At 41.4% G+C, this 72,025-nt stretch overlaps 1 long non-coding RNA gene across 2 annotated transcripts; it reads right to left on the bottom strand.

The window, feature by feature from the left end:
* Positions 1–35,093: 35,093 nt before the first annotated feature.
* On the bottom strand, positions 35,094–56,118 carry LOC145555113 (uncharacterized). Of its 2 annotated transcripts, XR_014091200.1 has the most exons (3): positions 55,011–56,116; positions 50,890–51,033; positions 35,094–50,040 (listed from the first exon to the last, which is right to left on the bottom strand). It is a non-coding gene; the product is annotated as an uncharacterized LOC145555113 (long non-coding RNA). The 2 variants fall into 2 exon arrangements; XR_014091199.1 differs by having other exon boundaries at positions 35,094–51,033; positions 55,011–56,118.
* Between the last annotated feature and the right edge of the window lie 15,907 nt (positions 56,119–72,025).

Genomic DNA, 72,025 nt, shown 5'->3' with positions numbered 1-72,025 from the left:
CAAAGCCACGTTTTACTGTTTTTCTGTTCTCCGTGAAGACAAACATGAAGATATTTTTCTTCCTGCTTTCTTCTTTAACCAAATAGTGACCTCTACTTCCATTCTTCCACTGACTTGTTCCTGAGGCTTAAAAATATGATGGAAAAACAAAGAAAAAAAAAGAAATGGACTCATTACCTCACAGCATAGTAGTGACTTTCAGCACTGTGCATGTGTCAGCAGCCCTGCTCCATATCAGCAGCTGTTCTGTGCTTGTAACGGTCATGTCAGCAATCACATTACCATTAACTCTCTGCTGGCTGCAAATACTACCATGGATTTCAGAACAGATGCAACATTTTCATTCCCATTCAGCTCACTGGTGGCTGTAATGTTATAGCCGCCTGTTTTGCAAGGTGTATTAGAGAAATGTGCTAAGTAATTTTCTTAATTACACGTCCCCTTCTGCAAATACGTTGGAAACTGCTTGATTTATTTGGCTGCTGGTAATAAACGCTGTCCAGGAATCCCGATTGTTCTATTTGCTCATGTACAAATGACTCCTGAATGGCTAACAGGAATACTTAGAGGCACTTCACAAGGTATTTACATGCTCAGTTTAATGTTATGCTTTCAATCTTGTTTTATATATATATATATATATATATATATATATATATATATATATATATATATATATATATATAAACATTAAAGATTTTACACAGATCCTATTTTTCCGATGTGGAAAAATATTTCTTCTATTTTTGGTTCTTATTTCTTAGATTGAATAAATTTTTAGATAACCTGACTGAATACAGAAAGCAGTTTTGTAGCAATTTGGAAAAATATTTTTTTTTCCACAAAGGAAGTATAAAAATTGATTACTTTGGCAAAAAGGAACCGACATCAATCGTCTGTGATAATTGTCCCGCTAGCAGAATGCAAAATAAAAGCACTTCCTGTTCGACTTGCACAGAAACTTGACCTCAATTTATTAGGTCAATTTGTTTGTTCTCTAGAAAGTTAAAAAGGTTTTAGATGATTAAATTAAATTAAGGGGTAATGATTTGTGTTTAAAAAAACAAACAAACAAAAAAAACATTAATACACTGTTTTAGGCAGACTAGAAATTTAGCAGCGGACAGAGAGCTGTGTGTTGTTGGCGGCTCTACTTCTGCATCTTGTTTTATTTTACTCGGGGGAAAGAGGAAAAGAGACGGTGAATTCTCACTGATACACCTGCTGTCCACAAAAGGTAACAATCGCCATGGCAACCACGGAGCCTGCATCTCCTGAAATGGGACTTCTACAATAAAGCGTAAGTATGCTCTTCAAAATAAGAGTCATCCTTTAAAATGACGTAAATAAATAATAAAATAATTCCAATATTTAAAGTGGTTTTATAGACTTTTCAAAATTAAGTTTATACATACTTTCCGCCGATTCTTTTTAAAAGTAGGTTCTACATTTCTAATTAAACACTTTAAGTCCATTTCAGGGGTAAATGTTGATCTGTCAAAAATAAAGCATAAAGACATTCAAAAGAAAAAACCTCAATATTTTAAAGGACAGATTAGTGTACAAGCAGCTTTCAGATTGCGGTGGAGCGAACCCAGTGAAGGAAATGGAATATGTTAAGCTTTCAAAGTAAAGTTTATTCATGCTCTTCAAAATAAGAATCATCCTGTTCTTAAAAATAATTGTAAATATAAAGAAGGATCTAAATTACTAATTAGCGTGAACACCAAGGAGGAAAATGAATTAATGCGTCTTCCAAAATAAAATGAGGGGAAAAAAAACTCTTCAGAATACCAGATGGATTATAACTTTTAAAAATAGGCTTCAAAATAAAAGCCTCAGTATTTTATAGAGTTTCAATAGTCCTTTAATATGGTTAATGGGAAAAGAAAACAGTGATGAAAATGATTTAATAATTTTATTCTGTTCAAAGTTATGCTCTTCAAAATAGAAGCATAACATTTTTATACTTTAGACTATTTAAAATGACATTTTCAGATTTAAAACAAAAAAGGCACATGGTTTTTTAAAATAAAAATATCAGATTATTGCAAATAGTCTACATAGATGTCAACCTGATATGAATACAGTGATTCTGTTTATCTTTCAAAATAAAGCTCTGACACACTTCAAAGTAATAAAAGTGATATATTTCATGTTTCAGAAAACATGTTTTATGATTCTGAGAAACACACATCAAATGGCATCACCATTAAACTCACATTATTTTCCTTTCTTGTCGTTTTGGCTGGATCCACATGAATAACATGTTTGTTGAGTCAGATGACAAAGTGTGCGATGTCACATTTATCCTCACAATATTAATCCTTATTTTAATGCATAAAAAAATGGCTTAGTTTAGGAGATCTGAATCGCATGACTGTGTGTAAACAAAGAGCCAAATCAGACCACTTTGTTATTTTAGCCGCTCATGTGATCAGTGCTGCACACCAAAGGTCCGCTGACCGTCTCCCCCGCCCCCGGTCATCGGCAGACTGACAGAGACAGTCTGTTAGCAGAGAAACAAAGGTCAGATTTCCAGCTCAAAGGACGAATCTTAACCACAGGGGAAGAAAAATAGGACTGGAAACAAGCATGCTTTGTTTTCATTTTAACAATCCAGCACTTGTTGTACTCTGAACTGTGATGTCATCATCATGCTTCATCCTCTCTGCGACCCCAGGGGCGACAACTCAGAAATAGCTCTCAGCAGAAGGTGTGCAGCAATTAAGGGGCAGATTTTGATTTTTTTTGTTGTTGTTGTCACACCCACGAGAGTGTAGCTCGCTAAGACACAGACGTATGTGCAAGAAAAACTGAGGTTACTGTTCGCCGGGCTGGTTTTCCCAGAGGGAAGCTACTGGAGCCCCACAAATCTGCGCCATAAGTGTTGTGCTTCCAGAGCATCTGCATGCTTTAAGGCAGAGCCTGAGAGACAAACAGCAAGAAAGCACATAAACGACCCACAGTTAAGTCTGGAAATCAGCGCAACCTTGAAAGCTGCAATGACTCATTCTCACCAGAAACCGTGAACACCTAATGCAACGGATCTTTGATGGTGTAAGTGATGTAATGCTCATGATAAATGCGTCAGGCTTTGGCCTTAGGCTGCTCTGAATGCTCCAGTCCCTGAAGGCTCCATAGGCCAAACGGTCCAAAGCAACCCCATCAATACTCGACCGAGCAAAGCTCCAGATCACCTCAACCGCAGTAATTAATCTTAGTCTCTGAAGCAGGTGACAAGCCTTTATCCAAACAACAAACAATGACGCTCGTAGGTGGGGGGCAGATGGTTATTTGGCTGCGCCTCTCTCCGTCTTTACCTGAGATTAAAAATTCAAACACGCGGGGATCAAAGTGGAATTACCTCGCTAAGCTTGTTGTAACAAAAGAAGAGGTGGGAGATGAAAAGTGGAAAAATTATCTATCTTCTCCCCCTTTGGCAATGCTCGTTAATGTGATTTACACAGAAAAACATGTTGTTTTGGTGACCTTGTTACCATGCGAGTCAGTTTTAATTTACATCACATTTATGGTGGAAGCTGAGGAAAGATGCTGGCAACATCGCACGCTCGGTATGAAACTGCAACATCTCCCTGCAGAAGGATTAGCGAAAGTATTTTGGGAAACATGATTACTTCCTTCAAAGAAGATAGATGAGAAGATGGAGATTCTCCTGCGCCTTTGTTGCAGTGAAGCTACAGCTTAGAAATGGCTATCGTACTATTGCATGTGAAGCAAGCCTTTGGAAACCTTAATCTGTGACCCAGAAACCAGTGGCGATTGAATTTTCCCAGAACCAGGCTCAAGAGCAAAGGTGTCTGCCATTTTGAATTTCACCCGCTTTTAATTTTAGTTGAACAGGGGATCTTGATTACTTTATCTCATTTAATTTAAGCAATATTTTACTTTTATTACTGTAAAGGACTTTGAGATTATAGGCCTGATTATGGTGCTGAAGTGGGACTTTGAGAGAGCAACGCAGAAAAGAATGAGGTCAAACAGCAACAAGCTGAATCAATGCTGTAGCAGAGAGTGGACCAAAGTCTCTCTGCACTAATGTGAGAGACTGATAAGCTTCCAGTTAAAACCACTGTTTCCACTCATTCCTGCTAAAGGTGATTGCACAAGTTGCTGAATCATGGGGTGTGCTTAAATTTCCACACAAAGCTTTTCCGTTTTGGCTCCATTTTTGCATAATAAATAAAAAACAGAGCCAAATCTGGGTTTTTGTGCTGTTGAGTTCAGATTTAGATGATTTCTGAACCTTTTACTATCCCAATACATAAAAATGTGCCTGCTTTTGATGTTATTGAATAATTTGTGTCATTAGGCTATTATTTATGGTGTAATTATGTTCTCATTAAGCAGCTTTTTGCCTCATGTTTGAATTGATACACGCATAATTATTGTACTTTAACCATCAGTTGAAATGCATTAAGCGGAGCACTTCTTTTCTTTCTGAAAAAGCGTGACTATGATTTAAAATGACGTGCACTGATGACTTTTCCTGCTCCTGACACATTCAAGTACCAAATTCGAGCCGTGTCTTATCAAACGAAGAATGATGTGACTTTGAAAAGCCGCGTATCAAGGTAGGCTCTGGGATTTGAAGCTTTATGTGAACTGAATTATGTCCTGGGATGAGTAGCCGCCTGACCGGAGGACACCCATAACCCTCTCTGAATAAAAGTGCAGTGGAGCAGAGGTGAAGAATTGCATAACCCAGCGCTGTTTTCTAGATTCTTACCATTTGACCCCATTACAATGTGATTTGCCGCAACGCATGCAGTGTCTGGAGAACAATAGTTGCAGTGCAGAGTTTCATAAGCTCTGCTTTTCATGAGACTTCTCTGCTCTTACCTCATTCTCGTCTTTGTTTACGTAAGCCTGATGCGCAACACTGAATCAGCAAACGGCGAAAAGAATTAGCCGGAGGCAGAGGTCAGATTGTGCAAAAACAACGACTGAAAGAGTCATCTCCTGACTGTGTCCTGATAACTCCTTCCTGAACAAGCTCCAGTAAGCTTTATCATGACCGAAACTTTTAATTGGCTCCGACGGCAGCAGCTTTGATCTATCGTCACAAGGGATACAGCTGATTTACTACGTTTGACCACAGCCGCTGCTGATGAACTTTTAACAGACAGGAAACTGTGGCTGTAATGAAAACACTCTTTCATCACTATCAGATGACTGTTTCCCTGTAACTATAAATGGGTTTGTTCCTTATAAAATCTCAAAACTATGCAGCACTGATTCGATTTGCGCCAGATGAAGTAACTCAGACCAAGAGAAGACAAAACCACACTGTACCTCTGTGCTTTAAAGCTCCAGCAGTAAAACACGACATTAAAGACAAGTTTACAGAGTTTATGTAAACAAATCTGGAAAGTGTGGCATGCCATTGTGTTCCTCCACTTTCATATATCTGAATAAACTCCAAAACAAGTAATTGCATTCAGAAGTAATCTGAGCGCATGTTATTCAATGTTGGCATAAGTGCAACTGTTTTGTAACTCTTAGTCATGTTAACCTTTGCCACTGGCCATGCAAACAGATGAAAGTGATAAGATGACTGGAAAATGTAACATTTATCCTTCAATAGAAAACACTTTTGCTGGAAAGCAAAACACCATGCTGTGGGGACCCTTTTCTTCCACAAGCTCAAGGAATATGGTTTGAAAAATGTTATTTGTTCATTTTATTTTGCTTTGAAGAAACAAGTAAAGGCCTAATCACGAAGCAGTGGTGCAAAGGTTTACACACAACCAGAAAAAGCAACTGTTTCCATCTGTATTGTGCAATTCTACCAAAAATACTGACATATTTATTAATGGGAAGTCTGTGCAAACTTTAACTAATACTTCTTTCAAGCTTCCTTTGACTTTTTAAAAATTTCCTGTATACAGAAAGCCGCCTTTTTCAACCCTCCTTTCTAACCCAAAGATATAATATAGAAGACATAACCAGTGCTAAGCACTGCAGCTCTCTCGGGTTAATGTTGCTCTAATGGCAGCCTCTCTCAAAAGTTTCTGCCATGTCTCTGCATTAGTTTTGAAAAATATTACAATGTGCAGAAAACAGATTTTTTGGTACCCTTATCCTGACTGATATGTTTGTATAATGACATCTTTTTCACCATCCTTAAGCTCTCTCAAACTTTTTTGCCAAAGTTTGCAAATAAGCAAATTGTTATTGAAATCCTAACAAGACAGCTGAACTTTATTTTAGGGCAAATGTTATTTACTATAATTCATATAGGTGTGTAGCTTAGTGGAGTAAATGCAGAAAACTGATTAAAAAGCGAGTAAAAAAGAAAAGTTTAAGGGTTTGCACTGTTATTATTTTCAGTATTATTTTCCTCTAATAAAATAGTAATAAAGTAAAATACAAATTAAAATGATCTGCCATCATTTTCTTTCTTTTAAAGAATTTTAACAGGTTTGTAGTCTTTTGAGTGTCACAAAAACCTACAAACCTACAAGGAAACACCTGAAATGTCATGTCTTTAACCTGCATTTAAAATTTGAAAAAATGCTTTGAACCAGCAACAAAGTCTGTAAAATGTTTGTCTGAGAAAAACACATTTTTATGATCCCAAATCACAGCAGGGCCGTCTGGGACACAGTGAAAGATATCGTCCTTGGAAGGTGTCATAACAACCAGGGGATGGAGCTACAGGGGGGCTGCAGACACACCATCTTTCTACCATGAACATGACAAAATACTGTTATGTCAGCGCTCAGAGAAAATAGCGGTATAGCGGGAAATAGAGAGGTGAAACACTGTGTGTAAATGTGTGTGTGTGTGTGTGTATGTGTGGGAAGGGGGATTCTGAGATTCTGGCTGCACCTGAGGCATGAAGGAGAACATCATTATTCAGAGCACCACTTTGATGTTGAAGCTGGGTGGATCTCAGGGAGCAGGCAATAAGCAGATTTAATTAAAACAGCAACAATTCAGCTCAAGTTGCCCCACAGAAAACAGGAGCCCTGAAGAGCCAGTGAATGCCCCATTTAGAGCTGACTGTCCGGAGATAACATCAGATATAATATGCAGGAGCACACTCCGGCCTCTGTCGCAATTTGTGTATTTTTGAAGTGTGTGAGTGTGCGCCATGAGGTCTCTGTGTCCTACTTTCCGGGCTCTGTGGTGTCACTGTGGGCCGGACAGGAGTGACAGATAGAGATGGGCTGTGGGTGCTCAGAGACCGGACAAAGACAGGAAAGCCTTGGGGGATCTTATGACAGGTAGACAGAGGAGAGACAAAACTTCATTACAGCTGCAGCAGGAAAAAAAAGGGCTCTAAATCTAAAATTAGCACCACAAATCGGCACATCAAACAACATCTGTGTTTTTATGTTTTTGCTCTACATGCGTCCGCTGTTATAGAGGAATAATACAAAGAAGCACCTTGATTTTTAATTTTTTTATTTCTGCCTTGTCCGTCAAGCACGTTTGTGCCTATTCTCGTATCTACTAAAAGGCAGGAGCGAGGCTCAGAGAGAGAGAGGAGTGATTCTCTAAGACAGTAGCAGTTCAAAGAGATTGTCTGCATAGAGAGAAGCTTCTAATTTTAACTCTGAGACAGAGAGGCACATGAAACAGCTCTCTGCCTGGCTACAGCTCAATTATTCATCAACACAAGTCTCTCAGCTAAAAAGCCTTCCACGTTATTCATTTTTCCCTACCTCTTCTCACATGTTATTTCATTCAGACACAAAGCCAGCCACCTTCGCACAAACCAAACCTATAGTCTATTCAACCTTGAGTTGAGCCGTTCGGTGCTTTTCAGAAATCCATTAGTGGTCTGGTGAAGATGTGTCGGAAATAAACGTAATGTGTTGTGAATCAGGATCAGGACTTTTAGAAAATAGTCTGAAAGCAGAAGTTCATGATTGTGAATTTTTATTTTGAAACTACTTCATGAAAACGCCTCATCACTCCTCCTTCCAAAGGAAAAAATAAAACGTTAAGTGCACTGCCTTGAAAAAGTATTGAAGTTCGTATCATTTTGTCACATTGCAACAACAATCAAAGGCTAATTTACTTTTATAGTCGTAAATAAAATTCAGTACTACCAACTACCTTCAGAAGTAAATAATTTAGCTGTTCTGTGAAAAAATCTCCGGGGTTTGTTAGAGAACATCTATTTTATTGAGTCCTCCCATTCCACTAGGGGGCTCTACAATTTATTTACATTGGTCCAACTGACTTGATATAAGACCTGCGGCGGACCGGAAGTAATTCATGCCATCTTCAGCTGAAGCACGCAAACAAAATTAACCTTAAAACTATTTCTTACTTAAGTTTTACAAGTTGGTGAGTTGATGTTGAATGTTGTAAGCCATTGAAAGAAATGTTTCTTTGCTCTCCACGCTGTTTTTTTTTAGTAAGTTAGCATTTTCATTAGCTTAAAGCTAATTAGCCGACATTGTGCTAATGTCAGCTAATTTGCTGGTCTATTTGTCAAAAAACACTCAATTTGTGATTTGATGAAGCTGCAGGAGTCATCTCAAACAGACCCATGTGACCCGAGCTGACTCCACTGTACTAGTTTCACAGTGATGTATAGTGCAGCAACACTCGGGAGGTTACAGCTGATCAGCATTTTCTGGACTTTCTGACAGGAAGTCAGCAGATATACCACAAAATATTTCATTATCACAATTTTTCAAGCTCAGAAAGCAGCTACGCTTCACACGTAATTTTCCCTTGCTTTCTTGTTAACTTGACTCGAGCCATGAAGAAACGATAAAGCTAATTCTAATTATCTAACACAACTCGCATGGCTGTGACAGATTCTCGGTCATTAATCTTGATCCTTTGAGTTATGTCTTGATGCAACTCTGGGAAATTTTACAACTTTATGGCTTTGAAAGTCACTGGAATATCTCAAATATGGACTCAACAGCAGGGATTCAAGAGGATGATTGTTCCTGTAATGACACCACTTTAAAACTCACCCAGACAGCCTCACAAACTGATGCTGAGCTTGCGTTTTCTTGTTGATTAGAGGCTAGGGCGTGAACACGGATAAACACCTGTACCTACCTGCCTGTCTGCTGGACAGTGACAGTGAAGTGAATTTGGAGGAAGTTTCACTGAGACTTTGCTTGAATGCCTTTCATGCTCAGCCTGCCAGGAGCCTTTCATTTGTTTTAGCAACAGACAACAAATCAAAGAAAGGGGGTGCATAAATCTGCAGGATCAATAGAGAAAATACAATAACACATCCTCAGTGTTATTGCTCTGCATTAGCCACTTCCCTGAGCATTTGTCATTATGAAAAGTAAGATTTATTATCGATTCTCCTGCCAGAAAAGACGCTGCAGCTGAACTTTGTGTTGCGCTTGCTTCGGCGTCGACATCCTGGTCAGATTTAGTCAGGGCTTTGTCTATCTGTGACAGACAGCGGGGGCTGTATATCACCTATAAAGGGAGATAGCGCTGGCTAAAGTCAGCCAGGTGTGGTGCTGTTTGTAGATAAGACTAAAGAGGATAACTATAGCATCTGCCACGCTGTCTGCAGAGATGGAAGTGATTCCCAAAGTCCATCCTGACTGGATATATGTCGGATTTAGACATGAAATAAAACAGACAAACGTCAGGCTATTTTCTGAAAATCTGCTTTAAACAGTGTTTGTCACAGCTTATCAACTTAACAGCTGTTGGCTGTAACCCTGTCAAGATTTTGATATCTTAATTTGCTAAGAACCGTAACATTCAAATGTGTAAGAAACTGATAAAATACTAGATGTAACTAAATAGTCTGGCTTTATTTCATATACATGGAAACAACCATGACCATGCTGAATTATTTAAATACTTTAAAAAAAATATAATCTTAAATGAATGAAAACAAAATGTGAAACAACCTAATTACTTAAGTGTCCGTATCCTTAAACTTGTACATTGTTTGAGCAGTGCCCCATTAAATTTCAGCATTTTATCAGAACCTATCAACATGATATGACTTGATAGTATTTGCAAAAGTTCTTCAGATCTGTCAGATTTTGATGACATTTCTTGTCCAGATGCGACTCTACAGGTTTTCTGTCAGATTTAGTTGTAGATTCCAAATATTTTCTTCTCTTCAAGTCATTATTCTGCAGATTTGGATGGATGTTTAGACTCACAATGATGCAAAAGAAATTAAATTCACCCTCATTTTCATTTTTGAGCCGTATTTCGGCGAAATACTTGAGCCGAAATACGACTCAAGTATTTCGGCAAAACTGACTGGGATGGAGAACGATTCATAATTTCATCTACCTTAACACAAAGTCTTTTTCATTTTGAAAAACAATAAATTTAGGGTATGCTGTTCTTTTGGTGATGTGCTGTGATTTTTCTTTGAATCAGACCGAGGCAGTTTCTTCCACAAGTTTTTGAGAGATTTTTTCGAGATATGAATGTTTTCTTTGTAAGGTTTCTGTTTTTCAATCCTTCTCTTTAGGCTCAACTTTGGCAAAATATAAGTTTGTTGTTACATGTAGAACATAACCAGTACTTGTTGGAAATTTCTGGAAATTTGTTGAAAATGTAACATGTTTTCCTCATGTCCTCAGTCAGGAAGTTAAAGACTGGTTGCAAATGAGTCTTCAAATGGACAATGATCCTAATCTTACGGTCAAATTAGTTGCAAAGTGTCTTAAGTACAACAAAGTCAATGTTCCCATCTGACTGAGAAGTTATAGTGAGAACTGAAAAGGTGTGTGAGTTTGAGGCGGCCTACAAACTCACTCAGTCACATCAGTTCAATCAGGAGGATTGGGCCAAATTTCCAGCAAACTATTATGAGAAGCTTGTGCAGGGATACCCAAAACATTTGACCCAAGCCATAGAATTTAAAAAGCAATTCTAGTAATTAACTTGCAGTTACCTTTTATGCAAGCACTACTTATATAAAAAATGTCATGAAGGTGCCTTGGAAATGGCTTCTTAACCCTTTTCTGAACAAGATATTGTACGCACTTCTCTTATGTTGGTAATTTTCTTTGCAGTGTGACATGATATGTTATGCTTTGAGAACTTTCAGCCGTCTACTTGTTCTTGTTTGACGGGTGTTCGCATTTTGATAAAGACTCTAAATAAATTTTAAAGGAACGCGAAGCTTATAGCTGTAACATTTCCACTGTCAAACAGGATGTGGTGATGGGGGTGCAGTAAGATAGTGTCTGTGAACAGAGGCCTTTTTTTTTCCACAGTGGGAGTAGACTGCAGGACAGAGACAGGGACAGACCACAGGACTGGTTCTCTGGCTGCACGGAAACAAACATGGTTCCCCCGCTTTTCTCAGCTCTTAGCTGTTATCCGCAGCCGTTGGTCTCAAAGTGATCTGCCAACACCCTTCAGATTCACACAGCCATGTCCACCCACTAATTTCTGTTCTCTGACAAAAATATGTAATCTCTCAGACCGCTGACATCATTCGAGCTTGCAGACGTCGATGTGTTTTCATGCCTCTCCCTGTTTGCACAGTTTTAGTTGCTTATCTTGAGTTCTTAAACCTGCATGAATTCGTTTTTCCCTGTAATTCAATGTGAGAGTTTGACAGACACAAAGAAAAGATATCCGAGCAGTGCATCATCCCTTCAGAAGAAGAACGCAGATTCCGGCAAGTGTTTGGCTGCAGGCGATGAGGGCAAGAAAACTTTTTTTAAGCCCAAAGACACAGCATTAATTATTCACCCTGCTTTGCGCTTGTCTGACATGCTGATCATGACTGGAGGTGTTTACAGAGTGTCTGTAGGGCTGCAGAGTAGGCATGACAGGGTTTTTAAAGTCTAATATGTTTGCTGCCAAGGCATGCAGGCCAGCGCGATGCGTAAGCTGCCCCCAGGGCTTCCCAACAAATGGGAATAACTCATCTGAAGAAAATGCTCTCTATATATTCAACCACTCCCATGTGAGGAAAGACAAGGAGATTATCAGTTTTTCTGAAATGGCATCAATGAACATGTCCTCGTAAAATAGGCAGTCTGTACTCAATATTAGGCAACATTTGAAATGGGTAACAGACAGTGTCTTAAACTGAAACCTGTAAAGAGGGTGTTAGCTTTTTTCCTTTGATTACAGGTGGCTCTCTGCCAAAATAAGCAACCTGAAACTCCCGAGGGCAAGACTTTGAAAGGTCGGTGACTCTGTTGCAATTCCAGTGATGTGGATTTTAGGCCAACTCAAAACAGTCTTCTTTGTTTTGGCGGTGCGTAACCTAGAATACCATTGTTTGGTCTTAGCATTAGCAGAGCTTACAACAGCTGTTTGTCAGTGAGTAATGGAGTAAATGATGATTTCATCTACTTATGTTGAAAGCACCCATGTCCTTCCTGTTCCAGCAGGCCTTTCTGTGGTGTTGAAGTCGAGTCTCGGTGTCGGTGGTCTTGGCGACCAGATGCAGGAAGGGGTGCGCCGTGAAAACTGGTTTGTTGCCGCTTTCCGTACTATTTGATTCTAATTATTCCACAGTGAAAAACATTATTTACAAGTAGGAAACATTTAGCAATGTCGACAATTAGTACATTAGTAGATGCCCCCCAAAAATATACCCAGTGGTCAAACTGCAGTCGTCAGAAAAATAGCCAATAGCCTCAAAACATTTTGTTACTTGCATGATTGTTTTGTAACCACAAGATATAGATATGTTGGAGTCATTGAGCTGATCATGAATTCTTTTCTATACCAAAAGCATCACCCCAAAATATTTGAATAGATGACATTACATTAAATAATGTGAAAATGTAATGAATGCCAAAGTTGAAAAATGTGTCTCAGGAAATACCCCTATTGATGCCAACATGTGGTTGAGAGGTAGCTGAGGTTAATCATCTTGGCTAACCAAGACTGACTTTTAAAGCGTTTGTTTGGTCCAAATTTTGAACTTTAAGCCAAATTCAAGCCATTTTGGTGGGCTAAATAAAGACAAAGACTGGACAGCCTTATAAACCCAAAACATATATGACCAGATGACCAGCAAATGTACAACAGAATATTTCTAATACGAAGAAATGAAACTGTTGCAATGACCAAGTCAAAGCCCAATTCAACTTCACTGAATTGCTGTGATGGGACTTTGAGAGAGATAGCTCAAAACAAATGTCTGAAAGCCTCAACAAACAGAAGCAGTAATGTTACTTCAATCGGTCTAAAAGTCTTCAACAACAATATGAAAGACTGATAGAGTCGAACAGAAAATGACTACTAAGAGTTAGGGCTGGACAAAAAGTCAATAACAAAATATATCATGATAGACGTGATCAATATCAGTAGATATTATGTCTGGTATAATACTCAATAATTTCACTGAACTCTAATCCAGAACTGAATAGCATTCTGGGAGATGTATGCAGAGGACAGGCTTTAGTTGCTCATCTTCTCTGACCAGCATGATTGGTGGCATTAACTAACTCACTCACTCTTTGGTTACTTAGCAACAACCTTATGAGTAACTTATGCATCCACAGTTTCAGGTTTTGCATCATAACTGCTTAGAAATAAACAGCAGTATGCAGTAAAAACTGGATAAAACAGGAAGGGTGACGCCACCATTTTGGTAGTATTTCAAGTAACGTATTTTCCGCACTATAAGGCGCAACGGATTATAAGGCGCACCTTCAATTAATGGCCTATTTTAAAACGTTTTTTTATATATAAGGCACACCGCATTATAAGGCGCATAGAATAGACGCTTCAGTTTGGGTTGCCAATTTGTTCCGTACTCTATTACACATCCACATTTGTAAAGAAGTGGTCCCTGAGTACTTTAAATAGTAGGTTGCCCCAGTCATTGTTTCACTCACGGTGTTGGTGTTGCGATATTGTGCCCAACTGCTTTCTGGGTAACGCAGACCAACCGACATGCTGCTGCTGCAGTCTCTGTCTCTCTTCCCCCACCCCTCCGCCCCCGTCTTTAAATGTATTATCAAACTTTATTAACAAACCAGCGTTCTGACAACTATCCCAGCATGCACCACGCACTTCTTCTTCTACGGGGAAAATGAAGTCGGCGGCTGCTTACCATAGTTGCTAGACGTGTTGTGGCTCAATATTGGTTCATATATAAGGCACACCGGATTATAAGGCGCACTGTCGGCTTTTGAGGAAATTGAAGATTTTTAGGTGCGCCTTATAGTGCGGAAAATACGGTATTTAAAACAAGAACTAATCAATACTTATTGACCGATATAAACCGCTTAAATCAACATGCGTGTTTCAGCCATGTTGTCCAGGTCACCTCAGAGTTACTGCTAATAAAGACGGTTCCACACGCTACTAAATCATGGGGTGTACTAAGCTTTTCCCATGAATGCACCTCATATTAACAGAGTGTTCCCCTTGCAGCCCAGGCTGATATGGCAGTATTATTGGTTCAGCATTTGTCATGTTGCGGTTGCCTAACTTCCCCCCTCCTGCTCCACTGTCTTCTAACGGTCTCTGAAGCTGTCAAGAAAGCACCACATGGCGTTCTGCACACAGCACATGGTTTCAGTTACAACCAGACAGCACTATCGTTTTCAGATAACCCGGCTTCTTCCGGGCCAAATCATCAGCATAATGAGAGGGGGGGAAAGCATGCAAAAATGTTGATTTTTATAGCCATGTTGCAGGGAGTCGCATGTTTGCAGATTCTGTGTGATTCTATGTGCCGTTTATGCACATGTGACAGTGGTTGCGTGAGTCAGAGGAAGTGGTTAAAACGTGAGCGTTTGTGCCACAGGCTTTAATTACAACACTTTAAGTATTTCTAGAGTTCAGTTTGTTTGTAAGATACCAGCTAAATGAAAACAAAACTAATGGAAATGTGCGGTCATTTCATGCTAGAGCATTTGTCTAAGACACAGCACAGTGGATTTCGTAAGACGTGCAATTTCTTACAAACGTATTGTCATTTTTTGACAATGCAACAAAATTCAATGTATTTTATTTGGATTTTAAGTGAAACAAATACACAGTAGCAGATAATTGTTATTAAGCGATAGGATACATTGTGTTTCGAAGAAAAAAATTGATTAGCGTCATGCAAATAATCCTCAAAACTATCATAATACCCCTTTACATCTTGCTGCACTTTGTCAGTTGGACTTGGCTCTGGGTTTGGAATGGGTCACTCAAAATGCTTTGACCCGAACCATTCAGAATAATATCCTGTTATCCCTGTTCACATTGAAGAGCAGCCTCCGAACAACACGATGCGGTTATCACTGTGCTTCATTCAGTCTGATCAACATTTCTTGTTTTTACATTCTGCAAATAAGTCGAAATGCCCAATTGTGGGTTAATGTGACCAAAGCATCCCTAAATGACTTTCTTCAGATTTATTTAATACATGATTGATAGTAATTCATCCACCCATGGATATCCGTTTTCTAACAAACATTGTATTTATTTTGGGCTACAATTACAGGATTACATTACAGATTTTTTGTGGAAAATGTGAAAAACCACATTCTGTCATACAAGATCCAAATAAAAAACATTGAAGTTTGTGGTTGTAACAAAAGGTGGGAGTATTCAAGGGATGTAAATACTTTGTAAGAAACTACATGAGGTGAGTTTCATGAGCTCATCTAAGGACAAGGAACAAATGAAAGAATTTTCTTGACTCCTGCTAACTACAAACACCAGAGATGAGAGTTCGGGGCGCGCACACACACACAGGGCCTTATTGCAATCAGGACTTGAAAGGCAGGCGCTCAGAGGCGACTGCTGAATACATGATGCGATGCGTGCGTAAATCAAAGCTAGAAAAAAATACATAATGCATAGTTTGGATAAGATGGACATCATTTGTCTGTGTTCATTTTAAGTCCAAGCACTCAGGGCAATTTAAGCGCTGTGTTTCTCTTCAAAGGAGATCCATTACTTATTGGCAGAAAAGCTCAGAGCCAATAAAACACACTGATGTCCACCTTTATATCCTATTTCCTGTCTAGGCCTCTTTCATGGTTTATATTCACCTATTACATTTCAGATCATATTTCCACACAAGGAATGTCTTCTGTAGAGCTTTGGGGGAACCTTTAAAAAAATCATTAACAGGATTTGGGGCTGTAGCAGGAACGTTGTGTTGCTTTTAGAGGATAAAAAAACAATAATAATAGTAACTTGATGTGTCACCTTGGAGATGGCAGCTGACAGCTGTTCCCTGCACAAGCCACGTTTAATTGGCGGGGAAATTAGCCTGACCTTGACTGCGGCGGCGCGGCGGATGAGCTGCCGCTCTCTGCCACTTCAAATGACATTGTTGTAATTTTCGACAGCAGCAAGCAAACACTCCGAGCATTAATTATATGCTGGAATGTGCTGCGGTGCAGCAGACGAGCACACACGGTGAATACTTATGTAAGCTGTCGCTCCAGTCTCTATGGCAACGGTGCCTCTTCCGATCTGCCTGGCTCTGAAGTGGGCTGTTTCCATGGAAACGGGGCAGCTGCCTCAGATGACGGCTCTCCTGAAATGACACCCGTTGATGGCTCCTCGGAGAGGGAAGATGGATGGATGGATGGATGGATGGATAAATAAATGGATGGATTTATTTGTATGACAGCAATTGGATGGATTTGCAAACCGATGGATGGATGGATGGATGGATGGATGGATGGATGGATGGATGGATGGATGGATGGATGGATTAGCAGACCAACTGATGGATGAATTTGTAAACCAATAAATGGATGAATGGATGTATGGACAAACAAAATGACTAATGGATGAGTTAAATTGACAAGTAGACTGATGGATAGGTGGATGGGTGGTTGGATAGAAAAGGAGGAAGCTAAGTCAAGGGCACCGTTGCCCTGCAGCTGCAGCGGTTTTCCCAGCACCATGTTGGGAACATTTTGGACCTGATGGGGCGTAGCTCCCCAGCTCTGAGCCACATCAGTGCTGCGATGATTCATCCGCCTCATGTTGATTCATGTGTCCTAAAAACAACACACTGTGACTGTGCTTTCCACAGAGAACTCCTCATGCACCACCATCTGCTGCAGCCCTTTCATTAAAGAAAAATAAAAAAGACAAGTCAGAGCGATATTGATTCCTGCTTTTGTTTACATAATCATTTAGTGAAGGAATAGTTGTCTTTGTAACTCTGCAGCCTGTTTGCCCTCCTTTTATTTTAGCACACCTATAATCTCTCAGATCCTGTTGCTAAAGCAGCAAACAGTTTTGCGGTTAGAAGTGGCTGTTATTCATCATTGTTGTGCAACATCCTCGTATAACCAGATACTCTTCTTGGCGGTCCTAACTGACGTTGGCTCAAACTGCGCCTCCTATTAGCAGTAAAACGGTGCCTTTTTCGGGTTTCGTGGGCGCAGTCTGGAAGTTAGAGAGCGGTTTTAACCCCACCGAGTGTCTCCTGTCTGTGGGCTAATGCAGCCTGCACACAGATTTGCTGGTCGGAGAAAATAGCTCTGGCAGTGGCAAGCAGATCAAAGTGATCAGACGAGTAATCCCCTGTGAGTCAGATGAGAACCAGCTGGAGGGGCGAGGCGAGACGTCCCTGCGTATGCGTACGGGGAAGGCCGGAGCATTTATGGACATAATATTTTTCACTCCTTTTTGGCATAATCACAGTTTAGAAGTGTACGATCTTATGATTGTGTTTGTGAGTGTTCAGACAGACAAAAATCCTCCTCCAGTGGTTCAATTTGATCTTCCTGTAAGGTAACTTTGAAGTTAAAGGGTATGTTTTGCTTTGACTGAATCAGAAAATTACCCATTGAGTACTGTAATTTCCCCTCAGCAAGGAGTGCCAGCTGTTGCATATTTAGCAGCCACACACTTGCCTCAGACACATTACTAATTGCTGGATGGCCTTATGTTTCTGAAACTGTAGCTGTATCTCTCTCACAAGCAGAGTTATCAAACCGCCGTGACACAGACGTTACTGGTTTGTGGTAATGTGTCATGATGTGGAGTCCCGGGGCTCCGAGCGAAAATAAAAAAGAAACAAAAAGTACAAAACCAACAGAGACAAAACATGTGCTTCAGGTATGAATTTCTGTTCACAGCAGCTTTCCATATTTTGTCTACCATAAAGATAAAATTTTTTTATTTGGGCTTTATATTATAGACCAACAAAGTGGTGCATAATTATGAAACAAAAGGAAATAGTTGACATAGTTTACTTTATGTTTCACAAATCAACATGCTGCCACCACCATGTTGTCCAGAGTGATGAGCTTCTTGTGACACATAAAGTTGTGTATGTCAACCAAATTACATTTTAGAATCATCTAACCAGAGCATCTTCTTACACATTTGTTGTCATGACAACGTGACTCCATGATGGCTGTTTTACTATGGTCTGTTTTCAGTTAACTTTAGAATTAATGTTATGTTTGACATTTCATCTTGCTATGTTGTTTTATTGTCTTTTAAATTGTTTTATGTTATTAAAGGCCCATCTGGGACTGTGGATTGCAAACAAGCTTAGGTTATAAATGTTGTTTCGTTGAGTACTTGTTTACACTTAACACGTATCCCCATGCAACAGGGAAAAAAAGGAAAACATTTCCAGGATGAACTGACTCATTTGCCATAGTAAAATATGGAAAGACAATCCATTTATCCTTCTGGGGTAATTAAATATACATCTATTGTTAAAGTTAAGTGGTGGCTATCTCTACAGGTCCAGAATCTGAGGTTTTACTTTGGTAAATCAAATCATATTTATCAAACAACACTGAAACACAACCAAAAAACCATCACCACAGAAGGTACCTGTGCATAAATGTGGTTTTTAAAAGATAATAATGACATTCGCAGGCGTCCCGATCTAAAACATTTAGAGCAAATCATCTTCTATAAATGCTAAATTTGTAGAGCACATATCTGAGACTAAATTAGACACAGAGGGATTCTATTTACCAAGTAGGTAACACTTAAAAGAAATGCAGTGTACGGGTATCGTGGTTAAAGAGGGCTAGTGCAAGATCCATAAAATTTGTTCCATTTCCTTTGCGTTGGCAGTAAAAAGTTCAAAGGGTGTAAATGCGTTCGCCTGGCATTACTGCATGCATTCTGGGACTTTACATGTTACAGAAATAGTCTTGATATTTTAAAGATAACAGTGACACAGATATTGTAATTTCTCAAGCCTTTGTTCTTTGGTTTATTGGTAATGCAGAAATGTCATCAGACTTTCAACTCACTGGAAATTTCACCCAGAGTGTGTGTGTGTGCGCGTGTGTGTGCGTGTGCGTGCGTGTGTGTTTGCGTGTGTGAATGTTTGACCTCAGCTCTGAGCATTTTGAGGGAAATGTTTTGGTATGACTCACATTTCCCTCAGTGTATTGCACTCCGTGGGTGTATTTGCCTGCACTCAGCAAATGCTTGTCAGACACCGAGGGCGTTTTAAAGCACAGGTGCAAGTGAAAGTATTATCCATCCATGCAGCAGCGGTAGAACCGGTCTGAGTAGGATGAGGTGGTTTTTTTCTTCTCCGGGGCTTTCTGCCAAAGAGGAAGTTTTTGTTTTTTTCTGCCCTCAGAGGCGTAGCTGTAAAAATACAGTACAGTTGCACAGATGGCCGTGATGAGTCACGTCATGAGGCTTCCTCCTTTTCTGCTGGATAATCCTCATCAATTAGCTCTATTGTCAGCTGGCTTTTCACACTCGTAAAAATTATGCCTGAATGCTCTGCAGCGGTGAATCTAGGCCTGGTTCTTTTGAGTAGCAACTCAGTCATCGGGGAAAGAAAAGTAGAGGTTTTTTTTTTTCTGGCATCGCTTTTTACTCCTCAGCGACTTTGGATGATTTATTTACGAAGCTCGGAGGCATTTGAAGCCGTACCCTCCCACCGTGTGCTGTCATGAATAAAGACGCAGTTGCATCATAGTGGTTTTCAGTTCCCTCTAAAGACACACCCAGAAAAGGAGCGTGGAAAAAAAACAAAAAAAACAAAACTGTGCAAGTGGGAAAGGCGGTGAGCAGGCTCTTACCTGTCCTCGTCCCGCTTTGAGTATTTCAATGAGGTTTTGTTATCTCGGCTGCTGCTTTCATGGTATCAGTGACAGGAACTGGATACAGCCTCATGAGATTTTTCTGAGGCGCATTTGCTGGAAACACTATCCCACGCTTGAACAAATACAGACACACAAACAATTAACATGAAAAAAGAAATGTCTGAGTTCAATGAAGAATAACCGAGCAGTGACAGTTTATCGGTTCTTGTATTAAACTCGACCTTTGAGCCTTTTGTGTGCAGAGTGATGTCAAGCACAGCGGCGGAACAGCAGTAGTAGAAAGCTCTGTGAATCTAGTTCAGCTTTAGGGGAAAGTCGACTATATTGGAACCAAATATAAATTGGCTTGGATGAAAAATTATTGGTTTCAAGTGAAAAATTGATAAAGACAGGATTTATGGCTCTTTGAAGACATCTTATGTGTGGATCAAAGGACTGGCTTTCATATATTTTTCTGCTGTGTGTTGGGTATGCATGTGACGACAAATGAGCAATACACATGTATTGTTGCACAGATTCCCAACAGTGTTTTAAAGAATTTGTTCAGTATTGTGTAAATATTCTAGATGTTAAATTACAGATAATCAAATTAAGTCCAGATTCCATTAAATAGGAATAAGTGAATCAGACTCCAACTTCAATCTGATCTCCCCAGACTGAAGTGTGTGTTTGGATCTCATTTCACGGATACCATTTCTCGGGGTGCTCCTGCCGCCCTCTCTTACAATTGTGCACTGGGCATGAACCATGTCAAGAACCAGCTCTGCAAACACTCCAAGTCAAGTCAAAATAAGTTTCAGTGCTGATACGACTAAAACTTTGTTGACTTTTGAATTCGTCTCAACTTCTCTGAGGTAGCTGGAATAAAGTTTAAGAAGCTGAGGCCAAATACCAAAAGAACAAGCCTACAGCAGTTTCTTTTCTCTTAGCTCATCCTTAGAGCTCAGAGTATTAGTGAGTCTTGTTGGAGGAAGGGAGTGTGTAATGCAGTGTGACTTATAGTCTGTCTCAATGTGACGTTGCAGTGGAATCTGTGAATGGTGTGAGCGCTTGTGTTGTTGTGGTGTGATTAACACTTACATCATGAGGTAGGTGTGTGACAGAGAAACGCTTCGCTCGACAAGAAATGAGGACACTGCATCTGTTCGCTACTGAAAGTGGGGTGGCTTCAGAAAACTTACCACATAAGTAAAGTGGGGGGTGTATGAACGACATGTTTTTGTCTAATCCTCCTCTAGCATTAAACAAGATTTCAATTTAAAGAAACTTCTCTGTTGCTGCTGCACTTTCTAAAACAGGCCTTGAAAATAATTTGCAGAACAGTGGCATCGTAGCAGAAATTTTGAGGGCTGTTTCTGTTGATTCAGGGGGAAAATCCATTTTACAAGACGCGCAGCCAGCCAAGTGCTCAATTAGTGCTGTAAAAAGACGGGGGAAAAATCTTGTTGAAGCAGAGTTTAAATTAAATTTTGTGAATCCTGCCAACTTCTGACACAAGGCAATCAATGACTTCACCGACATATCAAGCTGTGTCATAAATTAAAGTGTTTCGTTGCCTGCAACCTTGATCCGCCAGAGTGAGGCAATTTCCCCGTCTTTGCTGTTGCAGACGAGCCGCGACGCTCCAGCTGTACTCCTGCGGATATTCAAATAATTGCCCTCTGTGCGGCGTGAGAGAATGAATTTGAATAATGTATTGCGACGGGAGTAAGGCCACTGAGGTCGTAAATTCTGCTGCTAAATCAGCTCAGCCCGGGGAGAGAAGGGAGGCACACAGGGTTGTTTATAAAATGCCCTTGGAAAAATGAGTCTAATCCCCAGCCAAACCGTAAGCCATGGGGAGAGCATTAGATAACCCGCAAGCTGCAGAGTAATGGGAGTAATGAGAGAGATGGAGAAGCAGCGCCAAGACAGAGAGAATGCATCCATTTGTTGGCTGGATGCTCTGATTGCTCAGACCATTTGAGACAAACTGGAGCCTGACACAGTGCTGGAGTCCATTTCGTCTGATCAGCAGCAATAAGCACTTTCCACAGCCAGTGAGTGCTCCAGACTGCCCACAGCCATACATTATGCACATGGCGTAAACACTTAAATTATCTCTGCTTGTCTGGCATCAAAATTAGGAACCAGAAATACCACATTTTAAGATCCAATGCAATCATAAAGGGGACCTATTGAACAAAATTCACACAAATATTCATTCGTTTTTGGCATTTCCATTTGGGTCTCTGTTGATTCAAAAAAAAAAAAACAACAACAAAAAAAACGATTGTCAGGTACTTTTTAGCAATAAGTTCATGTCTTTGGTGTCTGGAAAATGAGACGTTTCAAAAACCTTGGGAGCTGCTCCGTTACCTAGTAACCCCAGTCAAACTTAGCCCTGTCGCCTAGCAACCCAAGCTGAACTCCAGCACATTTGGTTAGTTGGTTTAACTGCTGTATGTGCTGTACAATGGCCCCTGGAAAAGACAAGTGTTTTGTTGACTTACCATTTAGAAACCACTTGTTACACTTTTACTGGTTCCGCTTCTGCATTCCAAAGATGTATGGTTGTATAATTGTGCGTGTGTTTGCAGCCATTTTCACGTGCGAGTGTAAACACTGAGTTAGGGGGCGTGGCCAACAGAAGCTTATTTGGATTTAAAGTGACAAGAGGAGACTAAAACAGTTCATTCTTAAAGGAGATAAAAATAGGCAGCACAGACCAGACTAAAATCTCACTACCTAAGAATGATTTTGTGCAAAAAATGTAATGAACATAGACCTAACCTGTTCAGGGAAGCATTATATGTCACCTTTAAATCTACTGTTCTTGACCAATGTTTAAAAAAAAATTCATCTAAAATGTCTATAATCCAGGAAGAACGATTACTGACTGCATGGTTCAGGACAGAGACGCTCCACCTTTGTTTTCACACTGCAACCAGCGTTAACACCTCAGTGAGTGTCAGCTGTGATGTGGATGATTAATATCTTACACATCCAACTGTGTGGGAATGTGACTGAGGGTGGAGATGAATCCAGGTTTGTCTGCCGTCACTGATCTGGTTGAAATTAAGTATTTTTTTCTGCTTTTATACAACACAAATGCACTGGCTCCTCCAACACAAGACGGTGCTCGCCGTCTCTTCACACAGACAAACACACTGGTCTAGCAGGCTTAGGGCTCAGATTCCCCAGCTTCCCTTGATGTCTCATTAGCAGCAAAAACAGGCTTCCTCCTGTTAAGCCAGAAAAATGAGATGGGTTGGGGGTGTACGCCCGTGTGTGTGTGAGTGCTTTGTTAGGGTGGAGGTGGGGTTTCCTGAAGGGTACTTTAGCAGAGCGCAGGTGAGCCATGGAGCTTGCTGTCTAGCATGCTGGCTTGGTGACTGCAGTGTTATTGCCTCCAGAAGTGTTCCTGTAAATGAGGGCTGCTTGCCTGCCTGTCCGCCTGCCTGCATTCCCCCCAGCCTTCCTCTGGCAGCCCATCCCATAAAGCTTGGGTGACAGAGCAGGTAATAAACGGATTGAACACAATGAGTCAGCACTTTAGCCTCCATTTAATTTCATCTGAATGCAGCGCTGACCCACTCCTCCCACTCGTCTTATCCCTTAAAGGGATAGGTCAGGATTTTTGTTGTGAGGTTACATTAGAAGGTTCCAAGGAGTTAATATCTTACTTGTAGGAGCTAACGCTCTTGGCAACTTTATTTCGTACAAATCCAGATTAGTCGGTCCTGGAGGCTGAAGTTAAGGGCAGGTGTCTGAGGGGCAAATACCAAATCAGGCCTTTACCACAGGGAAACATATTAACGTTTAACATGGGGCCACAGCTTCTTTATGTGCTTATTTATAAAGACAACGATGATTCGGAGGCTGTGCAGCATCTCTATTCTTCCCGTGTGAAACACTGACTAATAACGAAATGTGTAAAACCTCAAAAAAATAACTATTCGAAAGCTAAGAGATTACAACAGCTAAGTGTTTACTTTAGCTGTTGTAACATTTTTATTTTTTACAACCAAGGTAATCCAGATACATTGGTCCTGAAATCCAAAACTAACAACTTATATAAAAGGGTTTGAGACCAAAGTGGATTTTTACCATCTTAAAACAACTCCAGTCAACAAAACATAATTGCACTTTATGCAAACGTTGATGTCAGAACTTTTAACCCATCGTCCCATTTGCCTTGGTTGGTTATTTAAACAGAAATGCTTGGTTAATCATGCAGGAAATGGAGGTTGGAGGCAGTGTACCATAGATGATATACTTATGCCAAACACATCCAAAAATGTGTTTGAAACATTAAATAGTTTGATATATGACCATTTTTTCCTCCACAAAATTAGCTAATGTGCATGTGACATTACTAATCTCATGCTACATTATGCAGACTCTCTTCCTACACCGATGAAGATCCTCACATTTAATTATCCCCACCCAGTTTTTGATTAATTTAACTAAGACAATCGAGATTTGACGACTTGAGGGGAATCAAAGCCCCAGTTGATCCTTGAACATTGCAAAAATAATAAAACGACAAAGTAAAGCTGCACATACACCTCAAAATGGCTGCATATCCAAAGCAAGACACAAATGCCAAAGCTATGAAAACATTTAAAATGCATTATAGCTGATACATTTTCTTTCATAAGCGAAGGCACATGGAAAGAAAAGAAAAGTGTGACAGCAGCTAAAATAATCATTGAATTCCTTCCAATGTTTTTGAGACTGGAGTTGTCTTAAGAAGGTGGAAGTGCTACTGCCTTCTGAGACAAGCCAGTAGCTTCAACCTATCTTGGATTCACACTAAATGAAGACACTAAAAGAGTCATCTACTGCAAGTAATATATTAGGCTTAAGAATATAACAGAACCTCACTTCAAATTTACAGAACTATCCCTTTAAGCCTCCCCATTCCACCACTTTCCCCCCCGTCCTTGCAGCAGACTAAACCTCTCTCCGTCCCCTGAGTCAGAACGGGAGATTTTAAATCTGCGGAGATAAGTCAGCGTCACAACCATGCACAGCCAGTGTCTCTAGCTGGAAGTGAGCGGTAAATCAAAAGTGCGTGCTTCCACCGTATCCTTCCTTTATTATTTTTGGTGTGCAGCCTCCTAAACTTGGTCCTGCTGACACGGAGTGTTGGTGTTTGAGAGGACAGGAGGAGGCGGGGGCTAAAGTGGGAATGTAGGCCACACATTCCTTTCCTAGGAGCTGTCTCAACACAAGCAAACAGTGCTGCCCAACCGCACCGAGATTCCACGTAGTTTCTTTGAGTTTTCTTCTTGCTTCACACAAATTCCCGGCTGTGCATGACTTGCTCCAAACACATATTTCTGAAACCGATTTGTTTCCTTCTGTTAAACAAATCCATATTTTCTCTTTGTGCTACATCAGAATAATGCTTTTTTTCCCCTCTTTCTGTCATGCAGTAAAGTGCATTCTTAGATAAAGGGGTTTAAAATGTGTTATAACTCTTTATAGCATAAGATTTTTTGTCATCTGTTGCCTTAAAATGAGTTATCCCTGCATACTTCCTCTTTCTTCTGCACTCTGTATGTGCAATGTCCTCCAAAGAACTTATGACAATATCCAGACCTTTTCTTTCCTTCATCTTATTTTGCTTTTCTCTCCCCTTCAATCGCCTTTTTCTCTCTCTCTATCTCTCTCTCTCTCCCTCTCTTTTTCCTCTTTCTTCTTATTTTTATCTCCCTGCCTTTGTTTCTTATGCAGCTGCAGTACAATAACAGTGTTTGAGTGCAATATTCCAGACAGGACTTTGGTTTAAATAAGCACCCCCGAGGCCATGTAATAACCCAACAACCCCCTCCGTCCCGGTCTCCTTGTCAGTCCCTCAGCACTCAGACCCGGTCCACAACACAATCCTCCTCACACACACACACACACACCCACACCCACACCCACACGCACACACACACACACACACACACACACACACACACACACACACACACACACACACACACACACACACACTACCAACCGCTCATTGAGCCAACCAGCCAGGCAGCCAAACCACCATAGGAAAAATACAGAGCATGGAACTGTGATTCACAGTCCTGATATAGAATATCACCTCCTCCCTTTTCCCAGCTCCAACAGCTGGTTTCCTGGAAGCTAGTTTTTGTGGTGTGAGTTCAGTGAGGGGAAAGGCGGGGGTAATCAAGGAGGCCCTGCCTCTGCTCCTTCACGAGCCTTTTCCTACCTCCCCAAAATGTCTGCTCCAGTCTTTACTGGCAGCTTCTGTTTATGTAAATGCAAGAACATGAACGGTTGCTAAACATGGCTTGACGTAATTTAGGTTATCTTCTAATGACATCAGTCAGGGTCATGGTTTTCACATGCCAAAGGTCCCCTCGTGTTTTGGGGGGTGAAAAGGTTGAAGCGGAGGAGGGACTGCTTCTTCCCACTGCTGTCAAAGTTAGATTAAAGATTCCCCAGAGAAAGAACTAAACCTACAGATGGCTTTTACAGTTGATGACTGAAGAGATTCTACTAAAAATGACCTAATCATGACACTAATCTTTAAGAATAAAAACAGAATTATACTGCTTTGCAAAGGAGATCATAACACTTCAAAATTGCTGGGATTCAGTGCAGTATACCAAAACAAATTAGTGTATGCTGTTAGGTCATGAGAAAAATGATACATGGTTTTTCAAATAGCTACTCCAACTTATGTTAAGTCTCTTTTACTGTGATGCCTATAAATAAAATCCAGTGCAAAAATGTCTATTAGTAAATGAAGTTCAACTGGGTGAAGTTTAATCTCAACCTCAATGAAGTTGGTCTGTAAAGGCCTCTGAGATTTGTTAGAAAACACTGGTGGAAAAACGGCATCATGAAGACCAAAATACATGCAAAATAGGCCAGAAGCAGACAGAAAGCCCATGTTTACTCTGGAGGAGCTGTAGAAAACCACATCTCTGTTCTCCTAACAGGACAACTAATAACTGTGTACTGCACAAGGCTGGTTTTTGTGGAAAGGTGGCAAGAAGAAAGCAGTTCCCACAAACCAGGATGGGAAGAAGATGCTCTGGTCAGTTGAGACCAAAGCTGAACTTATTGGCCTTCATGGAAAGCATAAGCTAAGACTGCTCATCTCCCTCAGCTCTCTGTGGTTATGGTTTTGGTGTTTCTTCCTTCCATTGGGTTAGGGAAACTGGTCAGAGCTGGTGTTAAGATGGGTTTAACAGACTGGGAATCCAGGAAGAAAAGCTGTGAAAGGCTTAAAAGGCCATTGTTATGAACTTCCCATAAACAAAGTGCCATTTTATAGCACAATCAAGTAACTATTTTACCTTCAGTTGTTAGAAAAATGCTGGGAATATCAAACATGACTTAAAAGTAATTTGACTTAGAAAAATCAACGTCTTGAAATTGGGCTTCTGTCTCTTTAAGAAGCTCCTGCTCTTTCCGACACTCTGCCTTCAGGAAGTCATCACAATATGCCTCCATGAAGGTGTTTACATCATTCGTAGGGGTGTTGCACTTTGAAGTACTTTTCATAATGAACTCAGCAGATACGCAGTTCTACCAGGAGTTTGCTAATTGCTGCTGCCGCTAGTCTGAAGGAACCAAGTGGGGGAGACTGTTTTGCATAGCCGAACGGCTGACATTAAAGGATTTCTCAAAAATGCAGCATCAAAGCAACACTCCAGGTCTGTTTTTGATAAGGGAATAATATTATGACATAACATTTTCAGATTATAACGTTAATCTGAAAATTAGTAAATTCTACTTAATACTGCCCCTTTAAAACTGAGGTTCACCCTCCAACAATAAATATAGAGTAAGAGTTACAATGGAAAAACATACTAATACATCAGAATAGCCGTCCGTCATATAAAATCTCCATAATACACATTTAGGTTTGTGGCTCTGAAGTGCAGAAATGCGAAAAGGTTCAAGTTGTTTGTAATACTTTTGCAAGTCATTGTATTCACGGCGTTTCAGAATCACTTCTCATCCGATGCACAGTAAGAAAAAGCGTTTTCTCAGTTGCAAGTGGAGTGCCCTTAACCTACTTTGGAGAGCATATCAAGTCATATGTCTCCGTGGCCTTTCCTGTCTACACAATGACCCCTGAGTAGAAGAGAAGAATAGGAGCGGCGCTTACTTCCCTCCTGTGCATGAACAGCCTAATTTAGGAAAGCGTGTCAGTGTGAACCTTTGTCACGTTGCTGGGCTCAGAATATCCATTGTTCCCTTGATAGAGTCATTCCACTTTGAAAAGGCTTTCAAGCGAGTGGAGAATATCCTGCATCCTGCACCCGTACGGACACATCTGCATTTGTACGCACATACTTCTCAATTCGGCACTCGCTCGCTCACACCTCCACACATATGCACAACATCGGGAAATTAAGAATGGAAGTGGGCTTAGATGAGATCATGAGTTCTTTGCGTCATTGGGTACATTTGATATGGTCTGCCTGAAAAGCCATCTGTTCCAGGTGGATGGTGCCAGGTACAGTCATCAGAAATGGAAAACTTCTATACATTACCATCATGGCGAAAATAATAAAAAAGAGAGAGAGAGCGCTCTGTAGATTTATCAGCTTGTAGAGCCACCTTTAACAGCAATAACTCTAAGTAGTTGCTTTCGCTCTGACTGTATCAGTTTCTCACGTCATTGTGGAGAAATATTCGCCAGATCGTCTTCATAAAATATTGCTTCAGCTCGCTGGGGTTTGATCGGTTAGACTGGGCCAAACCAATTCAACGTGATTCTCTTCATTTTCTGTTCATTAGCTGTTGTGTTGGAGATCATTGACCCATGGCTTCAGCTATTGGTCAGCTACCCTAGAATGCATCCATATTTTGGGTTCATCTGTCCAAAGGATGTTGTGGCAGAAGCCTGTTAGTTTCAATTATGACTTAACAAATTGAATTATGTTACTTTATGCTTTTTAGCCAACAAAGCCATCACAAACTTACTTTTTGTGATGCCATAACCTTTGACATTAAACATGCTAACTCAACCTTGTGTTACGTTTTTCTATGAATTATTACATTTTCTAAATTTCTACCAATGATGGAACATTTTTTTTCTCTGGTCCTATAGTAGCTGTTATTTGTAGCAGATCAGACAGGAAATGGGAAAAGAGAGAAGGAGGGCAGACATGCAGCAAAGATCCTTTCCTGATGTTAATAAAACCTTTGCTAAAAGCGACAGAACCTTTTGTCAAATCGAAAGAACTTTTGCAGGTAATGATATAACCATAGAACATCCTCTATCAACCATTATAATGTCAACAGAACCTTTTTCAACATTAATAGAGCCTTTTCTACATGTTAATAGAACATTTGATAAACCACTTTTGGCATTTATAGAACCTTTCCTGGCGTTAAAAAAACAATTTCAGAGCGTAATATAACTTTTTCTTGCATTGATAGAACCTTTTCTGACATTAATAGAGCCATAAAATATTTTCTATTGTTGATGGAATTAATGTTGAAACCAACATTATAGAACCTTGAACTCAACGACCCTTTTGTGACAGTGATGGAGCATTTTCTAATGTAAACAAAACATTTTCAAGGAGTTACTGAACATTTTCTGACATTGATAAAAAACATTTATATATTACGGACTCTTTTGTTACTGTGACATACTTTTTTGCAACCATAGAAACAATCTTTTCTCTCGTTTCAACTTTGATAGAATGCTTTCTGATGTTGACGGCTATTGTCAAGGCCAGATAATTTAAAACTGGAAGCTTTAGGTGATTCAGCTTTTCTTAAACTATAATGACCGTACGGGGACAAGAAAAAGTAAAATTTTATGACCTTAAAAGACATTCGCCTTACAAAGCCCCTCAAGTCATTGTTTATGTAATACATCACTTGTATGTTAAAGTATTTTTCAGTAAACACGAACATGGCCAGCAGATTAGTTGGAGCACAGCAGGCGCTGTTGAATATCTGTAGGTCTGTTGTCCAGCTTTGCGTGCGTTTGACTCTGCAGCTGGATATGTGAGCTCTTACATTTGAGTCTGCAGAGACAGAAAAGCCCCTGTGCCTGTCTGCGGTTGCAGCAGCCCCCACTCTTTCTTTTGTCTCAGGCTGGACAGGTTCGGGGGGAGGATTAACTTTCCATTTCTCTGATCCACTTTTCCACTGAGTGAATTTGTTACGCAGGTCTGGGAATGTGTGTTATGAAGCTGTGTGAGACAAAAATTAAGGCCAGTTAGGGATCATTTAGAACCTCGTTTCCAAAGGTTGATGTGTTCGGGGGGCTATTTCATTGTCTTCCAACATTTCTTCAACATAAATTATACTTCTGGATGTAATTTAAAATGCGGAAAAGTTTATTTTTGCATCGCTAATACAGGCATATGATACGTTTACAGGGTTTGAGCTGTTTCTATATAATTCTTTCCACACTGTTCAGAGCTCTGGTTCTCTTTAGCTCAACGTTTACATTTTCCTCTGGATTTAGGTCTTTGTACCTTGAAGGCATTGGAAGGAGGCTGATTTTCTGTCTGCTAGATGCCATATGCATTGATTGCATCAAAAGATTTAGATCATTATTCTTTTTAAAGCCATAATAGTGACCCATTTTACATTTTTTGACCACATTTTTATTCGAAAATGTTCTGAAATTTCAAACATTTACAATCCCACCTGAACTTTTTGCTGCAGAAAAGCTCAAGAAGAGTCTTGATTTACCAAAACAAGTAGATCTAGAAAAACTATTTTAATGGCATCAGTAAAAAAAAAAAAAGAAAAAAAGCAGGTCTGAGTATGATATGTAAGCCCTCACATTTTTAGTTTCTTTTTAGATGTATACAGTATTCCTACACAGTCCTAAAATTATCCAGAATATTTCCAATTCTGGATAATGGAAAAAAAGAAACTGCTTATTTCCAGATTTTACTCCTTAATAATCATCTAAAAGAAACATTTTCTGAAAAACAAAGAGCTTTTAGCTTGATGTTTCTTTAGATAATGGCCAGTTTCCATATGTCTCTGTACCAACTCATGGATTTTTTGGGGGGGTTTAAGTTACAGACAGAACCTACAGATAAATTCATGCAGTTTTTACTAAAAAAAACAAACAAGAAAGGCCCATATCCATTCAGGATTTTGTGTGTCAGTGTAAGTTTGTCCAAATACCAGAAAAAAAGAAGTGAAATAGTCCTTTACCACACTACTAAATCCAAAGCCAACTTCTGAATTGTGTTGTTTTTTGATCTGTACATATAGATGAATAAATCAAAGTGTTTTATTCTCTAATGTCAACAGTTGTTGGGAGGGAGAAACTGTAGAAAGTTAAACCTGGAAAAAGCATGAGACTGAAATGGAAACTTTATGGGAACCCTGCCTTTATTTCCTTTCCATTTCAAATTCTCGTCATTTCAGATCACGGTAATTGTTTCCTCCTGCTCTATTTATGTGCGCCGAGATCACCCTCTGCAGCCGGACAATGTTCTGTTAAAAGACGCAGGTTTAAGTGCACTACAGTTTATTGCTGCGGTATATCTCTGATTTGCACGAGTTCAGCAGAGCGTCATTCAAACCGCAGGGCAGCCATGCAAAATAGGTGAATCCTTCAGGAGACGGTATTAAAAGTCTCCATCAAGACAGCTGGAGAGGAGAGAGCTGAGGTATTCCTTTGATGTGGGTGGCTCAGATATTAAATAATTGAGTTTTAGGAGATTAAAGTTTCAGAAGCTAATTTGGTCCCCTCCACGGCCTGTCACTCTGGGGCTTGAAGAGTCTGCAGCGCGCAGACGGCTGGTGAATAAGAGTGACTCACTTCCTGCATGCGGCTCGGCTGGAGAAACCCTATATCTGAAACAGGAAGTTCATCCAGGGCACACTGCATCTCTGACTCAGAGCGAGGGGTGACGCCATTTTTTTTTTTTTCTTTTTTGTTGTTGTTGTACAAGTTTTCAGGAATTCAATCCTCTGCGAGTTCGAGCAACAAAGAGGCACACAGTGCAGCTTCGCTTCCCCTGTTTCGCTCCATAAACATTCGCCACGGTTTGCTGACAGCTCCGCTGTTATATGGAAAGAAGTTCATCTGCTGATGCAAGAAGAATGCGTTGCTTGTGCAAGCCTGGATTTCAGAGCTATTAAATGGGAGGAGATTCAGGTTGAGCTGCTGCTTCGTGACAGCGGAGGTGGGGGGGGGAGGCTCAACAGCCCGGAGGTGAAAGCTGGGTTATTTTTGTCTGGAATGTGTCTCTCTGCTGACATTGAAACCTAATTTTCAGGCACCTTGAGGATGACACAAACCAAGTTGCAAGTAATTGATATGTATGAGGGCATATAAACGCAAGAAGTCTGTCCTTCAGGACAAACAGGCTGTTTGAAGGCGATGTGAGGACACGGTGGTGAATTACATGTCCTCCTGTCTTCTCTGTCTCTTTGGGACCTATTCCAGAGCAGCAACTCTGAATGTCTTCAACAATGACTCAAAGTCCTGACACAGTAATGGGGAAATAATGGATTCTATCTTTCAAAAGGCTTCAGATTTGCTCGATAAGGCCTGCAGACGTGTTTGCCTCAGTCTTCACCCTTGCTGTTGCCCCTATGAGGCTCAAACTGTCCCTGGAGCTTTGAAATGTGAAACTCAAATGTCTGGTTCAGCTGCTCTCCGTCAGCGGCCCTGAACTCGCACCCAGAGCGCTTTTGTTTAAGATTCTTCTCTGGAAAATTAGCCTTCGACGAGGCAAATGTGTGGCCCATGCTTCTGATTATTTATTCAAATCTCCTCCTGTGACATCATGTTGATTTAACAGCCAGAGTGACACGTTCACAGCCTCCCACCCCAGGTGTGTTCATCATGCCCGATGCAAAGCTGCTGTCACCTTGGCCAGCAGTGTGTTTTGACTGTCAAGAGTCAGGAGTTCGCTGAGGGCAGTGTTGCTATGTTGCAGGGGAAAACAGGCCGCCTGTTGTCATGCGGGCCAGAGGGCTGCTGGGATGGTGAGCCAAAGCCCCGCGGTGAAATCAGTTTCTGGAGGAGGACTATGCTGAAGAATGGGCCCCTGTGGGCCGTTTACAGCGTGCTGAACCAGCATTTCTCTCATCTTGCCGGAGGAAAAACAAACACAAACTGAACAAAAACACACCCCTCCGCTGTTTTAATACTAGTTTCTGTCTGTTGCATCACATAAAAAACAAGTTAGCAATGTTAGACAGCAAAGTATGCTTCGGAATGATAGCTTTGAACTTCTACGATGTTCTTTATTTGCTTGTGGATTGCAACACTTCAGCTCAGCCTCCTGGAAAACAATCTCAAGAGCTAATATGATGCCTTGTAAAAAATATTCTGACATTATTTTTTTTCCTCACACATCTTGCGACCAATTTCAAAGCATTCTTTTGGTATTTATTGTAATGGCTATTACACTGACCAGCAAGGGTTTTGCATAAATGTGAAGTGAAAGGAAAATATGGAACAACCTGCATAAATCTAAACTTCATAAAAACCATATTTTGCTGCAGTTACATCTGCAGGTCAGTATGTCTAGAGACTGAAATATTTTCCCATTTTCCCGCTTTGATTGACAGCATCTGCAAAAGTAACACATGGAAATGCTTTGATCTGAGCTCTTAAAGGTTTTCTCTGGCCCACATGGCGTTTTGCATGAAGGCCAACAATTTAAACTTTGGTTTCATCTGACCAGAGCACCTTCTCTTGTGTCCTCCACATGGCTTGTTGCAAACTCTGAACAGAACTTCTCATGCTCTCGTCTTGCCACTCTTCCATAAAGGCTGGACCTGTGGAGAGCATGACTAATCGTTGTTCCATTAACAGATTTTCCCATCTGCAGTTCCTCTGAATCTGATTAATGCTCTCCTTATCCAGCCTGTCAGTTTAGGTGGGCTGCCAATATCTTGTTAAGTTCACTCTTTCCATTTTCACACAAATGAAAATGCCGTGTGTGTGATATGATGAAGGGCTGGGATATTTTTTTGCAACGTAACCTTGGTTTAAACTTCTCCAATATGTTCTCCCTGGCTGATCTGCTGTGTTCCTCTGATGCTGTTTATTCTCTGATGCTCTTCTAGAAACCATTAAGGATTTCACAGAGCTGCTGGATTTCTACTGAGATTAAATTACACGCATTAATTACCTATTTAAATACTTCTAAAGTTGTGCTGGAGTTTCTTCAGGTGTGTCAGGATAAAGAGGGGAGAATGCAAATGCATGCGTCCTTAAAAAGTCTCAAATTCTTGTATCTAAATTAAGGGCTTGAAATGTCTTTACTTTAAAAAGATAAGTTAGCCCTCAATATGCTAATTTTGTTTTAAATTGTGTCTAGACAGGACTATTTAATCTTGTATATTTTTTCACGCTGGAATTTTATGTCAACAAAAAGTTTAAGTTGGACTCAGATATCTTCGTTGTACCTATTTGAATTATAATCTGAAAAGAATAGGAAAGCATCCTACATGAATTTGTGTGCGTGGTTGGTCTAATCACATTTTAATATTCTGAGATTTTTGTAAAATCAGAAATTTGTGGTTTCCGTTCTGGTTCACACTCCGCTTCAGAAAGTGATGGTAATGCACATTAAAAGCTCTTTGCCGGTAAAATTAAAGAAGGAGGAGACTCAAAACTGTTGAGGCTACCGCTAACTAGCTGCCTACATACTTTGCTAGCATTTTTGCTGTCAAAGGTAAGTTCAAATTTGTCACTTATCACTACGTTTGTAGATTTCTGTGAAGATATTGGTTTAAAATTTCATGGTCTTAAAGAAGTCTTAGATTTATGTTTTTGAAACTTGCAGAAATCCTGTTTTTTAATTAAGAAAATGTGAGAACCATCAACCATGTGTCACTTGTCCTTCTTCTTAACAATTATCCATAAATCTATGTTGATAAAATCCCAACGCCTAGTTTGTGATAACTATTTGCAGAAAATGTACTCTACATCCTCTACATTTCATATTTTTCTCATAAAATAATAAAACGACCAAAAATATTGGTCATTCACCTATTCATTTTATGTCAGAGACCTTTTAATACCCACTCTTAAGAGCCTTCATGGCATATATCCATTAATACTGTAAAGATGTGTGTGTGGAATACATATGTTTTCCTTTTAAATACTGTAAAATAAAATAGAATGAAATGACACACAGACACTAAATCTTACAAATTTATTCATAATATCAGACCAGCCACAGCACAGAGCATTTTAATAACAGTCACCAAGGGAATGTCATCATCATCTCCAGATAAATACACAATATAATCATTAAAACAACAATCACAACAACAAGTACGGGGCTGTTCTTCAGCGAGTAGCCAGAGCTCCTCGACTGAACCCCCTTTTTGTACACCATTCTCCCACCTCGAAAAAGTTCAGCTCTGTTGTTTTTGCCTCCTTCTCTCCACTGAGATATTGTCTTGAATGCCTCGAGGAATGGTCTCCGGGCTGCACCCTACAGATGAAAGAAAGCACTGATGACAGGTGGGGGGGAATAAAGGAGAGCAAACACAACCTTGCGGGGCGCGTTTTTTTAGTGGTGGCAGCTACACAAAAGACCCACAGCTCCGTTGATTCCTCCCTCCCAGGATATGGTGGCCAGGCATGCTGGAGCTCTGTCTGCATCTGTGCTCCTGTGCAGACTAGCTCCACTTTAGCTGCAGGCTAGGAGGGAGGAACCGCGGGCAGGGTGTGTCTGTCTGTTTCACCATGGAAGCAGGTGGGCAGATTGCTCTCAGAGGTAGGAGGGAAAGGAGATGGAGCAGGTGTTGTGGTGTCGCCGGCTCTCCCTCCCCGGCAGCCATGGAGCTCTGCCAGTCATCCTTTATAGGGCAGACACAAAGGAAATCCATGTAAATGTAAAAAAAGAAAAAGAAAAAAAACAGTAGCAGTTACTTTTATCATCATGAACATCCATTTTACTGTGGGCTTTTCCTTTCAGTCGCTCCATATCTTTTAACAAATCCTTCAGGTCATATGAGTTTACATAGACCAAACCAGGCAAACTGGATTAAACCGTTTCTTCAGATGTTAGCACATTAGGCTGTTATGCTAAACCTACTATTACTTAACTGGCACAGTTCTGGCAGCTGACCAGAAATTAAATCTTGATGAAGAAGGTTTAAAAAAAATAATAATAATAATTATTGGAAACATTTTTCTTTTTTTCCCTCGTGCAACTAATGAGACAAGAAATAAGTAGAGGGAAAGTACAGGAGTGCAGCAAAAAGTTTGAATCCTAGCCCAGGGTCTTTCTGCGTGGAGTTTGCTTGTTTTCCCTGCGCATGTGTGGCTTTTCTCCAGGTAGCTTCCTCCCACAGTCTAAAAACATGACCCACAGTGTTATTGTTTCCTCTGGATTGCCTTTAGGTATGAGTGCGTGTGTGTGCGCATTGTTGTAACGTTACAACCTCCTGCCTCACTGTGTTTATTTGAGCATTTCAGTTGAGTGACCCACACAAAGTAGTGCATAAATATGAAGTATTTCAAGTGTGCTATGTATTTGTATTCAGTCTCCTGTAGTCTGGCCCATAAATACAATCCAGTCAAATCAACTGCCTGTAAAAGTCCATCTGCATGGGATCAAATCTCAGTATAAATCTGGCTGTTCTGTGAAGGCCTCAGAGGCTTGTTCAAGAACATAAAACAATGAACAAAGTTTAAAAAAACAAACAAAAAACACTTGAAACAAGCTCTAAGACATCAGAGCTTGTTTTAAGTAAATAATTCCTTAATATTGATTTTAAAAAGCACTAGATACAGATTTTTTTAACTTAAATGAGACATTTTCCCCATGTTTTAATTGAAATGACCTTCCTGTGGAACTAGTACTTTAAAAAAAAATCAATATTAAGGTATTATAAACTTAAAACAAGCTCATTTATCTTATAGAAAATTTGTAAGATAGTTTTGAAACTATGCAAAAAATACTTGGTAATTATTTTGTTGTTTTACATTGTAAATCCAAGTTTTGAACTTAAACTCTCCCTGATCACTGTTCAATGCATCAGCTGAAAGGGGAAGGAGTGTGGAACAAGTGCTAGACAACTATTATTTTTATGTTCCATAAATCTAACCTTTGTTGAAAATATAGTGGGAAGCATAAATGGCAATGGTCTTATGTGGAGTTTACCACACGTAGTTTGGTCAGATGAGGCCAAAATTACATTTTGTGGCCAATATGCAAAACTCCATTGCCTTGAACACACCATCCACACACAGTTGACACATGGAGGTGGCTGCATCATGCTGTGGAGACACTTTTTTTCAACAGCTCTTCAGATGAAAACAAGTTTATGTTGTTTACAGCTGAGCTTTATATTCTGGTTTGAAGGTCATGTGTTACTGAAGAGGGACTGAGACGTAAAACTACAAATAATCAACCAAGTATGAACCGGAAACGCAGACAGGAAGAGGGTAGCATGGTTTATTCTTTACACATTTATGAGCTCACACTCTGTTTCTGTAGTAAACCATTAAGAGAAATACCTTGAAATTGAGGCTGTGAATAGCGCCTGTGTAAATGTACTTAGTTGATTCTAAGACTTGGTGTGTACGTGAGGTAGGGCTTGTCGTTTGGTCACTTTCACCAGACGGCAGAGATTTTTTTTATTGTTGTTTTTTTTGCTTCTTTTTTTCGGCGGTTGTCCCAGATATCCGACGATGTTTAATCTAGGCCAGCTCCACAGCAGGGTAGCCAAGGGGAAACCAAGGAGCCAAGTTAACTAGTTCATGTCACTCATCAACTTATTTTAACAGATGTGGGATGCCTTTAGTGAGACGAAAATAAAGGCAGAAGCTCCCATGAAGCGTTTCCACTTTCAGATACTTTTGACCTGCTTTTGGCTGCACGTTCCCATCCCTGGATAACTCCTCCGACTCTAAGCAGCTTACTTCTTTTTTTTTTTTTTTCATTTACATTCACTTCTCCATTGCAGTGAAGGAAGAAAAAAAAAGGTGGTGGGGGTGATACTCAGGCTTGGGCTAAACAAAGCAGCTGCTGTCATAAGCTATCAGATTTTAATAAGGCATAACCTAGTCCTGGGTGGGCGAGGGAAGCCGCTGTTTTTCTATTTCCTTTTATAGACTGCACCAACATGCCCCCTGGGAGACTGCACGCCATGACTCATGTCTCCAGTGTTTCTGGTCCAGACTCCAACCCACACCCCCTCCCTGTTTCTATCCCTGAACATCACTGCTCTTCCTCCCCCGACTCTCTATAAGTGGCTTCGTGTTTACCATTCCCCTCGATGCGTTCGCTGTTCGCATTTATCTGCATATTCTGATTTCATTCATGAAACCTAAAGTTGTGTCTGATAGCATGCAAAAAAGAAAAAAAAATAGAAATACAACAAAAAGTGGGGGAGAGATTGAAGGGTTTCAATGAGGCGAGGGATATCTGGTGATGAACGAGATAAGCCAGCTGAATCGGTTCCATGTAAACAGTAGCTACAGTACAGACGACGGCCATTTCCCAGAACTGTTGTGGTGAAACGGCAGCGTCAATATGGGGGTTGTCTCTCTTTTTCTCTCTCTCTCTTTTTCTATCTGTCTGCCTTTCCCAGCACAGCAGCCTGCAGGCTTTTCGCCGTCACGTGGTCGGCTTGTCCTTTCCCTTCCCCTTCCTGCCTCTCTGTTTGGTTATATTCCAGTCACGGCACCCCAGCCCAGCCCGCCCCGCCCCTCGTTGCTCTGTTAGGTCACCCGCCTTGTTTGCTCAGATGGAACAGAAGAGGAAATGAAAGCTCTGAGTGCACTGTTAACCCATCCCTTACTCGCTGCTCCATTATTGTGTGCATGCCTTCTAATTTTCCCTGGGCTCTTTCATTGTTTTGATGAGGATTTGCTTCTATGGCAGGATGCTGTTTGTCCTTTTGAAGTGTGCTGCCAAGGAATAATACATTAAAAGGCTTGGCATAAACTAAAGCAGCAATTCCAAATAGGATGAAGACAATTTTGTGTCTTGCAAAATTAATTATTACCCATTGAAGGTTTTCACGTTTGCCCTTTATGCAGTGTAAATGCATTTTAAGTGGATTTTGTGATGGATTATCCCAGAAAGAAGTGCATAATTGTACAACTGAAGGAAAATTATACTTTATTTGCTGCTCTTTTTTTTTTTAATAAAAAAAAAATGTGAAAAGTGTTGCACATTTAATCACCTTTCTTTACTTTGATATCCCTAAGTCAAACCTGGTGCAATCAATTCTCTTCAGAAATTACTTAAGTTGTGAAAATAATTTATGTTGCAGTTAAAAGAAAAGTTAATATAATTCTAATTGGTTAATTTATTAAGGGAAACAAAGCTATGCAAATCAGCTTCATGAAAGGTTTGTGATAACTGGTACTAAGTCTTTAACATCCCTGTAAAGGGATTTAGGCCCACACTGTGCTGTGTTGTTTAAATTCAGCTGGCGGATCCTTCAGCATGAACAGCCTGTTTAAGGTCACACCACACACACCAAGCTTAAGGTCACCCTTTGACTAGGCCACAATCATTTTACTCCCGCATAATGTTCTTGAGCAAAAGGACATTTTCTCCTTCAGGTTTTTGAAATGGCTAATTTTCCAGAGACTTAAAAACATTAACTTATTGACAAAAAGCAGAAGAGTGTTTTCTTTTTTTAAGCAATTGTTTTTAGAAGCAGTAAAGACTGAATGGAAGAACAAAAACGTGCAAAACGTAAACTTTGCATACTACGTCCAACTTCATGACTGAGGCAGGAAGTGTTTTTTTTTTTAAAGTCTTTTAGCCTACTTCATTTTGTCAGACAGGTTGCATTTAAATGATTTCTTGACTTTACTTCCAAGTTAGTAATTACGCCTTGGTCTCACCAGTGAAATTTAACTGCATCGTTGGTCGGCTGTTCCTGCTCTCGATGTTTTATTGGCGGCGTCTTTTATTTTATTCTAGTTCTATCTTGTCAAGATAATTAGACTGTTTTTATAGTCTAAGACAAATTTCTGGCTCTAGACTTTCAAAACGCTTGCCCTAAAAGACTTGCAACCTCCGTTGAAGTGAAATATAGATTAAGAAGGCTTCGACTCAGCGCAGGGTTAAATATAAACCCAAACCACACTTTGTATTTTTCCAGAGAGGTTTGTGGTCGCAATGTGAGATAATGTGGCAAAATTAATGGTGTATGAAAACTTTTGGAGGGCAATAATGTATGACTTCACCATAAAAGTGCTGCGTCAGTGTTGAAATAACAGCTTTCCACAAAACATGTGACTGTCTTTGTGTTTGCACACTATCTAAACAACGTGTGCATGTGTGGGAGCACATGTTAGCTTTTTGCTCGTGCTTATCCTCGACTCGGCCAATCTCTTGGTTTCCACGCAACGAGGTCAGAACAACACGGACACCACAGTAGCTGAATGGCCATTTTGGGTAAAAGCTCTCCGCAATAATAAACAGCTTCTGGCACGGAGAAGTTGTTTCCCAGCTGCAGCTCGGAGCCAAAGCACAGAATTAACTCCAATACCGCTGTGGAAAAACATCGCCCATCCAAACCCACATACCTTCTCAGAGGCTTTGAGCAGCTTGTAATCCTTCAGCGGCAAGAAGGACTCTCAGAAACACACCAGCTCATGGCTGCCAGGCGAATTACTAACACACAGTTAGTGTGTGGAAAATACAGTTCTCTCTGCTCACCCAAACGGGTGAGGAGAAGCTTTTATTGGGGGGGACAGAATACATATTTCCCTGATTTCCAATCTGCTGCTTTTTGCCTCCGCTTGGCCACAGCTGGTTGCTGTGTTTGCTGGAAGCTCAGAGATGCCTTTACAAGGGAAGATAAGCCTTGAAAGCACAAAACAGCTGCCTTGAATTTTTCCAGTGCTCCATGCTTATTTTGAAGGAGCTCCAAAAATATTTGGAGCGGTTTAAGGGGGGGGGGGATAATGTGAACTCTATCCTCTCTCAGAGGAAGGGAAGGAAAACAAATATTCCACAATCTGCAAGGTCTGCATACGTGTTGGTTAAACAGTGAAGAAATGCACCAACGTCCTGTGAGTCACTCATTAATTCAAGTCTTTCATCTTGATCATGCAGTGTCGTTATCTTCAATCAGTCCACACACATGTGAGGAACGGCTTGTGCAAACTGTCAAGGCTGCAGTTTGTGCCGAGTTGTGACTACAAGAGCTGCGCCGTGTTAGCCTTGCACTGACATGTCATCATGCTGGCCTCTGTGACCAAATACGCTCCGATTCGTGGAATAAACGGGAACACGGGCCACTTTAAACAAATCACTCACAGAGTCTGTTTTGTAATCGAGTCAAATAAACAGGATAAGCCAGATGGTAAACAGTGGAAGGAGGGCAGGGCGGCGCTCAGGCCACTCAGGTGCTGCTCAGAGAGGTGGTGTTGGTCAGCCACCCTGCTGTTGGAAACTTTCCAGCTCTGCAAGTTGGTGAGGAGGAAGGTGAAGGTGAACGACCCAAATGTAGAAAAACAAGTAAACAAGGAGAAAATGTTAACTTAAAGTGGATGAATTATGCAAAGTTCACATTTTGTACATTTTTGTACTTTCATTTGGGTTCTAAAAACAGCCCAGCCGCTTAACCCTTGTGTCTACAAATGGGGTCCAACTGACCCCATACCTGTAAAACTTGTATCATTTGCCACAGTTCTCCACGTTTGCCTCAGTCCTTGCACGCACAAGGGCTAAATTGATTAATGTTTTTAGGTGTCTGGAAAATTAGCCGTTTCAAAAATCTTGTTACCTACCAATCCCAGCAGAGCTCCAACTGTCACCTAGCAACTCAAGCTGAGCTCCAGCACATTTGGTCAGATGGTTTTACTTCTGTATGTGCTGTACAATGGCTGCTGGAAAGGACAGGTGTTTTGTTGTTGACTTGCCATCCAGAAACCACTTGCTGCAAGCTTGTTGGTTGTGCAGGAGGCTCCACTTCTGCTCTTCAAAGATGCACATTTGTATAATTCACATCTGAACTTTATGTTCTCTCTATTTTGCATCTATTTTTATGTACGAGTGGAAACGTTGAGTTTTTGGGGCGTGGTCAGCAGCAACTTATTTGGATTTAAAGTGACAACAGGCCCTAAAACAACTCATTCTAAAAGTAGCTTGACCAAACTGAAATCTCCTTATGTAAGAATGATTTTGTGCAAAAAATGTAATGAGTAAGATTTCTATTGTCCATAAGCCTGTCTTGGTCACGGAAGCATTATAGGTCACATTTAAAAATGAAAAACTCAAAAGTGCACTGCATGTCGCTAGGTTTCAGTTATCGTGACAATTGTAATCACTCAGAAAGGGTTCATGCCCTTTTTTAATAACTGCATCAGTGCTCTGTATGATCAGTACAACAAAACTAATTGTAAACATTCTATGAAGTATTTCCTGTTTGGCTCTAGTCCTCTTTATTCAACAGCAGCTGGATCAGAGGAAGGGCAGAGAGAGAAGGGAAAAACATGCAGCAAATGGCCCGGGGCCAGGAATCGATCCAGGGACGATGGCGTTGAGGACCGCAGCCCCTGTATATGGAGCGCCTGCTCTACCACGGAGTCATGCGGCGTCCTCCTTTCCCGTTTGCTGTAATATGTAGCATCCTGTTGCATTCTGCCTTCTCTGCACTTCATGCAGGACATATTAATTTTTAACGTTTACTTGTGGATTTTAGAAGGATTATTTCCAATACGGTCTTGAGTCAGAAAGGCGCTGCTCCAAGCCGAGGAGTTGAAGTCTCTCGAGGTTTTGTTCGAGAGGAGAAAAATACTCACACTGAGCCACGTTATTCTGGAGGTTTCCTCCTACTTAAAATTCCTTCTTGAGCTTTCAGTTGCTTCAAAGTCAGTGACTTAATGCAATCAACTGGACTTCCTTCATTAACTCTTTAGTCAATTTCCAAAATATGACATGCCAAATTTGTATTTTAATACCAATCGATTTGGATCTTGTGTAATTGGATCAGTTATTGTCACTGCAGTAACTGTCAGTATGTTGAATTGTTTCTGCAAGGCAATGATTTAATCCAATCTGCTGGGTTTCTTTAGACAGAAACTTGTGAAACTAATTTGAATCACTCAAATGAGCATACTGTATCGCTTTGATAACTTGGATCACTTTGGATGTATGTGTGACTAAATTGAAATTAATTGTTGCAAAGTTAACAGATCACTGCAATCTAATGGGTTTCCTCAGATACAGATTTTTTTTTTACTGGTGTTTTATTGTTTTGCAAGGTGCCTTGAGTTGCTATTTTTGTGAATTGGCACTAAGCTATATTGAAACTGAATTGAACTTAAAAATAGGCTACGTCTAACTCGGCTAAATTAAAGCGAACTTAGAATTTTAGAAGTCAAGACAACTCAGAGGTGACTGAGATTGGAAGTCTTGATCCAACATTTGGACACGTATTTATTTTACTGTCTTCTGGCCCTCTTTGTGACCAGTAGGCTGCTGTGACCCGACCAGTTTTACAGACAGACCATCTAGAAAGTGAAGGCTGAAAGCCAGGCTCTGAAAGAGCAGGGCCAGGCCTGAAATGACGCAGGCCCTGGTAAACAGAGAGCGCTGTGGAGAGAGCCACGGCCCCCGGGGCCCCTCGGCCCCTCCTGCCCCTCCGAGCACTTCCTGCGTCTGTCATTCTACCAGCATATCCAATCCCTGATCAAAGGCCACGAAGAAAAAAGGGGGGAAAGAAGAGAGAGGAGACAGTGAAGTGAAAAGGGCGCGGGAGGCTGACGTGTACGTTGGAGGGAAAGAGGGGAGAAAACAACAAGCCGCTCTTTATCTGACAGAGAGGCAGCTGCTTGGGCCAGGGCACCTGTGTGCCTGCTGCCTCCCAGGACGGCGCCAAGCTCCGCCTCTGAACTCGCCGGTGCCAGAGCCATAAAACGTTGCCAAGGCAACACCCCCAACCTCGACGTCTGAAATAAACAATCTTTCGCCCTCGTCTGAGCAGAGTAACCTGTAGACAATCTGCGAGCAGGCCGAGGTTGGGTTGGCACCACCATCATGACTAATTAAAACCTCCTCCAGGGGGTGCAGCATGTTACTGTAAAAATTCTTCAAAGTGGATATAAGCAGAAAAATCTGCATGGTCACCTGGCATGTTGTACCTTTTTCATATTTTCCATTAGGACGATGGCAATTTTTCAATATGGCTGACATTTTTGAGCCTTTTAAGCCAATTATTTCCATAAGATGCTGCACATTTTCATGATTTGGATGAATTTTATGTCAAATCATATGCTCTCACCAACTATAACCTATTCATACAACTTTAAAGTCATAATATATGGAAAAAATTAGATGTTTGTGAGTCTCACACCAGTCAGAGATGAAGATCTGTCTGACAGTCCTCTTAATGGGTGGCGTTAGCTTCCACTAACAGCTCAGCAATAGTGGGGCTAAGATTGATAAGTAAATTAGTGGTTAGTGAACCTAACTTTTCAGTTAGCTCTGCACACCACTGACGGTAACTGCTGTCCATTTTAGTGCAAGCATCCATTACTCCACTATATTCCAAACTGGCCATGGCGGCCAGTTTGGAAAATGTCTACCAGAAAAAGAAAACACAAAAAATGAAGAAAATATTTCTGATGTTTATGATTCAAAATATGTAGACTGTAATTTTACATCAAACAGTTTTATCTAATTGGTAGTTTTAGTGCAAAGAATGTTTTCAGTGACAAAAAAAACACAGTAAGTATGAGTTCTGTGGGTCCAGTTATGTACGATTTGACACCAATAATATTGGTCTGCAAAAATATATTTTCCGTGATGACCAAAAAAGGCCGCCATGTCTAATTTTTCCAGGGCTACCGTTTTTCTAAAAAAAAAAAACAAGAAAAACATCAAACCCCCCTGGGAACATCTGTGCCAAGTTAGGTTCTTCTATCCGGATGTGAACAATTTTACTGTAATATTTAACTCTCTGCTGCACTAACTTCTCATTTTTCAAATCGTTCTCTGTATGCAAGCCATGGGAGTAAATCCGACTGTTCGATCATTTGCCTGAGGCTCCACAAAGTTCTGCAGGACTCAGGAGGTACATCTGTTTCAGTGCTATTTCCCAGGCCGGATTAATAAAAAATACTATCACTGAACACATGCTCTGACTCCATGTCCCAGCGAGGAGGGGGAAACCTATTACATTTCAGCAGGCGAGGTGAGGACTGCGAGAGCCTTTTCTTGGGATTGGATGTGTCCTCTCTGTTTAGACTCTGCACACTTACAGAGGGAATCACACAGACTCACCAGCAGAGAGGACAAGCCTTGTGCTTTTAAGCAGAAGTGACATCCCATTCATTTAAGCAGGTCAGGGTCTGATTTCCCCCCCCCCCCCACCATCTTATCTTACAAGGCTTAGCTCTGTGAAATGACATTGGCCCAAGTCCAGCACAGACCAAAGCCGAGGCAAGCATCCCTGAAGCTGCCCTGCTCTGCACTAACACCACGTACTCAAATGCTTATAGCTGAAAGTGGGAGTTTTGATTCATCCTTCAGTATTATGCAATGTGGGAAAACGGCACCTGCAACTTTAATATATCTTACTTGGAATTTGCTTAATTGACACGTTTTCAACTTGTACAAAATAAAATAAAAATAAAATACTTTCCTAATTTTTACAAATTTAGATCTGTACTTTGGCAAATAAATTCTCTCTATGTGGCATCTGTTTTACAACTAACAACATAAATGAGACCAAGATTAAATCTATGTGGCAAAGATAAAAAATACAAGTAATAAAAAAACTAAAACAAATACGATTCCATGCTAAACCAATACCAGTCTTCTTTCACTGGTTTTATTCAGGGGCATCAGAGTAAAAAAAAGATGGACAATGTACATCACATATTTAAGATTTCTATCTAAAATAACAAAGACAAATATCAACGTTTTTCCACTTCTATTTTTTATCGGTCACGCACTCCTTTGTGTTTTTTTACTGCTTCCAGTCAGGCGTAGAAGTTTGTGGCTTTAATATGTAAAAATATGACAAAAAGCAGCAGAGATATGAATACTTTTGCAAGTCACTGTGGAGCCAACAATGACGACGAGCGAACCCGGCACGTTTTTCTACAAACACAAATCCAATTTCCTTTCGACACATTCTCTTTGTTTTCTCAGCTTTTGTTGTTGGCAAGCAGTGATGCAGCAGGAAGAGGAGACGGTTGCCATGGCAATCACAGCCATAGGACTAAATATCCTTGGAGGGAAAGACTTGTGGCAGAGCTGCTCCAGTCAGTTTAATTGTTTTACATCAACGTGCCAATAAAAGCAGACAAAAGCACATGTGCAGAAAGTGTGCAAATGGCAAAGTAGATGCATAATGGGGTATATGTGAACGGCAGAACATGACACAGTAGGAACAAATGACGCTGTGACAACATGTTGTGGGTTCAGTCGTCGCCGGCATCAGTCTCTGCTGCCTGATGGGAGGCTACAAATGAAACCCTGTCAGCACAGCTGTACTCTTAGACCGCTATCCGTGTCAGAAGTGTCATCTGTCCGGCTTGTCCGCGTCGCTCCTTTCTGAAGGCTTTACTCTTTCATCCCCTCTCGTTTAATCTCGCCGTCCTGACAGCGGCGCCCCTGTCCCTGGGTTTTTCCGTGCAGAGCGAGTTCACAGGGATGAGTGCGGTGTGGGAGTGAGGATGATTGATACGGGAGAACATGCGGCAGGATGGAGCAGTGAGGACAAGGAAGCGCGAGGAGATGTAGGCGGCATGTGATGAATGGGTAGGGGATGAAATAAGGCTTTTGAAAAAGTAAACGCAATCTACCTTGAGGCTCAATTATTTGCTCATACTAACATTTTATATTTTTGCAGTAGAAGCCGTGACAGATGTTGAACTGGAACGTTTCTAGTTGGAACACTGCTTGCAGCAGCGTTGGTCTTATTTGTGCTTTGCTTCATGATGACTAAAAAAAAAATAAAAAATCTGCCCGGGCGAAGCTTGTGCTTCGCTCTGCGTAGTCCATTAATATTCTAGTCATCTCCTGCTTCAGATAAAGGGGAGAGACAGACTTCTTTTGCTCTCTAAAAACACCAGCTGTGCAGAGCCGTGAGACATCCACACATGCACATGGAGCTGTAAACACACCACTGCAGATGCAATAAGATTCGTGCACACAGGCAAACTTATATAATTGAAGAGTTTGCAAGCAGCTCCATCAATATTGCATGGTGTTCGTCCTGCATGATTTATCACACACACAGACTTATTTCTCAGAACTATTCGCCAGTTTCACATCGAACCACCTGGACACCATCAGAGAGGGGAGGAAAGTGGGGGAGGAAGTGAACTCCCGCATGAGCAGATATCACCTATTGTGCAGTCAGGTGGGTTCTGATATGCCGCTGGCACACCGAACAGTCCTCCCTTTCATGTCCCACTCATCTTCCCCCACCCTGCCTGCCAAGTCTTCATCTCTGAGAGTCTCTCTGTCACTCATGAACCTGACTATCCCTCTGCCGCCAGCCATTTCTCAAGATCACGTTGAACGAGAGGTTTTATCCACGCAAAAGAATTCATGTCCCTTCAAATTGTCAGTATTTTACGTGATAGACCAATAGGAAGTAGTGCATGATCAGGGAGTGGTTAGGAAATGATAAACTCCCTTAGCTCGTTGCAAAGAATATCCACACTTTTCAAACTCATCAACAAGATTTTGCCGTAGTTCTGTCCAGGAGAGTTTCAGCGCAAGATTACTCCACTCAAATTGTTTGTTTTCTTGGTTTAAGCACAGTCCTCAAATTTTAATTACAAAACCAGTTTCTGATAAATGTTTGGGTTCATTGTTCTGCTGGAGCACGTCTAGATGTCGGGTTGAGGCGAAAGGCAAGAATGTGGAAATGGTCTCCAGGTTTCATTGTGGTGTGAGCCACAGCACCAGCCATGATGAAACCACAACCATACTTGACAATAAAGTGTTGCTTGAAACCAGCACCTTGAGCCATTCAACTAGATCTTATCCTAATGGCCAAAAGGTTAATCTTTGTCTCATCTGGACATTAAACTTTTATCCAGAAGGCATTTAGTTAGATTCTAGATGTGCAAAGCTAGTAGAGGGTCTAAATCTAGACAAGAAGCTATGCTGGCAATACTTGAACATTGATGCTCTTCGAGAAATTTCAGAGACTGGGCTGTTTTACAAAGAATAAATGGGTAACATTTTAGTCTCTTGTTGTTGAAAGCTGGAAGAGACAAAGAACTACAGCTTTGATTACCGCAAAAAGTGATTATAAGTATTGCCTCAGCTGGACGGATACAAATACACAACTCTCTTTTCACCTTTTCCTTTGAGTTCACGGCTACTCAACTTAATGTTTGTCTGTCTCATAAAATCCTAAATATACCCCCAAAGTTTTTGGACGCAGCATGACTAAATGTGGAAAAAGTTCAAGTGGTATGAAGACTTTTGCAGGGCACAGTCCCCCCCTGGGTTTTGCTGGCTCCCTGTCCGCCAAAGCGATTAGTCACTCAGTCATCGTGTGGACCAAGAGTCTGGAAGCTTCTGATAGAGGAGCACTCGCAGCCCAAGTGACAAGCTCAAGGACGTTTGTGTGTTGCTGCTGCCGTTTGTGGCGGCTGTTGAGAGCGTCCGCCTCCTTTGGGCCGAACCGAGGCAGCGAGCCGTTGTAATTACACGCCACTTGTCGCACCGCTTTTTCTCTTTGCCCCGACCATCTCCGGCAAAAAGCTAACAGCTTGTGTGTTATCTTAGTAATGATTCACCCCTCAGTTCACATGGACGCAGCACTCCTCTTTCTCCCTGCACACAAACACTCAGCCTCGCCGTTGCTCTTGTCCACCCACTACACACGCCTAAATTTAAATCTGTGGATTCAGCTTTGTGCTTGCAGCTCGGTGCAATGTTGAAATATCTTTTCTATTGTCCCGTTTGGTTATATTTAGGATCAGCTGTTTGGGACAACAACAAAAAAAAGCCTCTGCGCCATTATAGTGTATGTTAGTAAGGTTGCTGAGCAATACAGATGGCTACCTTGTTTCCCAGGAAACAAGAAAATCCAATTAAATAATCCCACGAACCATAGTAACATGTGGTAAACACCATGGCAGTGCCGTGAGGTTGTTATTCAATCATCAGAAGTAAAACAAACAATTACTGAAGAATGACCCTAATGCAGGAACAAATGAGAATTTATGCATGGGAAAGCGTGGGCTGGATGGAAGTGATTCATCGCTGATACTCGTCGGCAAGAGGCTGCCCGAGATCCCTGTTCACAAGAATAATGATGATACTGATGAGCCAAGCATTGTGGGGAATTTATTATTTTGCTGTCTAAGTGTCTTTCATGTTCAGGACAAAGCATTTTCCAGGGGTTTTGCATTTCAAAGAGACGCGGGGGCATTGTTCTGATGAGGACTGATGCGAGAATGTTACCGATGCTAATTAACCGGTGCTAATTGTGTGCCTGAATAAATTATCACAAGGGCTGGTTTTCAGAATTGGTTAATATTTCATCCATTTTTTTTTTGTTTATTTTGTTTTGTTTTAGATGTTAGCTGCGTCTTCTTAGCTGCTGACGGATTGAAGCTGCTCCAGTTCCGTCTGTGAAAAGCTCAGAAGAAGTCACACATCCCCTCCTCGTATGTCGCTCTCTCAATATAGATCACCCCACTGACGGATGTGCATTCTTGTCATGTGCCGCAGTAGCGAAGAGGAGTGCATGTAAATGGGATTCATTTGTATTTCATGTAGGACTCGCATGGAAAAGAAACACTCTGACTGAACTGGCTTTTAAGCGATTTGATGCATCACAACACAGACATATAGGGAACATTAAGGGACAACTGAATTACACCGTCAAGCATAACATTGCGGCCATTCACAGGGGAAGAACTCTGATTAGCTAACATTTAGTTCTTGAAGTTGATATGTTGGAACAAGGAAAACAGGGACACTTTTGTAGAATAGTGGTTAGCAGAGTCACGGGATCACTGGTTAACTAGAAGGAACTGGTCCATGTGGTCTGATCCAACAGACGAGCTACTGTAGCTGAAATTACTGGGTCCAGAGCACGTGTGTCAAACTGAAGGCCCGGGGGCCAAAATCCAGCCCACCATGGCTTTTTTATGTGACTCCAGACACCGAATTACATCAATCTGTAACAGAAAAAGTCACATTTAATGTCATACGAAGGTGCAAATATTTCAAAATTCCTTTCAAACATTTTTAAATTAGCGCCATAAAATCTGTGATTTTGATTGAAGAAAAATATCACAAAAACAATAGCAAAATCCTGGTGGGACTGAACAATGCGAAAAGATGTTCAGTATCATTTAATTTTAAGGTACAGACCCAGCTATTTGTTACTGTTCTAACAGCTTGTTAATACATTCTGGCACTTTGAGAACATTCATGATCTTGACGTGGCCCAAAATGAAGAAGCTGTTTCTTTGAGAGTCACGTGTTAATTGTTGCATTTCCATTATTGTTATTATTATTATTATTATTTCTGTTATTTCTGAGAGCCTTTGAATGGATTATCGGCACGGATGAGCCAATATTTGCTGCTTGATGCTGCCTGATCATCATGTCTTGACGCCCAGCGCATATTTTCCCTTTTTGGCCGATAGCATCACCAGTGAGTTAGCAGCCAGATGGCCTGTGTACACGTACAGCTGACTCACAGTAACTGGTGGCTGAGTCTTTGCTCCTCGCTGCAGGCTGTTAATCATTCTATTCTGAGCCACAGTCAGGCGCTTCTTCTTCTTCTTCTCCTCTAATGCATTGTGCTTAGGAGCATAGCAGCAAAATGACTAAATCTTGTTGCAGAAATGCCGCGTGGAGAAAGATATTGCCTTCTCGCCGCCCTGCTCAGGCTGGATATGATAGAGCTGTCCTTGTGATTGGGAGGCTTTCCTCCCCCTCCAACAGCACTCCCTGTCCTCTCACCCCCTATCTTGAGACTGGTGGTGGCTCGTAACCATGGCGACAGCTGGTCTTGTTACCTGCGTAGAGGGAGGAGGAGGGGAGCTCGTGACTTTGAAGCTTGGGTTACCAGCCGCGGCGGATGGAGGGAGGTTGGAGCTGGCGGAGGCGGGTGGGTGCTTCACACAAAGACCACACTGTTCCCCCTGCATGTCCATTCACTGCTGGAGCGACCAGAGAAGGAAACAAGATCAATAGCATGAAGTAGTTGATTAGAGTAACTCAATATTACCAGTTAAGTTTCCAGAGATGCTTTTAGAACGACCATATCAGGCGTTCCCAGTTTCTGTCCCTCGTGGAAGCAGACAGAATCATTTGCCAAGCTCCTCGCGCCACAAATAAACTCCTAAACGTTAGTCTGACTGCATCACTCCCTGAAGTGACATATATTTAACTTAACCTCATTCTGCAATCACCGAGTTTACGCTAAAAGTGAGCAGCAGAGTTTAATGGAGCCTCCCTAGAGACGTGGGGCAGGTTACATTAATTGCATGGACAGAAATGACTGCATGTCGCAGTCCTCCGACAAACTAACTTTGAACTGCGCTGAACTCCAAGTTTGTCTCATTAGCTGCTGTAATTTGTCACTCCACCTTCAGTGGATCTGCATACGCACCTCGCCCTTTACCGGTCTCACTTCAGGACTTCCCTTCGGTCTTTATTTACACAATGACTTATTATTGAGAGGCTGCTTTGCACAGAGAAGTAATTAATTTTTGACTAATGATGTGCCAGTTGCTTGACAACAGCAATTACATCTTAATGAGCGAAAAGCTTAGTGTCAAATGATTGAGATGCAGCAGGATTGGTGCTAAATCGCTTTTAAGCCCACACAAAAGCCAAAATTGCAACAACTGTGGGTTAAATACACATTTTCATTTTGAAAATTAACGTGGAGATCATGGTTTATGTGATGAGCTATGAATATTTTAGATTACCAAGAAGTAGCACGGTGAAACATTTCAAAAGTGAGTTTCTGACCATGAAAGGTATGTTATTTCACCACATTTCTATTTGTGCTGCATCTGACTCAGTAGGTTAGCATGTATTGATGATCAAGGGATAAAAACACTGACAAAGTGGACAGATATATCTTTAGACAATCTATATTGGGTCTTATCTGATTGGAAAAAGCAACAATCACATGTGGGATTCCTCAAAGCTTCATTCTTGGGTCACTTTTATTCAGCATGACCCACCTTGATAAGATTATGGAGTATCTTCCACAGCCACCCGCATTTAGCTGAAATCTGCAAATACTTTGAGACCGCCTCTAAAAACACTTGGAGTTACTCATTTTATTACTTCAAGCACCGAACGTATCTTAATATGCATTGATACGCACATCTACAGCTAACATCTACATGTTGAATGTATGAATGACATCCTGGAATATCAAAAATATCTATTATTTTTGATATTTTCTCTGAAATAGAGAGAATATCTTTATTTCAGGGAGAAATAGAGATATAAATAGGTGAATCCATGAATACCAAACCAGAAATAGACTGGAGTCCACAGAATATCAAACAGTGGTTGTTTGAATTTCCTCTAGTTTAATGCAGAACAGACAGAAGATAGAACAACAAAAGAAATGTTAACATTAAGGAATCAAGGACAGGCTAAAATCTACGGAGCATGCACAGAGCCAAGGCATCGTAAAAAAATAAGACCAAAATATCAACGTCCAAATAAAATTTATAACTAAATCAGCCCATTACCTTTGAAAAAAAGTACAGTATACAGAAAAAAAACAAAACAAGAAAAAGGGGATTGGTTTATTGCAACAATCTCTTTACTATTTTAGCTGCAGATCATACAAAATGCTGCTGCTCCCTTCTTTGGCTCCCTGTTTCTAAAAGGAGAAACTACAAATATACTTTTACTAATAGTCTGAGGCACTGAATTGCCTTCAACCTAAATCGTTATAGAGTTGCTTGCCAGCTTGAACCGTATTGACCCCAGGTCACTGAGTGTTGCTAAAACTGGAACTAGAAATTTAGTTTCTATGTTTTTCAGCTCTGGAAAAAACAAGAAAGAGCAGAAACATTTGGGTACTTTAAATCAGGACTGAAAACATTTCTGTTTACAGCAACCTTCAAAGAAAGGTCTATTTTTTTTTTATCAGTATCTAATTGCAAGTTTTTTAAATGTGTGTTTTACAGTTTGCTGTCTTTGGCGCGTCGCTTCTTCTTTTTAATGTCAGCTGCTTCTTCTCAGTTCCTTTATTGTCCTGTAAAGCTCTCTGAATCGCCTCGTGTAACGAATGGTGCTCCGCAAATAAAGTTGCCCTGCTTTGTGTTTTCTGTCGGTAAAAACGACGACTGAAACCACATTCATCCTGGGAGCAGCTGAGCAAATGGTCTCCGCTCTCTCCCTCCTGGAAACGGGGCCGACGCATTCCAGAGATGCATGAATGGGATTGTTGTTATGATGGAGAGCGGCGAGCGGGCCAGATATGGAAGGGCTGTTGCCATGGAGACCACTCCAAGAGGCCGAAAGCAGCTGTAGACAGTCAGCTGATGCCCATTGGGTGAACGCTTTCAAACACCATTTGCTTACTTCTTTATTTATTTATTTCACTTTCAGCACAGAGAAAGGGAAAGAGAGCGACAGAGAGAGACAGAGAAAGAGAGAGAAAGAGCTTCCCAGGATGCAGAAAATGCCTCCGCCATTTTGTATACAGCCACAGCATGAGTGTGTAAAGCTGCGCCATCACGTTTAACCTGGCTTCATGTGTATTTCGGACACTAAAAAGAACAATTTGCCACCGTGAAGGTTCTATAGCAACTATTTAGTTCAGGGATGCATTCATTTTCAAACTAAATTATCAAATTGCTGCTTTTTGCAGCTCACTGGATTTCAGGGTTACAACACAAAACACCTTTCAATTCTATGGTACATAATGTTGACTTAAAGGTGCAATTATTCCTGAATTAAAGTGGATGTTATTAATTGATCATAATGTGAGCATCTTTATGCTATAGGACAGTTTGCTGGTCATTGCTAACACAATGCCAGGAAGGAAAGATATCAGCAATGACCTTAGTTAAGAAAGTGTTGCAGCCCATCATCATGTGAAGGGTTATAAGACTGATTTGCAAATAATTTGAAGTGTTTCATTCTTTTGTAAGAAAAAAATTCTTCACAAGTGGAAAACTGAATGTGTCAATAATCCCAAATGCAGCAGTAAATCAGCAACGTCAAAGTACAGACATCAATATGACACAAATATGTCAGTGGGCTTTAAAAGAACTGGATTAATGTTATAAATGTTTTAAAATCCCTCCTTTGTAATGTGAAAAACTGATAAAATCAGAAAAACAAAGCTTGATGTTATTGCAGCAAAAGTTGGGTTCTGTAGGGACCTACCAAGCTTTGTCATACACACCTTTAATATTTTATGAGTATCTGACAGTGTAGAATCAGTTTTGTAAAATGAAGGTTAGGTTCTAATGATTTTAGAGTTTGGTGAGGATTAAATCTTTTTTATTTATCTTAAGGGGCATTCCGATCAGTCTGCTTTACCCAAACTCCAGTCCGTTTACCTAGAAAGTCTGGTTTGTTTGAGAAGATGTGAATCTGAAATTGAGCTCGGATACAGACTAAAGAAGCAAACTCTGGTCCGCCAACAAACCTAGGTCTTGGTTCAATTAAAGTGAAATCCGGTGTGATTCAAATGCATATGTGAATGCCAAGCAGACCAGAGACTGCTCCAAAAGCAGTAAGTGGACTGCTGTGCAGGGCATTCTGGGTAAATACAACCAAAACAAATGCGCACGTCTAGCATTTGATGGAGAAATGGCTTGTGTCTTTTACTAATGACAAAAGAGAAATCCTACTAAATCCTGCTAAAATCTGACGGCCCTCCGTCTTTATTTGCTTTTCGTGAAGAAGGAAGTTGCCCCCAATGTCTTCTTCAGACGTTTTTGTGTTGGTTCCTTCAGTAATCCTTGGTGCAGCGCCACCACTGGTGACGGGGGGAACACATTTTTCATTGGTTTAGTTCATTTGAAAGCAAATCGCAGCAGCTGAAAATGTAACAAATGTTGCATCTTTGGTCCCCAATCTAACCGAGTCGACCGGCCTATCAAGTGTAAAAACATCCTTAGATGCATATAATTATAAAAAGAGGTTGTACCTTGTTTTCCCGTCTTTCTTTCTGGCGTTGAACACATGTGACTGGATGTCTGTTTTGACTTTGCCTATTTTCCTTCCCTTGGAAAAACACCCCCTTTTCCTTCCTTCGTAATATAACACTCCACACTAATGTATTCAGCATGTCACCATGTGAGTCACATGTTGCTTGTGTTAAGCGTCTCTGTAGAAACAGGCCAGGGTCTGTGCAAGCAGCGGTGAATCGGACCTTTTTGGAGCGGATAATGTGGCCCGTCACGTCAAAGAGGACAATGAGATCTTTTTCTGGTCCGGAAGAGAGAGCGTAACCCTATCTGTGGCTTAAATAGAGCGAGATAAAGAGTCAAGTATCAATACTGCTGCTGTCCCGCAAGAGAGACAACGATGGGCGTGGGTCGTCACTCGGTTTACAGTTGCCATTTTGTGCAAGTCATGAATGATTTTCTTGCACTATGTGGCATGAGCTTCTGTTATTATCAGGATAAAGCATGCTGCAAGAAGCAGTGGAAGTGACATGTAGGCTGACTTGTCCAGCAAAACAAGTTTTTTATCTCTTAGAGCATTTACATTTGCAACTGAGGGCATAAAATCGGCACAAAAGCCTGGTAACTTTAGAGGAGATATGATGTTTCGACTTCAACAGTGAAAGGTTGTGGTGTGTGTGCGCGCGCGCGCACGACGTTATTTGTTTGTGCTGCAACTAATCCGGTTCGTCTTACCTTGGCTGCGGCAGTAATCGTGGGAAAGAATGCGGCTCCTCCACTGTACTTGTTTTCTTTGTGTCGGAGGTGTGGTCGGGTCACCGTGTGAAGTGCTGCCACCGTGTCTCATGACGGATCATGCCTTCCAGGCGTCACCTTTCTAGATTGCGCTGTTTGTGTTGTAATAAGCCAAGACTCTAAACAAACTGGTACTAAGAGTGACTTCATGTGCCTCAGGAGGTTCACAGCATGCACGCAGGTTTGACTTTTCATTAGTCACTGTGTGCTTAAAGCCTGTGAAAAAGTAAATGATAATGAATGAGATTCAAACAAAGGAAATCCTGTTGTTCTCTAAGTGTCAAATATGGAAGATCCCCAACTATTTGTGAATTTTTCTGTGGAATGTAACTTCAAATTATTTACAGATTTTACCGTAGAACAGGTCGAGATCTAAAATATTTGAAAGAAAATGCAGTTACTATGTCAAGGTAATTGTCTTGTGCCTTTTACCAACAACTACTGTGGCAAGCCATTGACTGCACATTGTTACATTTTCAGCTGGTGTGGTTCTCGTTCACGCTGCACTCTGCCAAACAAACCAAACCCTTTGAAAAGATTATTTTCCCCCTCGCCTGTGGTGGTGCTGCACCAAGAACCACTGAAAGAAACGACACAAAAACCTCTGAATTAGTGCAAACAAAAAAAGAGTAGCGTCAGATTTTAACTGTTATTTTAACTGTATTTCTTTGTTGCCACTGGTAAAACACTGCGAGCCATTTCTCCTTCTAGTGTTTGACTCTTGTGTTAGTTTTGGTTGTATTTACCCAGAATGCCTTGTGCTATAGTCTGCTTCCTGCTTTCGGTGCGGTCTCCGGTCCGCTTGACATTCATGTATGAAATCGAACCGAGACCTACAGGTTTGTAGGCGGACCAGAGTTTGTTTGTGCATTCCCACCTCTCCAAATGCACCAGACTTTCTAGGCTAACAGACTAGATATATTTTCAAGTGGACTAAACAAGGCTGGTGTGAATGCCCCCTAAATTACTCACAGTTGGACTATTTGCTAATTAGTGGAATAATAGGTTGTACTGAGTCTTATTTAGAGGCTACACATACAAATGTGTGTTGTGTTGGTCTGTCAAGTTAGATTATAATAAAATACATTGACGTTTGGAGTTGTAAAGTGACTAAATTGTGAAATTATGGTGTGAATGCTTTTGCGAGGCGCTGCATAATCAAAGCCCTTCTGAGGCTGAAGATCAAATCTGTTTTGCAGCCTTCCCCTCAGTTCTTATTTATGGAAAAATGCCCCAGAAGGGTAAAACCAGGCCACTTGGCTTAGATTCGGAGCAGCTCCGCCACATTTGGGCCCATTTAAAGCAATGTTTCCCCACCATCAGCAGCTGCTTTCCATCTACTTGCATTTTCCTTGTCCACCGCCCCCTGCCCCCCGCCCCCCGCCCGCCATCACCACACCCCTCAGCGCCTTCCACCACCACCACCACCGTCCTCTCTTTCTGCACGTCAAACTTGGCAGGCGAGTTTACACTTGGATTTTCAAAGCCGCCCTGTTCTCTGTCAAATGTTGCGTGGCAACATCAAACGCTCTGCCGGACAGAGCCTTCCTGGGATTCCAGCGTGGTGGGCGGATAATTGGAGGCAGGCCTCAGCGGATCTGGCAGATGTGTGATGAGTTTTTACTGGAGCGTTGTTTTTTCTTCTTTTTTTAGAGGGGGGAGTAGTGAGTTTGTGAGAGGAGGGTGAGAAAGGGGATTTAGAGGGAAAACATAAGGGCTTTCTTTGTTGTCATCCCTGCTCCCTCTCTAAAAGCTGGCCACAGGGGCGTCGCTTTGGCCAAGAGAGGGCTGATTGTGGCCGTAAACATTGCATACAGACACGATATCTGAGCCCAGCATGTGGAATTTGATGCCTTAGGTCTGACTCAGAATCCTTTTAATGTCCCGAAAATTGTATTTTTTTTTTACACACGTCCCGTCTTGGTTTCGCTTTTTTCCCCCGAAAGCCACGTTTTTCTGTTTCTTTCTTGCAAGAAACACCCAGATAATTACTGGGCAGTCGTCGATTGTGGTTCTGACTGTGGTTTTGGATGAAGGTCACTGCAGTTGCCGTTAAACTTATCGTTATTGCAGGGATGTGATGGAATGCCTTTCCCTCCCACCCTGGCTTCCCACTGTAAAAGCAGAAATTCAGGACTTGGGTTGTGAGTTTTCATGTCCATCCATCACTGAGCAAGCATAACAGAGGGGCCATCCAGTCCCCCCCCCCCCCCCCCCCCCCAAATCTCCCCTCTGAGACAAGGGTGGGCTCCCATTGAAAGTGCAAGAGGCCAGGGTTCTGTGGAGAGGAAAGACAGGAACAGGCGGGGGCTGCAGGGGGGTTGTGGTGCTTGGGAAATTGTTATAGAGGGATGGAAATGGACAAAGGGGGTGGGGGTGGGGGGGAGAGAAAGACATGCAGACAAGTTCCAAGAAAAAACAGAATGAAACACAGCCCTCCCATGTTTTAGCAGGGTCCCCGGGGTTCATGCAGACAGTATTAGGTTTAATCTTTTTCTCTTTTATACAGGAAGGCAGTGCAGATGTTCCCGAGAGCAGGCCTGCGGTTTCCCTGTTTTCCTTTTTCTGGTTCGTTCCCGGCTCTCCGTCGTTGCCAAGGCGCTCCCTTACTCGGTGCTGGAGTTTTTGTTTTTCCCTGAGAGTGGGGCTCACACAGGAGGGTCATCTCCAGGCCAGCTCCAAATGAGAAATAGTTGGCCGGCTGCCCTGGCGGCCGTACAAATCCGCCCTTTTGAAAAGATTACTGTGCTGCTGCTGTTGCCGCCGCCTCCTGTGGGGCATGCCAGATCTGCTGAGGGGAGAGGAATGTGCAGGAGGGCTGGATGAGGGAAAGTGAGAGCAGACTGAGGAGACGAAGGGGGCGTGGGGGCAAATTTCATTCGACCTCTTTCAGAAAGTTTTGCCATCTCCCTCTCCTCCTCAAACGTTTCAATTTCTGCAGCACAGCACAGGCTGTGGATTCTTCTCAAATCAAACCTGACAGCGTTTTCCACTAAGCCATGAGCTGTGCAATAAACTCACCCTGCCCTGCTTGCCTTGTGACTCCCTGGATTTGTTTCTTTCTCACAAATACCCTTCAACTCGCACATCATCCCAATAATGAAACATGCCAGCAGCTGCATCATGATGTGGGGGTCCTTTACTTCAGCAAAGACAGAAAATCTGCTAAAGGAGGAAGGTGCCGAATGAAAGTGGTAAAAAGTGAGCGAGCTCTAACAGAAAGTCTTCTTTCTTCCTCTTGTATGCAAGTGTTTCAGTTTCTGCAGTTCAGTGCAGGCCTTAAACTGCTTTCCAACTAAAACCTGGTTTTCACTCAGCCATCAGTTGTGTGACATACCATCCTTCATACCCTGATTTTCCTTTTGCCACCATGTTTCTTGCACACAAATATTTTTCTACACTGCAAAAATACAAAATCTTACCAAGTATTTCTGGTCTAGTTCAGGGTGCAAATATCTTTCTACACTGGAATTAACACAAAACTAACTAGTTGCTTTTGCAGTCTACTCACACATATTCATCAATGTTAGGGAATTATTGACTTAAAACAAGCTCCTATATTATATCATAAGTGAAATTATGGGAAAAAATGTATTACTCCACTTGTATTTTATTTATAAGTAGTACTTTTTAAATTAATGTTAAGGAATTACCTAAAGCAAGCTTGTGTATTGAGATGAAAAATTACTCAAGTAAATTTTGTCTTGAGTATAGTAAGATATTTGCCTGGGAGATTAGACCAAAATACTTGGTAAGATTGAGTGTTTTTGCAGTGTGTCACACTCCACATCCATACTGAAGCACGGTGGTGGCAGCACCATGGTGTGGGATGCTTGTTTTGAGTAAAGACAAAAAATATGTTCAGGCAGGAATGTGAAGGGGATTCAGGAGGGGAAAATCGAGAAGAGCAGTTTGTTATTCAGCCTCATTCAGGAAGTTTTACCTTCTCCCTTTCCTCTTCAAACGTTTAGATTTCTGCAGCAGAGTACAGGTTGTGGACTGCTCTCAGATAAAACCTGGACTTTTCAATCTCTGCCGTGAGCTGTGACACTGCCTCCCTCCCTTGCTCTCTGTTTTTGTTTCTTAGGGACTGGTGATGAATGATCGATTGATAGCGTGAGGGCTCACTGTGGGGCTGCTGCAGGCTATCTCTGCTAAGCTGCTTTGGCCGATAGGCTGCTGACTGTGGAGACTTCAAAGCCAGAGCAATAAAAGTTGATTTGTGGGAGCATTGTGAGAAGCCCCAGACACTTAAGAAAGGTGTGCTTGTCTCCTCTAGCCTGTCACAATCAATACCTCCCCACCAACGCTGGGCCTCCCCGTCCTCTCTGTGTTTACTCTTAAATAATGCATCACATTCACAGATTCTCCACCACTCACACACAGGATGGAGGCCATTAGCCGAGGCTACGAGGAACAATAGAATACAGCTGTTGCATCTTGGTTTCTATCTCCTGAAAGCTTTTGCAGAGGCATCGTTTCAGAGCTGCCTGACCTCAACATCCAATCCTTTCAGGTTTGGATTACGCAGCCGCCTAGTTGGAGCTCAGATTAAGTAAAGAACGCTATAACAATTAGAGGAACAATGGTGATGAAAAGCTACGCCTGACCCAGGGTGTCTGAGCCGGGAATATTTGCTTCCTTGTAGCAACATTTCGGGAGGGGAGACGTGTGTAAATGGAGTCTTTTCAAAAGCAGGATTCTTCTTTACGTGTTTTATATTGTGTATTTTGTCACGTTGCAGCCTTTTTGTGTGAAACGTGGTTTTAAAAAATGTACACAAGCGCAATATCTGAAAAGTGTGAGATGTTTTTAGATATTTACATATTCAGCGCCCGATTCAAACCTCAGACCTTCTTGCTGCAGTGCTAACAAATCCGTGCTACTTAAATACAATTCAGTGCAATCAAATTGGTAAATAAAGTCCACCTGTGTGTAGTTTAATCTGAGTATAAATAATAGCGCTTTTCTCAGAGGTTTGCTAGAGGATGTTACGCTCACATGGAAAGTTTTTAATGCTCAAATAATTTTCTTTTTGCAGAAATTTGATTTAGTTTATGCATGGTCGTTCATCCTACCAGTTAAATGCAATCATACTTCTGTGTTAACAGTTTACATCACACATCAGCACATTGTTTGCAGATGTAATAATATAAGCCGTTTCTCTATGGAACAGTCAAAAGTGATGCTAAAAGACACTTGCAAATATTTCTTTCACACACACCCCAAAAGCTTTCAGTTCTGAAAGGCTCAACAAACCACTGACTGAATTTTTACGGGTTTCAGAGCAAAGAGCAGCAAATAAAAAAGCCTGCCACACTCTTCAGATCCGTCTTTGTGAGAAATTCGGAAAATAATGCATGCATTTGCCTTCCACTTCACAGCTAAGCAATAAATTGTTATGGTCTGTCACATAAAATCCCAGTAAATTGAGCTGAAGCTTGTGGTTGTCATATGACAAAGGGATGCTTTCACAAGGCGTCGGGATCACCACAGTGGATTTAATGTTATGTCAACAAGCAGAGCAGCAAAAGGAAACACTTTACTTCTATTGTACATCTCTGTTGATCATTTTCATAATGATCATGTTACTGGAGACGTGGATAAATGCTGAGTAATTACATCACTCCTCGACCAGAAGAATGTAGGAGCCTCCCCTCAGTGCTGAGCGATGAGCGCTCAGTGGGTGGTCCTTATCTCTGAGCGTTAGGAAACAGGGCCAGACCCATAAACAGCCCACTTACCACTGAGGAAGCAACCGTGTTGTGGAGACCACACCCTGGATTGCTGGAAACCTAGAATGTTTTGAAATAAAAAAATAAAAAAAAGACCTTGATTTGATTTGGGTTCTCAGAATGCCCCTGAGCGAGCAGCACAACAGCCCAGCTTGGTTTGTTTTACAGAACTGGTCTGTTCCAGTAAACATCAGAGCACACGCAGGCACAGTCAGATCCCCGCTATCATTGTGTCTGCTCTGCACTGTGTGTTCCTGAGTCACATCATCTGCTTAGCAACATGCACGCTGGAGAGAGCAGGACAGAGCGACGTGATTGGGGGAGACCAGGACCCTCAGGACACGGAGCGCTAATTGCAAAGCTGTTTTCCTCTGCCATTTTTAGCAGATGCAATACACCAGCCACAGAAAGAAAAGTTGCATAACAGGGTTTTGCAGCAGATACCTCCTCCTCAGTTTTTCTCCCCTCCATTTTCATCTTTTTATGCGCTGCCCCCACCACCACCACACTCTTCCTACCTCCATCCTTTCTTCATCCTGTCACAAAAGCTGTTCCAGATGCTATTTTAGATCACACACAGACAAAAAAAAGGAACCATTCTGGTATTTTCACGTGTTTTTACTACAGCCGGGGTAGAAGCTGCTCCCTGTACTCGTGTGTATTCAGGACACGAATGGAAATCCTTTGTTGATTTGTTTGGAGGCAGAGTTGTTGATCTGATTGGGGTCTTTGGCGGTCCTGAACAAAGAGCTCAGTGTGGACAGCCTTTGTGCTGCAGAGCTGGAAGAGCAGTTTCCATATTGGGACAATATGCACCGTGACCTCTGACCCTGCTCAGAGGTAGTGGGTGGGTGAGGTGGTGGGGCCAGAGAGCGAGAGAGAGACACATCGCCGAGGGATTTGCTAACCAGAAACACAAAGCATTCCAGGCTAACACACTGCTACACACACACAAAAAGAGAGGAGCAGAAAACATGTTGGCACAGGCAGACGATGCACACATGCACACCAACTGTTACTTTTCACTCGTCAGACATGCAGGCCAAAAATTACACATGCAAGCGTTTTGCTGTCTGACAGGGGTAGGGCAGACTTGGCTGAGGGGAGCTGAGAATGTTTGCAACACGCACACAGACTGGTGATCTCACCGCGTAAGAGAAGGCGGACATGAAGTATTTGTTGCTACGGGGCCAGGAGAGCAGTGGGGGAGTGGGAGGGTGAGTTGGTGGGTGATGGGAGGGAATTAGACATAAGTGTTTTATGACTTTTTGTTTTTGCTCGGCACAGTTTCCACATTGGTCCCAGGGAAAACAAAGGAGAGTTACGCAAGGCTAATTTTAGTCAGTCCCAATTACAGTCTCGCATGTGAACAGAGGGAAAGGGAAAGCAGCTGTGTGAGTGTGTGTTTCAGGCATGTAAACAAAATATAAAGGGCATTGGTCAGAAGCGTCTAAGCGTCCCTTCAATGCTGAGAAAAGGGCTTTGTGATGCCTCAGCCACAAACCTCAGTGTGTTTTAATTTGATAAAATACAAAAAGCAGAGCTGAATTTTGAGGTGGAGGGAAAATGCCGCATTTCCTGAATAATATCCAGCAGCCACTCCGGCTTCCTCCCACTGTCCAAAACACGACATGCATGGATGGTTGCCTTGGATGGCTCTATGTTGCCCTGTGATGGACTGGCAACACGGGGCAGTCCTGTGGGGTTAGTGCCTAACTTCAGCATTCATTGGGCAAAAGGTGTTGCTGACGTCTTTTTGATTGGATAGAGAGTGTTTTACCACATACTCAGCTACAGACCTTTGCATCCTTTTCCATCCTCTTCATAATTTTGCACAACTTTGTGTTGTTCTAACCCAAAAGAGTTAAACTCCAATCCTCAAGGACAACAACTTTTAGACATGTCTCCCAGCCAAGATATTTAAAAGACATAATTAGGTCATTAGCAGGAGGTAAATCAGTCCTCGGATTCAGGTGTGTTGGACGTGGGACACACATCAAAAAGTCTGCCCTCGAGTACTGAAGTTTGACATCTCTTAAACATCCCAAGGAAATAACATTGTTTGTGGCTGTAATAGGACAGAGACGTATGAATCCTTTTTGCAAGGCACTGTCAACAAACAACAACAACAAAAAAGCAGCTTTGTACTTTCTTTTCATGCGTGTTTATATCTGAGCACGTATCCCACAACAGAGGAAAGCTCACTCGTACGCACTCTTCCCATGTCTGGATGAATGAATCTGCCATCTACAATCAATTTCAGAGTGACGTCCTGTGTGCCGAGCGTGTTTTGATGTGTGTGTGCTTGGCTGGCCAGGGTGATAGGAGGACACTCCAGAAATAGAAATGTTTCATGAAAACATCAGAACGGAGAATCATTTCACTGTAAAGGCTAGTTTCATAATCGCCCTGTAGGAACCCAGGCTTGTCTATTCCATTCCAGCTCCCATTTTCTTTTTGCCCTAATTCACTTCTGCAACTCGTATGCGTTTAACCCACTGTCAGCTCTGACTAGCCCTGCTCCCTTATCCCAGCCTTTTCTCCTGTCAGGTCAGGTTTGTTACAAAAGAGTAGAGTTCACTTATTTTTTTCTGTCTATATCTGGGAAGCGCTATTAACGTAAGAGCCACGATGATGGCTGAGTTACAGTATGTGAGGAAGCAATCATCCTCTGCCCTTTGAGAACCAGTCAGGAGAAAGGACCACAGATATGAGTAAACAAGGTGGGGCTCTGCAGAGATGCTATCCAAGGAAGTTTATTTCCCCAGTCGATCAATCACTGAGCCATTCTGTTTCTGAGGATGGTCTCAGGATTCATGTGCAGCATTGATGGCTGCCATTTCTCATAGACCTTTGGGAAACATGTTAGACTTCAGTTTTTATTAATTTTATGTAAGAGGTTGAAAACACATCCAGTATACTTTTATGAACTTACTCTTATCCTGCCGTAGCTCAGTGGTTATGCTGTCAGCAGACAACGCTGCTGGAGGACACACTGACCACTTTTCCCTAACTCTGCTACTTTCTCTTACCGCTCTCCATTTATGCATCTTTTGCTATTTGCTGTCATTGCTGTTTACTTTTTGTGCTGTTTCTGTGTTTAGTCTTTCCATAGAAGTTACACCTGGTTCACCGGTATTCCTCTGTTTTTCTGTGACATTCCTTTACAAAGTCCTTGGTAGTACCTGTGTATTGTTTTTTCTTCTGATTTATAGAAAGCATTCTATAAAAAGTATTCTAGAAAGTATAAAGCTGTGCCTCATCCTAGGATGGAGATGTTAATTGAATTATTGCCACCATTAACTGCTGCGTTCCAATGTCCATTGGCCCATAATGTAAAACATTACACACTCATCTATCCATCTCTCACTCCATCCCACCATCTCTTGTTCAAGATACTCAAACTCCTCCACGTGGCTTCACACATGACTGCAAACCACTTGTGTGAACTGAAGTTCATTGATTGGTGATGGCAACAGAACAACTTCATTTGCATCAACCACATTGAGACCCTGTTGATCCTGAACCACACACTCTCATCTCCACAACTGTGCCTTAACATTAGGCCAATGAAAACAAAAGCAGGATCAAAGACAATGGAAACCCTGTTGGAGTCCAACCTGTAATGGGAACAAGCTCAACTTTGTGCCAAGAATGGCGACTTAGCTCTTGCTTTGGATATAAAGGGCCAACTAGTCCTTGAAAGTAATCCAAATACCTGACACTCCCACAGCAACCCGTACAAAATTCCCTGAGAGACAAGGTCATGAGACCTCTCCAGATCCACAAAGCACATGAGCACCAGACCACTAAACTCTTATGATCCTCTCTGCAGTTCCTTGAGGGGTGAGATCCAGTCCACTACTCAGCAGCCGGTCCAAATGCAACACTTTTTTTTTCTGGATTTAACACACCTCAGTTCTCTTTCTTAAAAACTGAGTGGAAACATTGGGCTTTGGAGCCCAATGGGCTTTGGAGGTAGGGACATCTTGAGGGACAATGGATGTAAATCCTTGAAAAAAACTTTCCTTCCTCAATAACACTGACGTTAGTCATGGATGAGACTTTCACCAGGCTATTCAGACCCTGATCCATAAAACTGTGGAAGGAGTTGAAGGTTTCACTTTGCAAGAGCATAAGAGTTTGCAAAGAGCTTCTGTGACATCACCACAATCAATCAAGAAGATGGAAACATTTAGCATTTTTTTCACTAAAGACGCAGAACAACTCGACTGGATTGAGGGAACAATGGACAGTGTCATGTAATAACAATCATCTTTCCTGAATCAGAACACTGAATTTGAGCCACTGATTGATTGATTGAGCCACTGTCTAAGTTGACAGTAACTCAAGATCCAGGGTTAAAGAAGAATCATACTAGGGTCGTAAAGTGGCTTAGCCAATCTCCAGACCTCAGTCAAAAAGGAAATTTATGAAGATATCTAGAAGCTTTGAGTTTTCAATTGGCAACCGAGAAACCTGAAGGATTTTAAAACTTTTGCAGTCAGCCAAAATCACTCCAGAAACATTTTCAAACTTGGTCTTTCCATTTTAAAATTTAATAACCCATTGGGGAACCACATAAATCAGTGGTAGAGCAGGAGCACCATCTACAGAGGCTGCAGTCCTCAACACAGTTGTCTCCAGTTCAATTCCTGGCCCCTGGACATTTACTGCATATCTTCCCCTTCTCTCTTTGCCCTGCTTCCTGTCCAGCTACTAATGAATAAAGACCACTGGAGCCACAATAACATTAAAGATTCTGTTTATTTTTATACATTACCTAACAAATCGCATAGTTTGTTAATCGCATAGATCTGATGAACTATGCGATCATCAGATCGCATAGTTATTTCATGCTCTGAAAACTAATTTTGAAACAGGATAGCAATTCCCAACCTGTCTCCTCCTGTGTTTTGCCTGCACAGCTTGCTCACCGAGCTCAGCTCCAGCCTGCACATCGGATCAATGTAGATCTAGATCAATGGGCTTATTAGAGGTGCAGTTGAGTGGTCGACAAAGCCGATTAGCTGTGTCTCCATGGCATGTCCCCCCAAGGTTGACGAGAAAAACAGAAGAGGTCACCAGTCACAAGGTCCTTACAGGGAATGAGGCTGACGGTTGTACATACCAACGCGTTCTTCATCCTCCCTGCATATATGATTAATGAAGGTGGACTCTGGGAAACCACTGCTCTATAGCTGGTCGGGCCCATGCAGGAAACCTATTGATTTTTATTCACATTTAGCTCCTCTTTGGAACACAGCTTGTGCTACTGCTGAAGCAAACACTTGAGAAGCCTAGTTAAAAAAAAAAAACAAAGGTGCTCGCATAAACAAAAGCTTGGGAACAGGTGGTAGTCTTCCAAAAGTCAGTAAATGGAATGAAGCTTTACTTTGAGAGACTGACAAGACTGAAAACATGAAAAGAATGGAAGAGACACTCGTGTTTCACAATGATTTCATATTTGAGGTTTTATAACGGTTTGCACTCATGAATTTACTGGCTTCCATTGACAAACTGACCACTAAGTGCTCGAAATAAGAAAGAAATGTTAACTATATGGTTAGTGAGGCGAGAATGGAATAATTAGAAATCATAGTACTGCGTGTTTCATAACAGCATTGCGCAAATAAGAGATGAATGTGTTTATTTGGAGTAGAGTTATCTCAGACCTTTACATGCAATGCCCTGCAATAGTATTCATACAAATTAAACTTTTCTACATTTTGACTTGTCGAAATCACAAACCTCAAAGTATTTTCTTGGTATATTATGCAAAAAAGATGTAAGATTTTTAAATTTCAAAGTCCTGTCAGGGATTCTCAACACAATGATATGGTCAAAAGGTCAAAACCCTTCCTCTGTAGCCCTGGTAGTCGCAACTGTTTTACAGCTTTAAGCTACAACTACTATATCTGTTATTTTGTGCCACTCTGTCTTTTGTATGTAGATCAGAAAACTACACTTCTGTCCAGAGCAAGTACTTTACTGTGTCTCCTTCATGGACTTCCTGTGGTCATCTTTCAACAATGGCTTAATGCTCTCTTTCCATGGCCTTTCAGTTTAAGCAGATGGTCACATCTTAGTCAAAAGTAAGAAAATATATTTTTTAAATAGCACCTATGTGAATAACTTAAATTTAAAACATGGTTAAAAACAAAAAAAAAACAAAAAACAAATTGAATATTTAAAAAGTGCTTAAGGAGAAGCACTTGAACCCATAAGTGTGTTGTGGTTGATTTGTAGAAGTGCTGTGCACTTCATAATTATGCACTACTCTCTGTTGGACTACCACGTAAAATCTTAATAAAATACATGGAGATTTGTGGCTGTAATGTGGGAATATGTGAAAAAGTTAATGCAGCATGGGAAGCTAAAGATTAATGGACTGTTCTTTTTCTGAGATCCCCTTGCTCTGTGAATAGGAGCTGAGCAATGTGCTCTGCGTACTGAAACTAGAAGTCGGAGTAGCACGGCTTTGACTCTCTCCACCTCCACCTCCTGCCTCCCCCAGCACCACCCAGCACAAAGGCCACCTTTGACCAGTAGGCCTGCAGTAGAGCAGGGAAATATCTGATGACTAAGAGGCTGTGAACGCCGCTGAACAAACTGTGTGATTAATGAAAGCTGCATCATCAGCTGTCGGCCTTCACCAGAGACTCGCTGGTTATTTCCTATGCTTAGATTCACCTAAAATAGGGAAGCACATTCCTCCTAATGCATAGATTGCTTCCCTTCCAGTGAAGGAAACTCTTGTTGCCGTTACTTCTTTTCTTTTTGTCAAGTCAATGAGGTGTGCTGCGGTGTGCGTTTATTGATCCGGAGCCCTCATGCCTTGTCTGCTGGCTCAGGGTTTATTTGCAGCTGCTGTTACTGGAAATGGATCCCTGGAGCGATCTGGATTCAGCTGATCCAATTAAACGCTGTGAATAATTGATCTGACAGTGAAACTGAGCCCTGTCACATGGGAGCGGTGACATCACCATGTAAGGGGCTGAAAAAGTATTCTTGTGCAGCTGGACTGCCCCGGGTCGTTTGCTCCACAATCAGCTCCCTGTATCTGATTACTGCCTGTGAAGGACACAGAGCAGACCACGAGGACGCAGAGGGGGAGGTTACCGCAGCATTAGAACCATCAGCGAGACTCTGTAAAGACTTACAGCTATAGAGCCTGGAAGCCCACGGGATTATCACACATTACGGTCTACAAACCTGAGCCTATACTGAGCTGTTGGAAGAAAAAAAAAAAAGAAGAAGAAAAAAAGTAGTTTTCATTTCACACTGCACGATCTAAAGTTAATTATTGGTGAAGAAAACAAATCTTTCTCACGGTTTCCTTTTTGGCTCTGGTTTGGAGTGAGTGTGAGTTGTTTTGCATTGCATGCTTTAAAGGCCATATGCACAACGTGGTCGCTGCGTGGCCGGTTATCTTTCTGGCCATGACTTAAGGCGCAAATGGGAGCCAACTTTGTCCTTGGCCTTGAGAGAAGCTCGGACTGTGATATCTAATAAAAGGTCTGCTCCTACTGATCACCGCCATTACATCTAGATCTGCATGACAAATGAGAAAAGGAGGCTGTTTGAATGTCCAACATCTTGTTTAAGTTAGACTCTAACCCTGGGGCAGGAGTGAGAGGAGGAGGTGGTAGTGGGTTGGGGGGGGAGGGGGGTTCTTTCTATGTCTCCCCTTGTTTTCTTACAGAAAAAAAGGGAAAGGGTGTGGGTTCCTTGTTACAGCTGACTCCAGTGTAAAGATTTTGCAGTTTCAGCACTTCTGATCTAGTCACTGTGAGGTCACACAGTGAAATCATCCGCAGGGCCGCTGTCCACATGGCCGCACAGTCATCATGCATCACTGTGCAATGTCCAACTGAACCGCAACATTGCTTCCTGATTGTAGGAATCCAATCTTTATCTCTTACCTTATTTTAATCTGGTTGATTGTGGCAATCCTTGACTACCTAATCTGATGTATATGTTCTGGAGTAAGTTTCAGAACTCCAACCCAACTTTTAATGTAAACACATAGAGTCCTGGATTTACGTGGACCTTATTCTTTCCCCTAAAGCCTACTAAGCAAATTCAGAACAGATTACAACTATGCAACAGAAACACTAAAGAGACAATGAATGTGGCAAATCTAAAAAGTGTACACAACACCACATCTATATCTTAAAACGATAGAGTCCGACAGAAAAGGCTCAGTAAGCATTTTATGACGTACTTTGTCGTTTCATAAATAACTTTCTAATTGTCTCTTATGACATTTAAACATGTTCTGATTGTCACAGAAACCCAGAAAAGGAACCAGATGAGTCATTTATTGGCGTCTGGCCTCATCCTGTTGGAGTAGTTTTTTCATAAGCTTCTTTCCAACCACAAGTTTTCATCTGCCTGGGGGCTTGAAACAAGAAAGTGAAGCCTTTGAATTCTCAAAGAGAAACTAAAAACTGCGCTTTGTGTTTGTTCTACTCAAACTGGGTTTGGGAAAAGTTTTATTTTCTCGATGCTCATGTCTGAAGATCAACTGAAGGATTGCTGGTTTTTACATCTGACGGAAATTATGTTTTTTTTCCCGCTGAAAACGTTTGGAAACTGAAATTAATTCAAGGGTTTGCAGACTAGTAATCATGTTTTTGCAATGCTAGGCTAGTTAACTACTGCTCTGACTCATGAAGCTGTTGTGTGTTTGTGATTTCCACCCCCTGTGCTTTTAACTAACATATTGAAGTAGTCTTTAAAGCATTAACAGTTGTGCAACTAATTCAACAGCTGGGATTTTATTTTCACCAAGGCAACTGAAAACACATCTTTGCACATTGGGAGAAGGTCAGTTAAACCAAATTCTGCATGATCAATTATTTCTCCATTAATTTCATTTCAATTTAGGTTTTTCAAGTAGCAAGATCCCAATAATTGTAACCTTAAGCTACTTCTAAGTAGAAGAAGCTTAAGCTTAAGAGAAAATGGTCCAATTGCTATTCTATTTGAACACAACTCGTTCCAACCATATTGTAAAGTTCAAATCTGATTAGTTATTGATTCTGGGCATTTCTCTGAGTCAAGCATTTGGCAACAGTGGAGTGAAACTGCTCACTTTGTAACCTATGGGAGAACATACATTTTGTGATAGCAATAACACAACCGACGACTCTTTCCAGAAACGAGATAAAACACAGAAGAAATGGATCGAGCATATTAATCAGAAAAGGTACACAAAGGTATTGGCAGTACTTTGTATTATTCACTCAATACAGGAAGAAATACACCATGACAGAAGCAATGACTCAGGAGCAATAAAGTACGCTGTGTCAATGGCTACCGTTGCACATTCATTGTCTCACTCCATTAAAAAAAAAACACAGTTATGCACTAAAGCAATGAGTCATGTACTTACTGTGGGAAATAAAAAACAAAGACAGTACACACAATAGTAGTAAGTAGAACATCCATCAACATGTTTGATGTGTACTGATGATTTTGATGATGGTATTTGACAAAACGTAATGTTTATTACATCACAACTGGTGATGTTTTTATGAAGTAAAGTACTTTGAACTGCCTTGCTGCTGAAATGTGTCAATACTTAACTATTGCATCATTGTAGAGCTATAATTCAAGACAACCAGAAGCCACTCGTTAGTAAGAGCAATAATAAGCCTAGTATCAGAAGTAAACAGGGTAAAAAAAACAACAAAAAACTGGCAGCTGATTCTATGATGCAAGTCATTGTAACTGGACACCTTGGTCAATAATGTAACCATTTCAGTTGAGTAGACTGAGACGGTGACAGGTCCATCCATCACGCTTCGTTTTCTTTATCGCCAACATCGAGTGTAGTCGGAAAAATTTCCCTCATCTGTCAAATCATGGCGCTGCAAAGACCACAAATGAGAGGACAGCTGGAACGAAATCTTTCAAGCAACACACGGACACGAGCTCAACCTCCCAGAGGAAGGTCATACGGCGTTGCCATAGCAATGGGGAACACCAGCAGTATGTTAAGAAGGTAGCCTGGAGGGGAGTCGGGAGGGCGTCTGAACTGGATCTATGGCTAAGGAATTTTAGTGGCCTGGTGCGGATGTAGGTTGAATATTAATATATTACTTCTGAATGAAGCCAGAGTAGCTTTGCCTCTATTCATTATGGCACTCTGATGTTCTCGACCCATTAACATCTGTTAATGCTCAGTACGCACCGCGACACATCCGGCTCTCAGGACAACGGGGGTATTTTTAGACATGTGCTCATTAGTGCTGAGAGATCATTTGTAATGAAGGACGGGTGGAGAGAAAGGAGGCCAGGATCTCAGTGAAAGATGGTATCCATGCTCAAATGTCTGCGGAGCGGGTGGATTTAAACTGGGAGTGAAAAGAGCGAAGGTGAGATGTGAGGGGCAGGCCGCCGGAGGAGTCTGAGAAGGGCAGAGCTATAAAGTGGTCAGAGCAAGGGCAGGGAAATTATGCAGCACATTACGCAGTATGCTTCGAGCTCTCATCCTA

Source organism: Poecilia reticulata, chromosome 15 (assembly GCF_904066995.2).
Source record: "Poecilia reticulata chromosome 15, P_reticulata-male-v2, whole genome shotgun sequence".
NCBI classification, from domain to species: Eukaryota; Metazoa; Chordata; class Actinopteri; order Cyprinodontiformes; family Poeciliidae; genus Poecilia; species Poecilia reticulata.
The sequence above is the reverse complement of the archived record's forward strand: the minus strand, read 5'-3'. Positions and strand labels throughout refer to the sequence as shown.